The sequence below is a fragment of the Peromyscus eremicus genome, chromosome 3 (assembly GCF_949786415.1).
Source record: "Peromyscus eremicus chromosome 3, PerEre_H2_v1, whole genome shotgun sequence".
NCBI classification, from domain to species: Eukaryota; Metazoa; Chordata; class Mammalia; order Rodentia; family Cricetidae; genus Peromyscus; species Peromyscus eremicus.
In genome coordinates, this window is record NC_081418.1 from 39,869,572 (window position 1) to 39,930,519 (window position 60,948).

Genomic DNA, 60,948 nt, shown 5'->3' on the forward strand with positions numbered 1-60,948 from the left:
TGGAGTAAGGAGAGCTGGCTTCCAAACACAAGGACCTAACAAAAGGTTCTAGATGCATTTGCCCCTGGAATACACTAAGAGCAGAACCTAGAGTGCATCGTCACTGAGAGCAAGGGCAGAACCTGATTGGAGGGTCCAGGATGGGGGCCAGAACAAACTAACGTTCTACCCATTGAGAGACTTCCAGGGGCTTGGCATGAGGATGAGGCAAGGTGGCCAAAAAGAGTGACCCCTGTGTCGTGCCTGCAAAGTGAATGGAAAAGACACAAGAGGATCCAGAAGGTGCTGTTGAATATATTATATTTCTGCCTATGATTTCTTCTATAGTGTATATTTTGTAACCTAAAATCTTTCTGTAGCATGGTAAAGTTGGTAGAGACAAGCTTTCATAGACTGTTGATTGGTTAATGCCTGGGTTGCCACCAGCCATAGTTCTTCAGATAGCTTTCATTCTCCTTTATTTCTCTCCCCAAACTGCTCAATATCAATCTTTTGAATCAATAAAGCCTCTAGCCAGACATGATAGCTCATGTATATAATCTTAGCACTTGGAAAGCTAAGAGGTTGGTTGCAGGAGGGTTGCTGCAAGTTTGAAGTCAGCTTGGGTAACCAAGTGAGGCCTTGCTCTGTAGTAAAAAAAAAAAAAGGGGGGGGGGGGGAGGGCTGGGGATTTAGCTCAGTGGTAGAGCACTTGCCTAGCAAGCGCAAGGCCCTGGGTTGGGTCCTCAGCTCTGGAGGGGGGTTGGGGGTGGGGGGGAGGGAAGCAAGCAAACAATACACAAAAATAAAAAGATATGGGACATCATTGCCTCAAGAAACAGACCAAAAAGAACTGTGTGACTTTTTCACTTTGAAACAAGATTCTGTGACTCCAGCCAAAGGAGATGATGAATAAGGAAAAGGCTTAGAGCAAACGGGTCAGAAGTCACTGGCACCCCAGGCAGGAACTCGGCACTAACTGCAGGAAACTAGAGTCCAGGGAAAACTCTGAAGTGGAGCCAAAATGGGAGGCACACCGCGTAGGTGGCAGCTAAAGTTGAAGAAACTGGACAATTACCTGAGACAGTTGCAGGGTGTAAAGAGAAGGCCAAATACAGGACCTAAATAAGCATCAGGGTTTAGTGCATGTGATGATATTGCACTGGGGGACCCTGGCTGGCCACATGTGAGGAAAAACATGCTGGGCAGATACAGCAGTGGACCGCGGACAGCAGTGCTGCATCCGAGCACACGGAAATGCGTTATTGTAATAAAGAGATGAAGGGAAAGATAGGAGGAAGAAGGAAAGACAGAAAGAAGAGAGGAAGAGAGAGGTGGAGGGTGCACACCTCATGGGTATGGAGAGAAAGAGAGCGGATGAGAGAGAAGAAGGGAGGGTTTTTTTGTTTTTGGTTTTTGTTTTTTTTTTTTTCTTAAATCAGGCTTTAATCAGGACGCAGGGCAGCACCAAGGGGTGGGTTTCCACGGGTGGGTTTCCAAGGGGCAGGTAAGAATATTAACATTCCTGCACTCTGTTTTTTATAAAAAGGTGAGTTACGTATAGCAAGTGGGGGAGCAAGGGGCTGAATTCTTGAAACTGCTTGAAGCTGACAAGGGGTGAAGTGGGGAGGGGGAAGCCAGGAATCATGCATGGTGGGAGATCTCAGGCATCTGTTCCCTGAGGGAGCTGAGAAGGTGGGTTGCAGCAGTAATGTTCCAGGAGCTTGGGGGGGAATGCTACGCCAAATCAGGAGCCCAGAAGCCATGGCATCTGCTGCTTCTCTGGAGGTCAGGCAGGAGGAGTGAGTCTGCAAAATATGCTAAAAAAAAAAAAAAAAAAAAATAGGTGGGGTCAACAATGGGCTCTGGAGGTTGTTAGTTTCCATCAGACCAGATTTCTTGATACAGTGGCAGAACTTTTCCCAGGAACCTGCAGGTATCTGTAAGACAGCTGGAACAGATTTAGCAGAACTTTTCCCAGGAACCAGCAGGTATCTGTAAGACAGCTGGAATGGATTTACATCATAGCAAAAGGTTTAAAAATCTTAATAACCGTTTGTAGCCAATGCTGTATCAGTTTATCAAAACTCTATTTATCAACATTAAAACTTTGAACTTCTGGAGTTATATCTGAAGCCAGTCTATCCTGTACCATGAAGTGTGTGAATGAGGCATACCTGTCTGTAAATTTTTTTTTTACCTGTCTGTAATTTTAACAGGAAACGTATTAAGGAGCTATCAAAGTGCTTGTAATCTTGGGATTGGGGCTGTTAAATTGGTATCCCCTAGTCATCAAACACCGTCATATCTGAGAAGGATAAATTTAAGAAGTGAGACAGCTTTCCTATCTTCATATAAATAAACCAGGATGCGCTGAGAGAATTCAATAGTAAGAAGTTACATTGGAATTTGTTCTGTGAGTTTATCTGATCTGGTAACAAGTAAATTATGTCTATACCCAGTAGTAGCCCTAGGAGAGGGGGACCTGTGAATTTTATATAGAGAACTGAGAAGGCAGCTGAAGCAAAGCCTGGTCGTCAAATGGAGTCAGAGATCCAAGAAGGGTAAATTGTTTCTGAGTGCAGACCGAGCAGCTTTCAAATCTGTTAAAAATGACAGGGACCAGCCCATTCAGTCCATACTCAGGTCTCCATATTGTAGTCACAATAGCATCAATCTTTGACCCATCAGGACCATAAAGTGGAAGTTTTTCCCGTAGAAGAGGGACATTGGGAACACTGATCTTACTTTGTCTAGGTAAAAGCAGTGCAATCAATTCCCCAATGTCCTGCTGCTTGTCCACAGTGTGGACCAGGTCCTGGTTGCAAGTGTAGCAAAATGGGGCATTTTACCCAGAGGCCAGCATTGCCATCGTCTAGATGGAGACATCTTCTTTGGAGACCTTGGGTCACTGTTAGGATCTGGGAGTCTCTGTCAGTTATATTAAGCTTTTTGATTAACATTTTAAATGCCATATTCTTCAGGTCTCTGAGCATTTGAGGACTGCCTGTTTATTAGGTATGAATGGCTGACTATCAGCTAGTATTCCCTAAGTCTCCCATATCTTAGCAGCTTCCATAAGGCTAGGATTTGTTGTCTCCTGAGAAGTTGAAGAAGAGTGATAGAGGAAAGATCCCAAGGCTGAATGAGGGCAGGAGAAAGGGGGCTTGTGAGTCAGGGTGTGGCCCAACTCTGAGAAAAGGAAAAGGACCCTCTCTGTGGACCAGAAACTCCATCCTGAATGATTTATATAGAAATAATTTCTCAAGGTTATATATTACCTCTTCTGTTTTGCATAAAGGAGGTCAAGTGTCTTATTGCAATATCTGGTCCAGTTTCTTGGTACATAATGGGCATTAGGTAGCCATTCAGTTCCCTATGCCAGGGGTTCCACCTTTAACTTGGCCTATAGCCTGTCCTGAGAACAGGGAACATAGGATGACCCATTCTTGTAGCTAGAGTTTTCCTGCCTGGCCCACGGTCAGGGCAAATCTCTCTCACCTGCCAGTCCCACAGCCTCAGACCCGACCAAGTAAACACAGAGACTTATATTGGTTACAAACTGTATGGCCATGGCAGGCTTCTTGCTAACTGTTCTTACAGCTTAAATTAATCCATTTCCATTAATCTATACCTTGCCACATGGCTCGTGGCTTACCAGCATCTTCACATGCTGTTTGTCATCATGGCGGCTGGCAGTGTCTCTCTGACTCAGCCTTCCACTTCCCAGCTTTATTCTCCTCCTTGTCCTGCCTACACTTCCTGCCTAGCCAATGGCCAATCAGTGTTTTATTTATTGACCAATCAGCAACACTTTTGCCATACAGAACATCCCACAGCACATTCTCCTCCATAACTGCTTCAAGCTAAAATGGGGCACAGGTGTTCAGGACCCTGGCTAGTCAAAGTTAAGGAGGAAACCCAGGCAATGGGGTATTTATCAGAAGTATGTGGCCATCTGACCTAGCTGTAGAGATAGGAAATAATTATGTTTTTGGCTGGACTGGTCCACCAAGAGCCTTCAGCAGGTCCGTGTCTTATAGGGTGAAGTCAGTAGCCAATGCCTGGATGTGTCATTCAGCCAGATGGAAGCCCACTGAAACAGATACAGACTAGAGACAAGAGTTAAAATTTCATGAATTTATTGGGAATCTCTTGGCCCATGGTCTTAGTGACTGGGAAAGGGAGAGCAGGAGGGAGAGAAATACCATCCTCAGGAAGAGACATGTGAGGAAAATTCATTTATCTGGAGCTCGTTTGACCTCTGTGAAGTGGATCCAATGATTTCTTTTGATCCTGTGAAGTTTATATGAATTTTATGTAAAAGGTTATAAAACTATGGGAGGCAGAGACAGGCAGATCTCTGTGAGTTCCAGGCCAGCCTGGTCTACAAAGCAAGTTCCAGGAAAGGCGCAAAGCTACACAGAGAAACCCTGTCTCGAAAAACCAAAAAAAAAAAAAAAAAAAAAAAAAAACCAGAAGAAAAGAAAAGAAAACTTTTAGATAAATTAGTACTATCAATCAGTACTGAAATCCAAATCATAGAAAAGCAGATAATAAGTATCTAAGCTCATACCTTTGAGTCCTAGCAAAAATTACAGATTTGGGTTAAAAAGAATGTGTAATTTTTACTTAGAGAGAGTCAGGTACAGATTAGGCAGAGATATCTTTGGCTTGATGAGAAGTTTAATATTTAGAAGACAACCAAGGAAAATTTAAAATCCCGAGCTCGTGACCCAAACTGCATCAGCACTCTATTAATATTAAAATCTGAAATTTTAAAAACTTAATATAATGATACTTCCTGCATGTGGTTCTGCTGATGCCCCGGAGGGGAGCGCATACATCTCTGGGCCCCGCCCACACGAGCAGCTGAGGAGGAACAAATGCCAGGCCATGACTGGACCTCTGCCCCACCCAGATGTTTCAAGTGCCAGGTGCCCCGCACATGCTGAAGCCACTGACAGGAAGTGGCTTTTTTGCTGCCCTTAATAAAGATGGCAGTGAGGTCATGGTCATATGACCTATCTGTTTTGATCTTGTATAAGATGGTACCTCACCACTTGGGGCTGCACACCAAGGTCCGACAGGTGGAACAGGAGGTCCTGTCAGTAGAGTTAAGTGACAGAGAGAAAAGATTTAAGAGATAGAATTACAGACAAGGAGAAGAATTAGAGACAAAGAGAACAAGGTTTGCGTGGCAGGCGATTTTAAAGGGTGTACATGCCACAGAAAGGAACCTGGTGACAGATGATGACGTAATTGCTTAGCAGAGACTGGAGGACCATGGTGGGTGGGTGGGCGATGAGGAGGAAGCTGGGATAGGAGAGGGCAGGCACATTTTCCACAGTGAAGTAAAAAGGTCCAGCAGACTGACCTCAAGCATCCCAGAGGGTCAGCAAGGGCCAACAAACCAAGCAAGACAGCCAATGGACCGTCGTACCAAAGGCTATGGGCCATGGAGTAGAGTGGGCACAGGCTACGCCATCACATAGGGACAAGGGCTGGGGCTATGAGCCCAAAAGACACATGGTTCTGGTACCAGTGAGAGACCATGGTCGAAACGAGAGGAATCCTCACTTGTGGGAACTGACAGAAGGGAAGGGAGGAATCTTACCGATCAGGTAGGGTAAAGTCCCCAGGATGCTCCAGTCGGAAATAATGGAGGGCGATATAGGATCCCAGAGCTTGTCAGACTGCCAACAGGCAGGAGAAAGCAGTGGGGTTGCCTGCTGACGTCATGACACCACTGTTATGATATTGCACTGCGGTACCCTGGCTGGCCAGGGTATCCCATTCGTAAGGGGAAACATGCGGGGCATATGTAGCAGTGGATGGTGGGCAGCAGCACGTCATTCACAACCCAGGCACTGCATCCACACAGAAATGAGTTAATTATAACAGAAAGATGAAGAGAAAGGTAGGGAAAGAGGGAAAGAGAGAAGAAGAAGGGGGATGGAGGGTGCACACCTCGTGGGAATGGAGAGAAAAAGAGCCCAAGAGAGAGAAGAAGGGAGGGGCTTTTCCTTAAATCAGGCTTTTACATCAGGGTGCAGGGCGGCCCCGAGGGGCGGGTTCCCAAGGGGCAGGTCGGAATATTAACAGTGCAGGTAAGAGAAAAGACGTTTATATCATAAATATAAAAGAATATAACTCACACCAAATTCCAGGAGAAGAGAATGATGTTGTTGCATAGGAGGGAAGGCTTAGGAAGAGTTAACAGAGTCCTAGGCCACAGTGATCAAGGCGGCAATGATTTTGAAGGCGCAGGGGAGGGAGGTGGGCTTCCATCTGGAGGTACAGAATGGTAATCTGGAGAAGAAAAAGGAATTAGTAACCCTGGGGAAGTCTTTTAGGAGGGCTCTGCGCTCCTTCAGACACAAGATTTCACAAAGAAATCCCCTGTAGGGGAAGCCCTCACTGTGGGGATAGAAGGTGGCAGTACTTACTTATTGCCTAAATTAATTACTAATTAATTTTTGGCCATGTCAAGACTCACAAATGGAAGCACCACCTTCCGGCCTGGCACACATCTAGGAAATGGGAATCTCGATAACCGCAGGTCCTAGTATGGTCAGTTAGCTTAGTATTTACGGCACACCTTCCTCTTCCAACAGTCTCACCAAATGTATGCATTTTCAAGGGCTGCCATAATAAAGGACTACAGAACGAGCTACTTAAAGCAGCAAAGACTTAGACCTCCATAGTCCTAGAGGCCATAGGTGCAAAATGAAGGAGTAAGTAGAGCCATGCTCCACCTGTAGGTTCCAGAGAGGAATCCTCCGGCCTCCTCCTGGCTCTGATGGCTCCTGCTGTCCCTTGACTTCTAAAGTCTCCTCAAACAAATAAATTGTGCTGTGGGTTACAGGGAGGTGCCTCTCATGTGAGGATAACTCACACGTAAGGGGTGTGAACCCTGCTGGTTCTCTGTATTAGCTTGTTAACCATTTCTAGCTCCATGATACCTAGGGTCAGCCTAAGATAGTAATCTGTTGACTGTCAGAAGGGGAAGGAAGAAAGCCTTGGTATGTGGAGAAGAAAGTAAAGACCTCTAGAGAAAGAACAGCGTGTGTTGGGAGGTGGTCTTGAGTATGTGGAGGGGGTGGTCCTGAGTATGGGGGAGGTAGTTCTTGGCATGTGGGGGTTCCTGAGTATGTGGGGGTTAGTCCTGAGGGGGGGTCCTTCATCATGCTCCATAATAGTCATCAACCTTTTTGCCTCCTTAATTCTCTTAGTATTCTCAGTGACTCTGTTAAGATATGTTTCACATGCAATTCACCCATTTGAAATGTACAGTTTAGTGGGTTTTGAAAGTTGTTCCACAATCATCACCTATGGTGGCTTGAATGAGAATGGCCCCCATAGGCTCATGCGTTTCAATGTTTGGTTCCCAGGTAGTGGGACTGTTTGGGAAGGATTGGGAAATGTGGCCTTGTTGAAAGAGGTGTGTCAGTGAGGGGGCAGCCTTTGAAGTTTCAAGAGCCTAAGCCAAGCCCAGTACCCCTCTCTCTGACTGCTGCCTGTGGCTTAGATGTAAACTCTCAGCTACTTCTCCAGCACCATGCCTGCCTGCCTGCTGCCATACTCCCACCACGATGATCATAGACTAACCCTCTGAAACTGTAAGCAAGAACCCAATTAAAATGCTTTCTTTGAGCTGTCCCTGCCTCTCACCAGCTGCAGCACTCAGAAGCGTGGCCCCCGTACCTCGCCTGGGCAACACAGTAGAGCTGGCCCTGGTGATCTATGTGTGGGTTAGTCGCCCCCACAGGGCATGAGAGCAGAGAACTGGCCCTGCCCCTTGTTGCTTACTGCATAGGGTGAGCTTGCCAGGGTGGTGCTGGAAAGCTCACCCTGGTGTTGAATATGAGGGAGAGCTGGCAGACTGACCAACCCAGCACCCAGAAACCAGGCCCAGAACCAAGGCCATGAGTTGTCCCATCCTAACATCCACCCCATCTAAGATCTGCTGAAGCACAAGAAGGGGCCGGTCCTGCAGATCCAAAACTGTAGGATCTCCATGACACAGAGCAACAGGATATCCAAGAGAAATCCCAGTGAGGGCCTAGTATCAATAGTTCAGCAAAAGCCAGAGGCCTCGAACCGGACCAATGACTCATTGCAATGAACACTTGCAAGTAAAGATGTATGGACTAAAAATAAATAAATAAATGCTTTCTTTTATAAGCAGTTTTGACCATGGTGTCTCCTCATAGCAATAGAACAGTGACTATGACACCATCTAATATCCAGAAGGTCTATACTGCTCTAAAATAAGCCTTGTACCCACCCACAGTCATCCCCCATTGTTTTCTCCTTCCCAGCCCCTAGCAACTACTAATCTATTTCTTTATTTATAGACTTGTCTATTCCAAACATTTCATGTAGGAGGAACCACAAACTGTGTGGCCATTTGTGAGTGGCTTCTTTGACTTCCTACAGTATTTTCAAGGTCTGTCCATGTTGTAGCATATATCAGTACTTCAGGGTTTTTTGTTGTTGTTGTTTTTCCTCTTGTTTTTATTTTATACCTGTGGGTAGTTTGCCCGCATATATGTGTAGGCACTATGTGCATGCAGTATCCACAAAGGACATAAGAGGGCATCAGATCCCCTCAGACTGGAGTTACAGATTACTGTGAGCCACCATATGGGTGCTGGAAAATGAACCTGGGTCCTTCGGGAGAGCAGCCAGTGCACTGGGGTTGTCAGCCTATTTGCTGACATTTGCACAGATTTGTTGGCTCAGAAAAACCCTCAGAAGGTATAGGAGAGTCACCATCCTTCTCACTTGGGAGCAATGAGAATTCCCATTCTTCACCATCAGTCAGAGCTTTATTACAGGGAACTTTTATTTTCTATCAAAGTTTCTTTGGAGTCACCAGGTGTTGCTGCTCTCCTATGAAAAATAATCTTACATTTCTGTAGTTCCCAACACAAGTGCAAGATCTTTTTTTTTATTGTTTTTAACCTAAGTTCTTTCCAGATAGAAAATTTATAAAACACATCCTGTGGCAGTCAGAACTCCAGCTTCCACACTTCATATACACAGATGTCAGTGCCCTAGTTCCCAGAAGGTGTGACTTGGGCAACAAGGTGAGGAAAACTGAACACTGCTCAGCAGCTGACTTTTAAAATAGGGAAAGTTGGGTATGGTGGCTCACATCTGTAGTTCCAGCTACTTGGAAGACTGAGGCAGGAGGATCATCAAGCCTAGGAGTTTGGGGCCAGCCCAGACAACATGGCAAGATCTTGTAAAAAAAAAAAAAATTAACTCGACCAAAAAGGATAAGAAGATTGTCTGGATATCTGGGCATGGCTAATGTAATTAGGATCCTTAAGAGTGAAAAGGAGGCAAGAAGATAGGGGGAAGATTGTGAGGGTGGTTCAGTGAGGTGCTTGCCTTGTGAGCACGCCTAGGAGTGTAAATCTGTTCAAAAGCTAGTGACCTGCAAGGTCACAGGCCCCAAGGAGGGACCTATTACTGTTGTTTTGCTAAAATGACATGATAACGAACTGTCTTCTAGTTACCCTTGTACTCACAGACTAGCCCTGCTCTCAGCCTTGGTAGAGAAGTTTCTTTTTGCAGTGGGCAGGAGTTAATACAGTCTCATAACTGGTTAAAGTGCTGACAGTGAGTGACTGTTGAGTGTCCAGCCCTAACCCAGGCATCTATATCACCCACGTACCCCAACACTCAAGGAACGTCATGGAAGAGACGGGGCAGGAAGAATGTAAGAACTGGAGAATGGGAAGGAGCACTGCAAAATAGTCTTCTGGACATGACATGGTTGTGGTTAGCACGCACCCACAGTAGCTGTGGTTACCTGCATAAAACCTGCACAAGACTGAGCTGCACAGTGGATGGGAGAAGGGTTCATGAGGTCCTGTGCCTCCCTGAGGAGCTACTGGCAACTCATGGTTGCCAGGGGTAGGGAAGTCACCAGTGCTCCAGAGAATACCCTCCTACCCATGCTTATGCAGACAGTCCTAATTAAACTCGGTGGGACATACACACACACTTGTGCATACATACATGCATAAACACACACACACACACACACACACACACACACACACAGAGGAAGGGAACCAAGGGAAGAAGGGTTTCAATGGGAGAAAGAGGGGGAGTGAGACAGGATAATACGGGGTGAGAAGGACTAAAATTCATCACATACATGAAACTGTTGAAGACTTTTTAATTAAGTATAATAAACCAAATTGAAAAAAAATACAACTATACTTTTCAAAAAGAACTCAGAGGTAAAAAGAAAAAGGATAATATAATGAAGGATAAATATACATCATATGCTCAAAATACATCACACTAATGTATGAAACAATAAAATCAATCATCTCAAACTACTTCAGTGCTGTGGACACTCTGGCTTTGTGTCAGCTCTGTGTCTCACGCATGTCACTGTCACAGGAATAGGACAGTGAACAGCGGTGGTATATTCTGCACAAGCAGGAAAAGCTCCACAGCAATGATGCAATTCTGAAAAACAATTTTTTTTTTTTTTAGTTTTTTCAAGACAGGGTTTCTCTATGTAGTCCTGGTTGTCCTGGAACTCACTTTGTAGATCAGGCTGGACTCAAACTCACAGAGATCCGCCTGCCTCTGCCTCCCGAGTGCTGGGATCAAAGGCGTGCACCACCACCACTCAGCCTAAAAAATGTGTTTTATTCCTTTCCTTGTGGTTGCCTTTTTTTTTTTTTTCAAGTTCTTCCTCTGACTGCCAGGACACCTGTGCTTTTTATCTTTCTCTTTAATCAATCTCACTTTGTTTCTGTCACTATTTATTCTGTCTGTCATTGTTCTGAAACACAGGTAAACCTCTTTATCATCAAAAACAAGGTGGGGGGGGGTACTCCTGGTTAAATGAAAGCATCATGACAATAAATACAACATGATCCTAGACATAATTCTGTAGTGGGGGGGGATATACAGAATGTTTCAGCCTAATTAATAAACTGGAATGCAGATGGTAGATTATGGTATTGCACAGATGTTAAATTTACTATACTTGATGACCATAGTATTCTAAAGAAATAGCCTTGCTCTTGTGAAATCTTGATGCTGTCAAGGGTAATGATTGTAATACATATGTGCAACTCTCAATGGTTCAGAAAAGTGTGACTGTACAGAGTACGTGAAAAGACTAAGAAAATAGAAGGAAATTGTTTTAAGATTTGTATTTATTGGGGACTACAGAGATGTCTGGGTGACAAAGAGCTCTAAGTTTGGTTCCCGGGACCCACATCAGCCACCTCTAATGCCAGCTCCACAGCACCTGATGCCCTCTTTTGGTCTGTGCAGGCCACCATACACATGTATAAACACACACACACACACACACACACACACACACACACACACACACAATAAATAAATAAATAAATAAATGTATAGATAGATAATTTTTAAAGATTTATAATTATTATTTTTTTTTTTTTTTGGTTTTTTTCGAGACAGGGTTTCTCTGTGTAGCTTTGCGCTTTTCCTGGATCTCGCTCTGTAGACCAGGCTGGCCTCGAACTCACAGAGATCCACCTGCCTCTGCCTCCCGAGTGCTGGGATTAAAGGCGTGCGCCACCACCGCCCGGCAAGATTTATAATTATTTTAAGTATATGTGTGTGTGTATGTGTGTGTGTGTGTGTGTGTTTTGGGGGTGCAGGTGCCTGTGGAGTCCAGAAGTGAGTGTTAGATCCCCTGAAGTCAGAATTACAGGCAGTTGTGCCCATCCAACATAGGTGCTGGGAACTGAACTCAGGTCCTCTGTAAGAGCACTACATGCTTTTAATGGCTGAGCCATCTCTTCAGTCCCATGGAATAAAATCCTAATAATGGGTGAATTCAGGTAAAGGATATATGAGTGCACTTTTTAACTATTTGGGAATCTTTGTAGTTAGTGTGAAATTACTTTTATATATTTACTTATTTTATGTATATGTTTACGTGTGTATAAGCACATGCATGCCACAGTAGTATGTGTGTAGAAGTCAGGGGATAACTTTGGGGAGTAAGTTCTCTCCTTCTACCCTCATGTGGATTCTAAGGATCAAACTTAGGTCATCAGGCTTGGAGCAAAGGGCCTTTAACTGGCTGAGCCATCTCGGCAGCCCCTAGTGTGAAAATATTTTTTAAGATTTTTCTCTAGTGCTGAAAACTCTGTATGATACCCATCTATAAGTAATGTAAACTACTTAACCTGTAGGACAATACTGGGCCCCAAATCTTTCTCTCTCCTCTTAGCTGCAGAGTTCCACATAATATTTTTAATTCATGTCTACATGTATCGACTCCGGTGTGCTCCCAATTTAGCATTCCCCATCTTGAGGGCATCTTGTCTCCTCTGCTGTAGGCACTGTCCCCTCTTGTTGCTTATGTTGGGTCCCAGAAGTCAAATACCTTTGCTGTGACCTGGGGAACAAGGGAGACACGGCATCTCCTGGTTCCCGTCAGAGCGTTTCTGAGTAAGTCACCCTTAGCTGGCTGAATCAGTAGCACTATCCGGTCTCTCCCCCTTTCCTTCTTGAATCTCTGTAAGAGAGATAGAAGTACTAGTGGAAGAGGAAAGAGGAGACTCTCACATCCATGGAGCCTTATAGCTGCAGCTGTTCCCTCCCCCTGTGCCTAGTCTGCCCTATTAGCCCAAGACCATGGTGCGCCAACCTATCATGTATCTGATGATCCATTCACCCGCCACGCAGCCCCTGCTCATCACCTGCCAAGAGCCTCTACTTGACTTAGTTAAGTCTCATTTGCGATCACGCCAATCCATCCTGTGTGTCTCTTGGTTTCCTCTTCTGATGAGCAAGGAGAAATGTGATTAGACAAGCTCTACCATTCCTTTCAGATCTAACATCCTGCACTTTCTTAAACATGACCATCTTTCACAAAGCTACATGTGTTTATATAGTCCAGGTTTCCAGGTCATGCCTTTTTCCTCTGTAAGATGTGCTTTGCACAACTCTAAGCCGTGTGATGAAAGTTGCTCGTTGCTCATAGCCAGTCTCATCCTAAAGTTTCTGTTCTTCCCTGCCTCCTCACACTCATATGACCCATTGGTCATCTGCCTTTCCGTGTGCATCATTTGGAGCTGGAATGAGCAAGAAGATAGACTGCATAGGCAGTATGACTCATAACAGGGTACAAAATCCACTCTGGTTGGTGACCGGGCTGGTTCCCTCCACCCCTTGGCCAAGTTGGTCACTACAACTGTGAAGATCACAGAGTTATCTCTCTGACTTGCACACATCCAGATATGACCTGAGTCATGAGTGGGATAGGGCTTCTAACATAAGTGATGAATGGGAAGGCAACCATGTATCTCCAAAGGATGGCCCACTAATTACTGAAAACCCTGTTCCCTTCCACACCTGGGGGACTCACTGGCTACCAGCATCCACAAATATTGGCAGGATGGCGGACAGTTCACCAGAATAGCTCACCAAAAGACTGTACCACTCTCTGCTATTACCTATCAGGCATGCATATCTTGGGTTTTATTCGCCCTAGACACTGAGTGCTAGCTTGAAGGATTGAATCATTTCAAAATGCTTTCTCCTTTTCACACACTAAAGCCTAAGTATCAGAGAGAGGACAAAATTCTGCTAAGAACTTTACTATAATCATAAAAGGTCATTTTTTTTTAATTCTTTAAGATCTAAAAGTGGAGGTGCCTTTCCTCCTACTCAGCCTCCAAGTGCAAGGACATCATCATGATGAGAAGCATATTGTTCATCAGAGTAAGACCCGAGGCCCTAAGTTTGGGTTTGCACTTGAACCTTAGCAATTGCCACAGCCTATATACATTCTCCTTTTCTCAGGGGTCTTCCTGCTAAAGAAGGGAAGTCACTGATGGGACCAGGTCTAGGTCCCTAACTCCTCTAACCACTGAAGGAGGCTATTATACCTGAAGTCAGTTCTAGCCACACTCCTCGAGACCAAAGGGAACAAAGCCCATCCACTAATGTGTCTAGGAACGCAGCCCCCAGGGCAGGTGGAGAGCAAGGCCAGGAAAAATGAATCTTTCCCTCTGAAGGCACGAGATCAGTGCTGTGTAGTCTCTTGTACATTCATTCGTTTATTTATCAGACACCATATACTAGGCTAGAAAAATTCTCAGGGCATAAAAAACAAAAACTGGGGTATGAAACGTGATTTTGAGGGATTTGCTGATAGACTCACCAAAGAACCAAGCATCCAGGCATGCATGTGAGGGTTGTCTTAATTAGATTAGGTTCTGGGCATGCCTGTGAGAGACTGTACCGACTAGGTTATTGAGGTAGGAAGAGCCACCCTCAATGTGGGTGATGTTTGAAGAGTGTGTGAAAAGGAGAAAGCTAGCTGAACTCCAGCATCCCTCTTCCCATGCTTCCTGACTGGGGTGCAATGTGACCCATGGCCCTCTCCTGCCTCTGTGACTTCTCTGTCATGATGGACCACAACCTGTAACTATGAGCCAAAAGGAAGTCTTCCTTCCTTAACTTGCTTTTGTCTATATACTTTATCATAGCACCAGAGAAGTAACTAATCCAGGAGCCAAGACAGAAGTCTACTGAAAACAGACAAGAGCCACATGTGGTGGCACATACCTCCAGTCCCAGGACTTGCTATGGGTTTGACGCTAGCCAGGGTATGTAGAAAAACTCTGTCTCAGTAAATAAATAAACATTTTTGGGGAAAAAACATCAGGCTTGGTGGTGCATGCTTATAATCCCATCACTCAGGAGATGGAGGCAAGATCAGGAGTTCAAAGTCATCCTTGGCTACTTAAAAAGTTCTAGACCAGCCTGACTTATCTGAGATGCTGTCTTAGGAAACAAAACCAAGGAGAAAGAAAGAAAGAAAGAAAGAAAGAAAGAAAGAAAGAAAGAAAGAAAGAAAGAAAGAAAGAAAGAAAGAAAGAAAGAAAGAAAGAGAAAGAAACGAAGGAAGGAAGGAAGGAAGGAAGGAAGGAAGGAAGGAAGGAAGGAAGGAAGGAAGGAAGGGAAAAAAAGAAGGAATGGAGGGAGGGAAGGAGGGAAGGAGGAAGGAAGAAGAAAAGAAAGTTCCCTTTGTGTTGAAAGGTCAACATGAACAAAACACTAAGGACTTCGAGAATGAAAGCACTGAGCATCTCTGGGGATCAGAAAAGTCAGTATGTGGGGATCAGCATTTCAGCTGAGTTTTAAAGGATAGGGTCATACTTGGAAGCTTGAAGTGTAGAAAAGGACATCAAAGGAGAGAGTGTATCTAGGATCCTACATTGGAAATTTTTCTAATTAACCTGTAGGTGATCTAGAAACTCAAAATCACCACCAAATTAGTTTGGCCCCAGACTCATCTCACATCCCATCTGGCTGAGGCTCTCTGTGGGAAGACATTCCAGAAAGACACACAGAACATGAGACCAGGATAACCACAAGGACCTGAGATAGCCTATTCTCAGTGCTCATCATTGGGGTCCGACTGCTGTTAAACTAGAGGTAAAACAGGGGGTCCACTCAAACCCCCCAGAACACAGTGACCTTAAACAGCCTCAGTTAATATAAAATGCATCTGCATGAAGAACTCATGTTCCTGTAAAGCAGTGTGTTCAGATTTGTTCTCTTGAATACAAGAAAGATACCTATTGGTCTCTTGGCAGAGGACCACAGGGATGGACAGATCTGCCTTGGATTGGAGCTGGTCTCCTTGCTCAAGTCAAAGGATAAGGTTTTCCTTTATGGGGGTTCCCTTCGGTGTCCCCTATATCAGCCTTCTCACCACCATGATCAAAATATTTGACATAGTTAAGATTTATTTTGGTTCACGGTTTCAAGGGGTTTGGTCCATGGTCACTTGGCCATGTGCACTTGTTCAGAACACCCTGGCAACAAGAGCACATAGCAGAGCACAGCTGTTCACAGGAAGCAGAGAAAAGAGACTACAGAGGGGCCAGGGAAAGACAGAACCCCCAAGGATATGCCCGTAACCTACTTCCTAAAAATAGGAGCCATCTCCTAACTGTTACCACCTCCTTACGTCATATTAGGACTCCCCCACCAGATGAGTCTATTCAGTAAGCCCATGCCTCTGTGACCCAACTGTCTCTAGAAACACCATTGCAGACATGCCCTGTCATGTGCCTTATGAATCTCCTAAACATCACGGCACTGTCTGTCAGCTGTCCAATATTTAAATTACCCAAGAGATAGGGGTTCCCCAGAAAAACAGAATGACACTACTCACGTTCACGTTTGAATCTATGTCATAATTTACTTTTTTTTCCTACTTCTGTGTCATAAAAGACGCAAAGGTAATTTATTTGGGAATGAATAATTACATTCTTCACACAGATAGCCAGGGAGTCCTATGGCATGGGGGCCTCTGGCACATTGAAAGTGGGTGGGATGCAACACACATATGGCTAATGTGTTGCAGAAACACAAGGGGACCTGCTGTTCAGAAGTGGGGTTTCACATCCTTGAGGTGATTTTGAGTGCTCTTCATGACTTAGATCACAGGTCAACCTCCAGATGGAGTTTACATGGGGTCACTTTGTCAGCTCAAAACTGAAGATGAAATCACTTCAGACATTCTGTGTGTGTGTGTGTGTGTGTGTGTGTGTGTGTGCGTGCACGCGCGCCCTCATGGGTGTGTGTATGTGCACATGTGTTCATGTTTAGGTTGGCCTGAATTGAATGCCCAAGACGGATGCTCTGACCTCTCACTTACTGTGTAGTATGGATCAGACTGCCCCACTGTTCTTGGCTTCATTTTCCACCTATCTAGTAGATAGCTCTTGGCCATTAGAAAGGGTGGTGTCAGCATTCATAAGAAATTACAAGCAGAAGGCTGTGTGTCTATTTGTTTGTAGAGAAAGAAATGTAGCATATAGACCAAACTACATAGTTATGTGGCCCAGTCTGGCCCTGAACTCAATTTTCCAGTGTTGAGATTACAGAGGTGTGTAATCTCCTTTGGGCATAATCTGAGGCTGGATTCCAAGATTAGACTTCTTTCCCTGCTTTGTTTATCTTCCTGGCCTTTAAGTATAGAATGTAGCAAGTAGGGGTGTGTGTGGGTGTGTGTGTGTGTAACTACATTATCCCTTTTATTTCAGTCTTGGTACAGGTAGATTTCCACTCAGAATTCTTTTTTCTTCGTTATATTAAAGGTCTGGTGCCCTGTTCTCTTACCTTTTTCATTGTTGAGAAGTCAGCTGTCATTCAAACGTAAGTCCACCAGAGAGACTGGCCCCTCTCGATGGCCATTTCCTCTACCTTCTGCACAAGTCACATCTTTTATCCTTGGTGCTCTGAAATCTATGTCATAATTTTCAAAGTGATCCCACATAAAACTCAACTCTAAATAGATCAAAGACCTTAACATGAATGAAACCAGATATCCCAAAACTGTTAGTGGAAAAAGTAGGGAGTGTGCTTCAACTAAGAGACAGACACAGGTAAAGACTTTGTGAATAGGGTCTGGGAGCAGAAGAGCAAGATCAACAGCCAACAAATGGGATCTCATGGAACTAAAAACCTCTGTACAGCAAGGAAGCTGTCAATCAGGCCCATAGGATGGGAGAAAATCTTTATCAACTCCACCCCTGACAGAGGTTTAGTGTCTACAATATACAAGGAACTCAAAAAAAAAAAAAAAAAATGAACAAGAAAACAGAAGAGCCTAATGTTTAAAGTGGGCTATAAAGAAGGAATAGAAATGCTCAGTAAACACTTTTTAAAAATTGTTCAACATTGAGCTGGGCATGGTGGCATATGCTTTTCATTTCAGCACTGAGGAGGTAGAGACAGGAGGATCTCTGTGATTTCAAGGACAGCGTGGACTACATAATGAGTTCCAGGACAGCCAAGGCTACATAGAGAGATCCTGTCTTTAAAAAAAATAAATCATTCAGCATCCTTAGTCACCAGGGCTCAGGGAACAAGGCTCAGGAGAGGGCAGGAACAATTGAAGAGCTGCAAGACAGGGAGACTTAAGTCTGTGAAACGCCACCTTCTAGGCACAGCACAGCTACTACAATCATGAACTCCTAGTGGTTAGTTACTGGCGCCAGGCTTGCACAAGACCGGCCCTGCTGACAGTTAGCCATAGGTGAGGGAGGTAAGGACACTACTTACTGCTGAGCTATGACAGACTCCAGGAGGCATGGAATCGTTGTTTTCTGATATAAGCATATCCAGTTCCACCTACAGCTGGGCCCAGGAGATCTAGTGGAGTTTCAAACCCAGGTTCACACCGATGGCCCTGGTTAAACTCAGTGGGTCACAAAACAAAACCAAGTCATGAATGCAGGTAAAAGATATTCATGGAAGAGGGACTGGTGGCGGGGCGTGGAGGGGGGGTGCACAGAGAGAGCTAGGGGGGCATGACCAGAATGAATCATATACATGTGAATCTGCCAAAGAACAAAATTAATTTTTAAAAAATGGAGAAAGGGAGAAGGAATGGAGTCCAGACCTTAGTCTTAAAAGCCAGCACCAGGACTATCACTGTGAAACCCAGCACTGGGCGAAGCCCCACAAGCCCAGGTTAAAGCCTGTGAACTGAACTGAGCAGCCAGCACGGCCTTAGCCCGGCAACCACTGCTCCTTCATCCTCTCCAAGCTGTGATGCAGGAAGCAGCGGGCAGAGCAAGACAGCATCCGCTTAGAGCAGGTGCGAAAGCTAGCACAGGGCTGTTGTCCTGAAGCTTAACCAGGCCTGCCAGAGTTCGATCCAGAACCCGATGAAAACGGAAAGACACACACGCACACGCACACGCACACGCGCACACACACACACACACACACACACACACACACGCACACAAGATCCAGAACCCGATTAAAACAGAAAGCCACACACACACACACACACACACACACACACACACAAGATCCAGAACCCGAATAAAACGGAAAGACACACACACACACACACACACACACACACACACTAAGATCCAGAACCTGATTAAAAGGGAAAGTCACACATACACACACGCACGCACACACACTAAGATCCAGAACCGGATTAAAACCGGAAAGCCACACACACACACACACACACACACACACACACACACACACACTAAGATCCAGAACCCAATTAAAAAACGGAAAGACACACACACACACACACACACACACACACACACACACACTAAGATCCAGAACCTGATTAAAACGGAAAGTCACACACACACACAAAGATCCAGAACCTGATTAAAATGGAAAGTCACATACACACACACACACACACACACACACACACACACACGTGCACCAGTGCTCACAGATGAGCCAATAGACCAATGCTGGCATGGAAAGATGGATTCATTTCAACCTACATCATTGCTAGCTGTGGAGTGGGCCTGAAGAACCCCTTCAGAGTGTATAGGTCCCTGGAACTGAGAGGCTATGATACAATCCAGTTTACCGCCAGTCTTGGTGGCCAAGGGGTTATCACTATCATCCAGCCCCAAACCTGGGGGAATAAAAGCTGTTCTAAGCCCAGTGTTCACAGATTAAACCCCTCCAAACCTGTCCTAGGACCTGGCAAGGATGGGACTCACAGGACAGACTCCTGTTTGTGCCTACATAATCACAAGATGTGGTATAGGCTCTGATATACAGGGTTTCTCTGTGTAACAGTCCTGGCTGTCCTGGAACTAACTCTGTAGACCAGGCTGGCCTTGAACTCACAGAGATCTGCCTGCTTCTGCCTCCCAAATGCTGAGATTAAAGGTGTGCACTACCACTTGGTGCTAAAAACCTGTAAAATAAAAAACACAAACAAAAACAAAGAAAGACTCTTAACTTAAAACCTGAAATGGGCCAGGCGGTGGTGGCACTCACCTTTAATCCCAGCACTTGGGAGGCAGAGGCGGGCGGATCTCTGTGAGTTCGAGGCCAGCCTGGTCTCCAAAGCAAGTTCCAGGACCCTGTCTTGGGGGAAAAAAAAAAAAACCCCACCTGAAATGCTTTAAGGCAAACAGGGAAAGTACTTCGGGATATAGTTATTGACAAGATCTTTTTAACTAGAACCCCAACAGCACAGGAAAGAACCATAAGAATTGGCAAATGAGAGTACAAATTAAAATGCTTCTGAACAGCAAAAGAAACTATCAACAGAGTGAAAAGACAGCCTACAGAAAGGGAGAAAATCTTTGCCAGCTACACTTAAGACAAGATATGTAGAATATTATGCATCAAGAACTTGCTGAGGATTCCAGTGGAAGAGGGAGGGGTGAGGGAGGAGGACTTGCAGCTGTGGCAAAAATGAGTAACTTTCATTATATAAATGTGTGAAGTGGACAAACGAAAAAATTTTAAGCACAGCAAATACTAGTTCTGGAAAAGCAACTGTAGCTATGGGTCTTTCTATCATTTCCAGAAGCACCTAGAAATAACAGCAATCACAGGATATCCTACATTTAGAGGGAGCAAGGTAAAGAAATGAAGGAAGTCTATTATTAAAGAAATGAAGGAAGTCGTGATATCCTGAGATAACTTTGCAGGGAATCATGAATCCTGATTTAAGCATTCAGAGAAGGGAAGCTTCTTTAAGCATAAAGAAGCATTCTTAAACAGATTACTTCTAGAGTATGAAGCAGTAATTATGGAAGCATCAAGCCCACACACTAAACCCATTAGAAAACTTTTTCCATTGCAGCTGCGCGCATGCGCGCGCACACACACACACACACACACACACACACACACATACAACCCCAAGCTAAGAAATTTGTTATATGTGAGGCAGTTAAAACCCTGAGGTATTCCTCCCTGGAGTCAAGCTCGTGGACTGACATAATGAAATACGGATTTGAGCTCAGAGATCAGTATAAGGAACTATGTATATAGCTTTTTCATTCACCATTTACATTCACACTCTACTTGTGTCCAGATGTAGAGACATCACCATTAAGGAAACACAGCTCAAGTCATTCAGGTTTAATGACCATTGGTATTACCATAAAGATAAGACTTCTGTTCCATTCAAGTCTGCTCACATAGATAATCGGGTTACCTCCACCCATCCAAAACATTGTTAACCAAAGCCAACCAAACCTTCACAAAACAGATCTCAGTAATAAAAATAGCAAAAAGATATATATTAATGGTCAAACATTGGTCTTTCAGGTCCAAAGGTCTTCATAACCACGAAGGGCAGACTAAGCAGAGAAAAGAATTGGGCAACTGATACTGCTTTTTGACCCAAGTTTTCTGAGAGCTATCTTTCCTTAAAAGAATGGAATTAACCTTTGCCAAGACCCACAGGGCAGAAAGTATGTCAGCTGAACTTGGCTTTTCCTGTGAGGGTCATAACGGTCTTTTGGAATCTGCAGCAGATTACCTTCTCTTTCCTGTCCCGGCAAAAGCAAGCACAGCTGGGAACAAATCGTGGCAGGAATTCCTTGTACCCAAGGGGGCCGCTGGCTTACTGTCTGAACACCCTGAAAGAAGCTAGGGTCTCATTTCTTAATACAAGTTCAATGTTGATGGAAAGACAGTAAAGTCATTCACTTAGACTCTTGGGCTGACCTTAGGCAGATGGCTTAAGCAAGAGATGTTATTTTAATCCTGTCCTGGCCCAAATCAGATCACTTGGGAAATCTCTAAGCTCACATCAGTGCTCAGGACCCTCTCTAGGATGGTCACCAGTGGTGGGCTGGTTCCTGGAACCAGGGTTCCAAGTTCAGGGATGAACTCACTATTCCACAGCCCTTTGGACAAACGGTTACTATTTCTAATTTACTGGTCTCTTTCTAGCTTGATTTTATGTCCCCAGAAAAATTAGGACAAAAGTGGGCCCGACTCTGACTGACAAGGAATACACACACAGTTGTTGTGTATGTTCCAAAGTCAGCTGAACTCCTCTGGGAGTCACATTTACTCCTAGCTCGGAGCTAGGAGCATAACAAAGCATCTTATTTCTAAAGATTCTCACCGCTTCCCTAACTTGCACCTCTTAGCCGCAGCCTCTCTCCCTAACCTACTCCACACACACACACACCACCAGAAGACGCTGTCTCAACACTTGCAGTGTCCCTAGAGCCCAAGGATAATGTTGCATTAATGGCACTTGGCAGAAAATCCCACCCTAGTTTGAACTGCTCTGAGTTCAACACAGTGAAGAAATACATGAGAATTCGAGAGAAGAGGCAGCAGAAATCCGAGCCTGCCCTTCCCACATAAGAGGCACAGAGACTTCAGGAGTTGGGAGAAGGTATCATCTCTTGCCAGAAGGCCACCAGCTCCCACCACTCGGGAGCCGCTTTATCTCCTGTTTCTCCTCGGGACTGAAGTGTAAGATCGTGAGGATGGCGGTGAGCGTCTGCTGGCGGCCCAGGCTGTCTGGCAAGGTGAGGAAGCGGTAGATGATGTTCTTGAGATACTCCAGGTTGGCTCCTTCCCTGCTCTGGTCCCTCATGTTCTTCTCGATGTGGCTCTGCAGGGCTCCGACCTCCTCTCGGTGCCGCTCCTCCTCTTCCAGCAGCCGCTCCCGCAGCTGGTGGGTCTCCACCTCCAGCCTGTGCTTCTGCTTCCTCAGGGATGTGATCTCCACCTCCTTTCGGGCCAACTGCTCAGCATAAAGGAAGAAAGTGGGCTCACTGGCCGCAGCGAGCTGCAGGGCTTGGGTCAGGCTTTCCGAGGACGCTGTGTCGGCCGCGTCCCCAAGACCTCCACCACCCACACCACCCACACCACCCACTCCACCCACAGGGCTTCTGCGTCCCGGCAACCCAGAGGACAAGGCCACAGAGCGCAGTTGCTCCAGCTCCAAGTCCTTCTCAGCCAGCACAGCCAGGGCCCGGTCCCGCTGCTTATGCAGCTCCTCCTCCAGTTTGAGTGTGCGGTCCCTGAAGTCCAGCTGGCTGTGTTCCAGCTCCTGCCGGTGGAGCTGCTGCAGCCGGGCCAGCTCCTGCTTCCAGTGCTCGGCCTCCTGCTGGTGCTGGCTTTCAAGCTCCTCACAGGACAGCCGCAGGGAGATATACTTCTCCTTCAGCTCAGCGAGCTGCTCCTGCGCTGCCTCCAGCTCCTTCGCCAGGTTCCCATCTTTGGTGCTCTTGCTCTTAAGCACGACCTGGGCTCTCATCTTGTAACGCTCAAACTCCTCCTTCAGCTGCCTCAGCTCCTGTTGGTAGTAGAGCGCAGTAGCCTTTTCCCCGTCAGCAGCCTCAGAGCTGGGCACTATCTCAGGGTCACAGAGCTTCTCCACATCCAGGGTCACCTGGCTTTTCCTAGCTGCGACCTGCAGGAGTCTCTTGAGCTTCTCCATCTTATCCTTCAAGACATTGACATCCAGATTGGATTCATCCCCGTGGCTGTCGAGCAAGGGCCGGCTAGAGGCGGCAAGGGCCAGTGTTTTGTTCTCCAGGTCCAGCTGCACAATCCGCTCCTTCAGCTTCTGGATGGCCAGCTGGTCTTTCTGTTTGGCTTTCTCGTAGGTGCCCAGCAGTTCAGACACCTCAGCGATTTGATGTTCCAGGGCTGCTACCCTTTGCTCTTCGACCTGGGACTGCTGGCGAAGCTGGTCCTCCGCAAGGGCTGTCTGCAAAGCAAAGGACAGGTGACAGTGCATCCAGGGAAGTCACAAAACCCTAGGGTCACCAGGGTGTGGAGGCGCAAGGCAGAGGAGTGAAGGGTCACGGATGAGGGTGGCCTGGAACCACAGGGAACTGGGATTGTCTCTTGTTGTTGTTTCCTTTTTTTTCCCCCGAGACAGGGTTTCTCTGTGTAACCGCTCTGGCTGTCCTGGAACTCTCTTTGTAGCCAAGGCTGGCCTCAAACTCACAGAGATCCGCCTGCCTCTGCCTCCCGAGTGCTGGGATTAAAGGTGTGTGCCACCAATGCCAGGCTGGGAACTGGGGATTTTTAACTGAAGTTCCTTTGTATATGTGCTACTTCTATGATAGTTTTCCATTTTTTCATTGAGCTTGAATACAAAGTACGTTCCTGCTAAAGGTGTACTTCCCAAGTTATTTAAAGAAGTTATGTAACATTCTTTCCCTTTCCCAACATTCCTGGAAATTCAAAACCAAGTTGGATTCCTCTCTACATTGGGGAAAAAAAAAAAAAAAAAAACCACTATGAAACAGTCATTTTCTAAAACTGCAAACCTTGGCCAAAGACATACACAAGACATTTTTTTTTTTCTGGGAAAATCCCCTTTGCTTCCTTCAGTCCTTCTACCTATAAGCACACACTTTTCAAGATACACATCTTTTCACTACATGGCTGTCCCAATATTGTCTCAAACAGCACAACTGGTAAGGCGCCAGCATCCAGAGGCCTAGATAAGGCTATCTGGCTTAGACCCAGAAATACTCAGAAACTCCTCTTCCTGTTGTGAGGACACTACACGAAACAAGATTTCCTAGGGCTCACAGGTGGAATTTTTCAGTTGGCATCAAACATCAGAGTGCATGATGGGAATGTGGAACCAGATTGCAAACCCAGAACTCGAGAGGCTAAAAAGCACCAGGCAATCCTTGACAAGAGCAACACGCTATCTTAGGTGGGAAGAAGGGTGCCTTTAATGCCAGCACTTGGCAGGGAAAAGCAGGCAGTTCTCTGTGAGTTCAAGGCCAGACTGGATTACACGGTGAGACCCTGCCTTATGAAACATACACACACAGAGACAGAGACAGAGACAGAGGCAGAGACAGAGACAGAGAGACAGAGAGAGATCTATTCTAATGGACAAAAGAAAAAGAATAAAATCCTAATATTTCCTAGGTAAGTTAAAACGATTGCTTGAAGGATACGAGAATAATTACCTTCCTCATTTCTTGCTGCAACTGAGCCTGGAAATGGCTTTTAAGACGGGCCGCCTCTTGCTGAAGCTCTTGCAGCCGGGGGTCTGGTCGGTTCTTCTCATCTCGAATGGCTTGCAGCTCACCTTTCAGTTCCTCTACCTCACGGGTCAGCTGCTTGGTCTGCAGTTCAAACCCTTCTCTCTGATCAGCTGCATACGCCCGCCCGGCCAGGGCTTCCCTGGTCTCTTCTAACCGAAGTTCCAGGTCCTGGCGCTGAGTCCGTTCCTCCTGCAACAGCTTCTGTAGTTCACGCAGCATCATGGCATGGTCGCTCTGCTCCTGGGCACGATCATGCTGCTGTGTGATCAGCCGGGCTTTGGTTTCTGCTATCTGCTCCTGCAACCCCTTCAGTTCTCCCTCCAGACGGTCCCTCTCTTCGTCTGCCTTTTTATTGGCATCCTCTAAGTCCTGTTTCATCTTCTTCTTGTCCGCCAGGTAAGATGCCTCCATGCGGGACTTTTCCTGGGTGACTGTGGCCAAGGAGCTGGTCAAAGTAGCCAACTGAGTCTTCAGCTGATGTAGTCTTTTGTCCATCTCACTACCTGCAGACGGCCCATCCCCACTGCTACTACTAACGCCACTCTCTGACCCACTGGCCTCTTCGGCCTTTGCAGGGAGTGGTCCACGGGCCATTCTGTCATCTTCGACCCCGAACTCACCCTTGATACTCGTGAGACTGGCTGTAGTATCCAAGCTAGTGGCCGTTCCGGTGCTATCCTCACTGTGAGTGGAGCACCGATCATCCACAGAGTCAGGAAACGTGAGGCCTGGAGGCTGCGCACCTGCAAGGCCTACATCCGCCTCGTGGGATACCGACAGTACCTTGATGCTGGCCTCCAGGGCCTCTTTCTCCTTCAGCAGACTTTTGTAGGCGCGGACCACATCCTTGAGCCTTGCCTGGTACTGGAGAAGCTGCTTTTTCTGTGTCTCTATGGTCTCCAGCAGGTCTTTTTTGCTTGGGCCGCCCCCGAAATTCATCCCAAACTTCTCCATGGGGGTTCTGGAGTGGGTTGCTCCACGTCAGCGTTCTGGCAGCCCTGGACAGAGCAGCAATAACATCTAGAAGTGAAGCGGAGAGGACCGTCTGGCCGCAGGGCGCACCCCCAGCTGTCCGGGCGGGTTGAGGGGCCGCGGTGGCCAAGCAAAAGCGTTGCAGAGCCTGGCGGAAGGTGGAAGCCGGTTCCAACCTGGGGGCGGGGCAACGCTGGCCCCGCAGAAGCGCTCAGCCACGGCTCTCCAATACCGGCCCAGGGGCCGCTCCGCCCCAGCCGCTCCGCTGGCCACCGCAACCCAGGCCCGCCCACCTCGGCCCAGGATCGGCCCAGGGTTCACACTAAGCTCGGGTCCATCACGATTTCCTAACAACCCTGGCCGCCGACACAGCAGCGCTTCCGGGTCCACTGGAAGTGACGGCGGCCAAACGCCACAGACCCCGCCTCCAGTGTGCGCGAGGTGGGCGGGGCTTCCGCCGCCAGGGAGTGGGGACGGCCTGGAGAGGGAGTACCCCGCCGGGAGAGTTGGGAAAAGCAAAGTCCAGAACACCTGAGCGGTGGTTGGGAGAAGATGCCTGACTTGGCCCTCAAACTACCACCAGCGAGCGACAGGGGGCGACGTCGCACTGCGTTTGCCCCCAAATCCCCGGTTGAAAGAAGCATACAACTATTTGGGGCAAGGTGCAACATGTCCCTAAAAAGCTACAGGGCTCATACTAGGAAAACTAGGCCAGCACCTAGCGAACATAAACCATAATGGTTCCCTTCCTTAGTTCTGCTTTTAGAGGGGCACGACATAAGGTCCCTCTTTAATAACAGCATATGCTAGGGGTCTCACAAGAGTTTTTGCTTTTCAGTCTTTGCAAAATTCTGTTCAGAGGATATCATTAGCACCAATTTACAGTTGTGGGAACATACAGTACAGAAGGGTAACTTGTCCAGTGTCACTCAGTTACTAAGTTTAGGAATACTATCTCAGTCCACTTCTCAACATATTAAGTGCTATGCCAGATGGCACCCCTAAAGAAACATGGCCTTGCCCCCAAGAAACCTGTAACAGCAAGGAACCAGACGCGCAAACAAGTAGATCCTTTCCTCACACTAGCATGTATGGGTGTAGTCGAATGGTATAAAAGAGATGGAGCCCCTGTCTAAAGGAAGAGCAGAGACTCTTAGGGAAAGCATTTTGGGGTTTGAAGAATGAGTAAAGACTGCCAAGTAAATTCCGATGTGGGAAACTAGTATCAAGGAAAGTGGAAAAGTTTGCAAGGACCAAGAATCATTCCTAAGCAGTAGCCTAGGGCGTGGGAGAGGAGCGGATACTGATGAGGCTGGAACAAAGGGCAGGACCCCACTTAAAGGCATTTAGATTTCATCCTGGGTGACAAGACACTAAACGATTTCAATTGCAAGAGGACTCCATCGAGACTCTCGTGGGGCCTGTAAGACGGCTCAGCAGTAAAGGTACCTTCCACCAAGCCCAATGACCTGACCTGAGTTCTATCAGGAGAACCCACATGTCGAAGGAGAGAACATATTCCCACAGGTTGTCCTCTGACTTCTACACACCCCCACGCACAAACTCGAAATACCAGTGGGGAGGGCCTAAAAAACAAAAAAAGGCGCCCGTGACATTGTGAAGGTACCAAGGGGGCAGGAAGCCTGTGAGGAGTCTCATAAAAAGAGAGATAATAGTGAAATAGGGATGAAGAAAGTATTTCTGTTTTAAGAATCTACTCGGGAGGCCAAGGCAGCTGCATCTCTGTGAGTTCGAGATTAGGCTGGTCTACATAGCAAGTTCCAGGCCACCCAAGGCTACATAGACGTAGTGGGCATCTCAAAACAAAAGAGAAGATGCTACTCTGAGAACCTTTTCAACGTATTTTTCGTCCCTGCCAGAGCCTTCTTAGGAATGGAAGTCTATGACTGAAGAATAAAGCAAAAATCCTGCAGTCTTCGAAGACCCAGAACAATTCCCTTCCCAATCTCTGAGGCCCGGGCAAGGCTGCCAGGCCTCGCTAGACTTCAGTTCTTCCGCAAACGCGCCAGGGGGCGGGGCCGAGGCGGGCCCGGAGGGGCGGGGCCACGTGACGTCGGGCGGGCCCGGACGCGCGGAGGCGGAGGCGGCGGCGGCGGCGGCGGCGCCTCCTCCTTCTGCTGTTGCGCCCCATCCCCCCGCGGCCGGCCGGCTCCAGCCCTCACCCCGCGTCCCTGCCCGCACCCCCGCCCCGGGCCCCACCATGGGCCTCACGGTGTCCGCGCTCTTTTCGCGGATCTTCGGGAAGAAGCAGATGCGGATCCTCATGGGTGAGGCAGATCGAGCGCGCGGCCCGGATGGGGCGCCGGCCCCGCCGCAGCCCTCCCGCCCCCGCGTCCCTCCAGCCCCGCTCACCTGGTACCCTGACCCCGAGACACCCCTCCACCAAAGCCTCTGGGGTTGCGCTCCTGTGCAGGCCAGGATCTGCGGCGTCGGCCCCGGGCCTGAAACCCGGAGCTGGGGCCTGGGTGGGGTGACGCTTCCTCCGCCCCAGCCTGGCTGCTAAAGAAGGGAGGATTCCGCCCTTGGAAACGACTTTTCAAAGGAACGCGGCCTTCCTCCTGGGCCCCTCACCTCCCAAGCCCCTCTCGCCCCTCGGCCACTTGAGGGGCAGGAGTTGGCACTCGCCACCCAGACTGTCCTCAAGGCCCGGAAGGTGGAGAACAGCTCGCACCTGGAGGCTCTCCCGCTCTCCGCCCCCATCACCATCAGCTGGCCAGTCCTCTCCCTTTCCCTGGTCTCTAGGGGGCTCCCTCGCTCCCGTCTCCATTCTGTGCCCCTCTCCGTTGCAGTTGGCTTGGATGCTGCTGGCAAGACTACCATCCTGTACAAACTGAAGTTGGGGGAGATTGTCACCACCATCCCCACCATAGGTGAGTCCAGGACCGAGGCAAGGGTTTGCGAGAATGTCGCGTCGGGCCATCTCCGGGTCTGCTCGCAGTTCTGCTGAGGCCCTTATCTGTTCCTGACCCTGACACCAGATACAGCTACTTGAGAAGTGGGTCACGGTATCTCTATGTGCCTGCTGGTGCCTGAGGCGTGGACCATAAGCCTAGCGTATCTGTTGACCTCCGGTCCTTCTGGATTCTATTCCCTTTGGCCTTGGTCATTGCCCTCTGGGTTTGTGTGCCTGTAGAGATCTGCATGGGTTTTTTGTTTTGTTTTGGTTTGGTTTTGTGCTATTTTTCAAGACAGGGTCTCTCTGTGTGGCTTTGGCTGTCCTGGATCTCACTCTGTAGACCAGGCTGGCCTCCAACTCACCTAGATCCTTCAGCCTCTGCCTCTTGAGTGCTGGGATTAAAGTCGTTCGCCACCACAGCCCGGCTGATCCGAGTGGTTTTAGTGAGTTCCTTAAGGGACTTTTTTTTTTTTTCTCTCTCTCTCTCTCCTTAAAAAAAAAAATCTGCAGGCTTCAATGTGGAAACAGTGGAATATAAGAACATCTGTTTCACAGTCTGGGATGTCGGAGGCCAGGACAAAATTCGGCCTCTGTGGCGGCACTATTTCCAGAACACTCAGGTGGAGTGGAGATGGAGGGTGGAGGGCAGCCCCTGGGAGAGGGTTCCAAGGACCAGGACTGAACTGCTGGCTGAGCCCTGGGCCCTCACCGCGCTCCCCTTTGCTTAGCTAGGTTTTACTCCTTAAGAACTCACCCTCATCTTATTCCAGGAAGCAGGGTTCTAGGACCACGCTGTCTCATGTAGCTCTCAAACAGAACATCTTTTACCTTGCTTCCTCTATCTTTGTGGTGGTCCCTGAAGACCCTCAATAGAAAGCTACTAGATGAGAAAGATTGGTACAAGTGAATTAGAGAGTAGGCCAGGCTAGGGCTGGCCATAGGTGGGAGTGAGCCCTCCTGCTTCCCTTCTTCCTGCCCAGGGCCTCATCTTTGTGGTAGACAGTAATGACCGAGAGCGGGTCCAGGAGTCTGCTGATGAACTCCAGAAGATGGTGAGTATCCGGATCTGGGAACTGGGCCCTTGGCTTGGGGACAGCGTTCTCTGGGGTGGTATGGAAGTCCAGTACTCTGGGCAGGGAATGTGAGGTTTTCTTTGTGGTCCTGGGTAAATTGCATCTCACCCAGTTTGAACAGGTCTTTTTCATTTAAATACTTTTCTAAGTCTAAGGAGTTGGGGAGGGGTTACGTATGGTAAAGAGAAACAGCCTCTCACATTTCTTGGTGTTTTGGGGGTTTTTTTGTTTGTTTTTTGGGGTTTTTTTTGGAATTTTTGTCATTTTCACTTAGAGCCAAGTTCTTAAATTAGAAGGCTTTCTGGAGGTAAATTTTAGGGGTTTGCTTATAACTGTCTTGTGTTCAGCAATGAAGTGCACAGTACACCGTTGTTCCTACCAAGAACCTGGCAGGTAGAAAAGGGAACTCCCCTGCAATGTAGTCAGCAGGGAGCCTAGGACTCCTTGGAACCGTGGGTCCCGTCCCGTCTCCCACCCTCTCAGCTGCAGGAGGATGAGCTCCGGGATGCTGTGCTGCTAGTGTTTGCCAACAAGCAGGACATGCCCAACGCCATGCCTGTGAGCGAGCTGACAGACAAGCTGGGGCTTCAGCACTTGCGTAGCCGCACGGTAAGGGTCTTGTCCCCTTTGCGCTGGGTCCAGCCTTTCCTCGGGAGCCCAGGCTGGACCGAGGTGTAAAGGTACCCCCTTTGCTTCCCCGGTGCTGATTTATTGTTTCTTCCTTCCTACAGTGGTACGTCCAGGCTACCTGTGCCACCCAAGGCACAGGCCTGTACGACGGGCTGGACTGGCTGTCCCACGAGCTGTCAAAGCGTTAGCCAGCCAGGGGCAGGCCCCTGCTGCCCGGAAGCTCCCGCGTGCATCCCGGGGTGACCAGACTCCCGGACTCCTCAGGCAGTGCCCTTCTTTCCCACTCTTCCTCCCCACAGACAGGCCTCTGCTCCTGCTCCTGCCTGCATGTTCTCTCTTGTCGTTGGAGCCCAGAGCCTTGCTCTCCGGGCGCAGAGGGCTCTGCTCTCCTGCCTGCTGGGACCTGTGGAAGGGCTTCCTGGCCAGGGCCCCCTCTTCCGGGGGAGGAGCAGGGATCTGGATTGGATTTCATTTTGGTTTTTTTTGGGTTTTTTTCTGTTTTGGGTGTACCCTTGGGGCCAGGTTTGGGGGGAGGAAACTGAGGGCTCCGGGTGGTGCTATGCCGTGGAACTGGATGTTGAGTAATAAATTTGCTGTGGTTTGTACCCGGCGTTGTCTGTAGCCTGGAAGTTGGGAAGCTGAGTTCCTCTGGGTACAAAAAGACGATGTGGGAGAGGCTCAAAGCCGCTGAAGTTGTGAGGTCAACACACATAAGCCCTTTTCTTCCTCAGCTTCTCCCTGTAGTGTTTTCAGGGGAGGAAGTGCATTTCTTCCTCAGTTCTGAGGAATGTTGTTTAAGGGGGTGAATCCACCTTTCTCATTCCACAAATCACAGAGTCTGCTTCCTATCTCTTATCTAGCTACTTAGCCGTTCTTCATGGTAGCTTTGTACACAGGGGAGAAATGGACATTAAAAAGATAGGTCCCAAGACACTCTTAAGAAAAATGATCGATCTGGTCCGAAGCCTTCCCCAACAACATGCGTGTTTAAAATTACCCGGAGGATTCCACACTGGGCAGCATCTATGGCCTTATTTGACAGAACACGGGTGGTGCCTTTGCTGGGAACCACTGGGAAGACCCCATCTATGCAGAATCAAGAAGGACATGTAAAAGACCAGGGCTCTGGGCTATTCCACAAGCAAGACTGCCTGTTTCCCTGTGGATCCCAACAAAGTTTAAACAAGACCTGTGGCCCCGCCATTTCTTTTCATAATTTCAGTTTGTCTAGGTTCTAGGCTAAGCTTTTCCTCCCTGAGCTTTGCAGGAAGTGATCCAGCAGAGCCTTTGGGGGTTAGGGGTGTGGCTGGTATCCTTTCCGGCAGATCTGGCTTTCTGCCCAGCCAGTTCACCTGTAACACAGCTGAGGTTGCTGAAGCCCAGTGCTGAAATTCCCTGCACCTAGGCCGTGCTTTGTGAGCCTTTAAAGTCAGAAGAGCAATTTCATCCTCAGTGGTTATGTGTCCATTTCCCTCACCTTCGCTGCAAAGTAATTTCCAAAACAGCTTGACCTTGTCTTCCCAAGATCCCTAAAGACGAATAGATTTAAAAAAAAAAAAGAAAGAAAAAAAAAAAGAAAAAGAAAAAGGAAAGGAAGGAAGGAAGGAAGGAAACTTGAGCCAGAGAGCCAAGCAGAACCCCCTTGTTAAGGAAACAGGTTGATTCCTAGCTTGTTAATAAGAAAGGGAGGGATGGGCCCAAAGCCACAGTTTGCAGTACTGATTCCCAGCTTAATCCTACCTCATTGCTTGGAGTCCAGAGCTCTGGACCCACTTCCTTTGGCCCATGGATTGATGCTACCAGGCCAGTGCCCTTTCCCCACTGTGGTGGGATAAGAGGCAACCTTTACAGTCATAATGCTCCCGGGTCACAGAGGTGCTGGGCCTTAGGCCAGACCTCTGCCTGGGAAGTTTCCTCTGGGAACGGCTTCTGGTGGGTACTACGGGCCTTATTCCGGGCCATATGGCCTGTAGGACTTCACCACTGGGGGGAAGGCTGGGCCGGACAGAGTCATCACCTGTGGCACTGGCCCCATGGCTGAGGTGGAGTGGATACACAGACATCCAAAGACCGAGGACCTAAGGGTTGGGCTCATCAGCTGGGCAGGAACCTACCTCACCTTTGAAGCATTTAAAAGTACAGTCACAGCTACTGCAAAGAGTTTGTGCAGGAGACAGGTAACAAGGCGAACCTGGACTAGAACCAGTTTTCTGAGTGGCGTGTGTGTGTGTGTGTGTGTGTGTGTGTGTGTGTGTGTTGCATTCCCATCCTCATCACTGGCATAGTCTCTGCTGTTGTGCTGGCCTGGCTGCTTGCCTTCAAAGTTCCCCACACTCCATCCTAGCAGTGTGGTAGTGTCACAAAGCGGACAGGTGGGGAGTCCAGACTGGAAGGCAGGACCAGGCGTCCAAAAGAAGCTGGGCCGTAGTACAAGACCCATGTTTCTGATCTGGAGAAAGTAATGAACTGTTTTAAAGTGCTTGCTGACTTGGTCTCTGTTTTAGAGAGAAAACAGCAGCAAAGTCTTCTCCTTTACAACCAAATTCATCACAGTGGAACTGACAATTGTATCTCAACATCTATACCTACAGTCGGGATGCTCTCTTGCACTTCCCCTTTGGAGAAGTGGACCCTGCAGGGAGAGGTACCAGGTACTGTGCTATCCAGGGTGTGCAGAAAGAGTGAAAGAAATAGAACAAAGCGAAGCTTGTTTTCTTTTAGGTTTTGAAGGATGGGAGCAAGGGAAAGAGGAAGGTTTTGCTTCTCTGAGGTGGGAATCTAGGGTTTCTCATGGGTCCTGTGTGTGTGTATATATACATAAACATATCCATGAGGTCAGAGGACAACTTTCCAGAATCCATTCTCTCCTTCCACCTTGAGGTTATCTCTTGTTTTTGCCTGCACTGTGTGCTCTAGGTTATGTGGCCCATGAGCTTCCAGAAGATTCTCCTGTCTTTATCTCCCATCTTGCCATAGGAGTGCTAGGATTACAGACAATTGCCACTGTCTAGCTTTTTTTAAAAAAATTATTACATTTTCTTTATTCGTGTGTGTGTGTGTGTGTGTGTGTGTGTGTGTGTGTGTGTGTGTGTGTTCATGCACATAGCTATACCATGGCACACATGCAGAGGTCAGAGGACAACTTGCAGGGGTCAGTTCTCTCCTTCCACCAAGTGGGACCCAGGGATCAAACTCAGGCCATCAGGCTTGGCAACGAGCCCCTTTACCCACTGAACCAGCTCACCTGATTGCATCTAGCTTTTTAAATGTGGGTCCTGGAGACAGACCTCAGGCTGTCGGTTTTTGAGGCAAGTGCTTTTACACTGAGCCATCTCTCTGGCCCCCCACTGGATCTTAAGAAGTCCTGTAACCCTAGAGGTAGACAGCCCATAAGACCTTTTTGTTGTTGTTGTATTTTGTTTGTTTTGAGACAGGCTCCCGCTATGTATCCCTGGCTGATGTAGAACTGGCTATGCAGACCAGGCTGGCCTTGAACTCACCAAGCTCTGCCTGCCTCTACCTCCTGAGTGCTGGAATTAAAGGCATGCACCACTACCACCCCCAGCCTAGAAATCTTTTCAATTATGTTAACTGAGCAAGTAGAAATGTTCATAGCAAAGAGAAGCCAAGGCAGGTATGGAAGGCAGGGTAACTAGTCTTGTTGGAGGTGCTGATGGTGCCAAGGTTCTTGGTTTTCAGTTGTTGACTCGGTAGCACTCACTTCCCCTCCTCCCAACACCTCCAGACCTGGGAGCTCCTGGTGAGCAATGAACATGATGCGCAGGCCGTGGTTCGACTGAAGAACTTGCAGGGCCTCTACCTGCTGTGTGAAGCCGATGGTACTGTGTGCTATGGCAGGCCAAGGACCAGCCACCATGGGTGCTTCCTGCTCCGTTTCCACCGAAATGGCAAATGGACCCTCCAGTGCATTATCTCTGGTCGCTATCTGGAGTCCGATGGTGAGGATGTATTCTGCAACTCCAGGGTTCTCTCAGCTTACCATATGTGGACCCCTAGACCGGCCCTGCATATCCATGTGATCCTCTACAGCCCCACCTACCGCAGCTATGCCCGAGCAGACCACTCTGTGGGCCGAATCTGGGTAGACGCAGCAGTCCCCTGCCTAGAGGAATGTGGTTTCCTGTTGCATTTCCAAGATGGATGCTACCACCTGGAGACTTCTACACACCATTTCTTGTCTCATGTAGACCGGCTGGTCCCTCAACGCTCATCACAAACGGCTTTTTACATGCAAGTGCGGCCCAGAGGGCTTGTGGCACTGTGTGATGGAGAAGGAGGCACGCTGTATCCACAGGGCACACATCTACTCCTGGGCCTGGGCTCCAATCCTACGAGGGGGGAGGAGTGGTTCATCCTACAACATTTCCCAACCTGGGTCAGCCTGAGGTCAAGGACGCGGAGGTTCATCTCAGTCATGTATGGCAAGTACTGGGTCCAAAACCACCATCCCTGTGGGGCGGAGTCGGGGTGAGGGGTTGTGGAGGGGAGGCTAGGTACTAAAACGGAGAAACTGTTCAGGATGTGTTCTAGTTTTCTTCCTGTTTCTGTGATTAAAAGATACCGTGCTCAAAAGCAACTTGGGGAGGAAAAGGTTTTTGTTTTGTTTAACTTCCACCCGACAGGGCAGAATCCCGGAGAAACAGCGCTTCCTAGCTTGCTTTTTTTTTCTTCTGGAGCTGAGGACCGAACCCAGGGCCTTGCACTTGCAAGCGCTCTACCACTGAGCTAAATCCCCAACCCCCCCCCCCCCCAGCTTGCTTTCATGCCTGGCCCAGTTTGCTTTCTTATACCACCCAGGACTATTTATTTGCCCAGGGTTGGTAATGCCCACGGAGGGCTGGGCCCTGGGCCCTTCCACATCAATTATCAATCAAGAAAACGCTCCCAACAGACTTGTCTACAGGACAACCTGATGGAGGCAACCCTTCAATTAAGATTCCCCATTTCCAGATGACTCCAGCTTGTGTCAAGTCAACAAAATACTAGCTAGCACAGGACAAGCAAGACATTTGGAACCTAGTCATAAGAAAGATCCTGGGCCCCCAAGGAGACTTCTCAAGAGGCAGATAAAGATATGGCTTTAAGGAAAAGTTGCCTGGACTTCTCTGGATTAGTATGAGCTAGCGTAAGGTTGAGGAAGAAAAATACAGGGAACCCCATAACAAGCATGGAGAAGGGGCTGGGACTGAGCTAAAAAGCTGCTTCTGTGCACTTCCTCTCTAGATGCTGAGGTGTGTGCTGCCTCTGAGCGCTTGACCCCAATGTCCTTGTTCCAGTATGAATGTGACAATGAGAGTCTTACCTTACAACTTCGTTCAGCCAATGGCTACTACCTAGCCCAGGTGAGACTTTGGTTTTCAATGCAAGAAACTGTAAACACTGAGCTCTCCCTGTCTAGACATACTTTCTCCTTCCCCAGTGTGTATGGCCAGATAAGATTAGGTGAGCTGTAGAGGCCCTACCCAACAAACATTCATTTTCCTCCACTGGGCCCTCTTTCCTTCAAGAAAAAAATTACTATGGCATAATTTAAACAAATGTAAATGATATGATATATATGTAGTATATATTGTGTGTAAATATATGAATGATGCTGTATGAATAAACTGTCCTACTTTAAGTGTAAAATTCAACGTGCTTCAACAAATGTATATAACCATGCAACCATACCACAGGCATACCACAAGTTAGAGAATAGTTCGGCCACCATCGAATTCCTGACTCCTCTTCATGGTCCATTTTCCTCCATCCTTGATCTTCTCATACCACTGGTCTTTGCTTGTTCTGCCATTATATATCGGATGTGCCTGCTCTAGAATTTCATCTAAATGAACTCTTATGGTATATATGCTATACTTCTTTTGAAGAGCAGAATTTTACTAAGCTCCACCCATGTTGTTGCATGTATCAGTAGTTCCTCAACTGTGCAGTCTCTCATACTGTTCACAAGCATAAACATGATTTGTCTGTCCATTTGGTTGTTGTTAAATACTTGGTCTATTATGAATAAAATTGCCATGAACATTTGTGTAAGAAGTTTTTTGTAGACTTTTAATTTCGTATATCTTAGGTAAACACCTAGGAATGGAATTTCTGGGTCATATGGTAGATCTGTGTTAACCGCCTCAAGAAAGTGTTCAGCAGTTTTCAGCAGGGTGTGACGCTGCATGCCTGTAATCCCAGCACTTGGGGAGGCATAAGCAAGTAGATCAGGACAGGTAGATCAAAAGTTCAAATCCAGCCTTGGTTATATATTGTTTAAGGCCAAGCTAAACTACATAAAGAAAAGTAAGGACAGAAAATATCAGTTTTCCAAAGTGACTATACCTTTTATGTTTTTCCAGCAGGGTGGGTGGGTGGGTTCTAATGGTTGCCTGACCTTACCAGCCAGCCAGCACCTATATTGCCTATCTTTTTCATTGTAGCTACACTAGGGACTGTGTAACATCTTACTATGTTTCAGTTTGTGTTTATAGCATTTGTAAGTGGTTATCTAAGTATCTCTTCACATGTCTGTTTGCTAATTATATATCTTCTGTGCTAAGTGTCTTCAAATTTTTGCCCATTTGTGACTGGGCCTATAGTCTTGTACCTGAATTGTATAAGATCTTCATATGCTCTAAATTCAAGTCCTTTGCCAAAGCTATGTGCTGTACATGCTTTCTCCAACCTATGCCTGGCCTTTTCATTTTCTCTTTTATTTATTTATTTATTTTTGGTTTTTTGAGACATGGCCTCACTGTGTAGCCCTGGCTGTTCTAGAACTCACTATGCAGACCAGCCTGGCCTCAAACTCACAAAGATTCTCTTGCCTCTGCTGGGATTAAAGGGATGTGCCACCATACTCAGATGCCTTTGCATTTTTAAATAACATTTTTGAGAAGCATTTTTTTGTTTATAAATTCCAATTTGCCAAATATTTAGATGTTTAATCCTTTTCCATCCCAATAAATCACTGTTCAACCCCCAAGATGCAAAGTGTTTTTCTCATGTCCTCTGGATGGTTTATAATATAATTTTCACTTTAAACACTTAAAAAATTATTTTGGTGTCAGGGTTGAAGTTTGTTTCTCCTATTATGATATCCTGGCCCCATCGTTTTACACTTTTCACTGGGTTACACAGAAGACAGATGGAGGTGGGAGAGCTGAGGTCACAAAATTATTTTTGTGGAGATTTTTTTTTTTATTTTTGCTTTACAAAGAGATTTTTGAGGAGCTGGAGAGATGGCTCAGTGGTTAAGAGCACTGAGCTCTTAACTGCTCTTCCAGAGGACCTGGGTTCAGTTCCCAGCACCTACCTGGTGGCTCACAACCATCTGTAATTCCAGTTCCGGGGGATCTGACGCCATCTCTGGGCTCCGTGGGCACTAGGCAGGTGGTACATAGACATACAAGTAAAACATTCATCCAAATAAATAAATCTTAAAAAAGTATTTTTTTTAAAAAAGCGATTTTTGAAAGCATAAGGCATAGTCTAGACAATTACAGAGGCTGGGGAAGGGGAGGGTATGGGAATGGGGCCCGGTACTAAAACTGATGGGGAAAAGTCTGAGGTTGTTAACCTTACTCCTGGTTCCTGGTCCCCACATTTTCTCCAGAGGCGCCACAAGTCCATCATAGCTGATGGGCACCCCCTGGAGTCTGACACCTTCTTCCGCGTGCACTGGAATTGTGGCAAAATCATGTTGCAGTCCTCCAATGGGCGTTTCCTGAGCATCATTTCCAATGGCCTGCTGATGGCAAATGCCACCATCCCAGGTGAGCCGAGTCTCCTCCCAGGCTAGCCCAAGCCCGGGATGCTGTGAGAGGAAGCTTTCACATAGATTGTTGCATATGTACGGGGAGAGAAAGAGGATGAACATGGAGATCAGAAGACCTCAGGAGTCAGCTCTCTCTGTTTCCCCCTCTCATTGTGGGTCCCAGGGATGGAACTCGGTTTGTTAGGCTTCTGCGGCAAGCCCTTTCTTGAGTCATTTTTTTTTAAAGGTTTTGGAAGCAATGAGTTGACATCAGGTTTGAGTGTGTGTTATCTGTTCAGTTGCTGGAACAGACCCTCTTTGAGCTTCGGTTTTAAAGTTTGTGACAGACTTCTGTTGCTTCACAGGATTGCAGTGGGATTAAACAGATTAACACATCCCAAAGAAAGAATATTTAGATTTCTTGTGCTCTGTGCTCTGCTGAGTGCTCTGGCAAACATTTCACAAGCACCTAGTGTAAGACCTGGCACACAGCATGTGCTCAGTAAAGGTTAAAAGACAGACAGCATTCTGGGGCCAGAGTGATTAGCAGCTGGGTGAGCAAAATGCTTGCTATACCAGTGTGAAGACCTGAGTTGTGATCCCCAGCACCCACATGAAAAGCTGGGTGTGGTGTGGGTACCTATCACCTCGGCGCTGGAGAGGAGGGGACAGAGACTAAAGAATTGTTGAGGCTTGCTGCTGCCAACCTTTATGAAAAATGCTGAGTTATAGGTTCAGTCAGAAGCCCTAACTCAAGGGGAGGTAGGGAGGGATGGAGTGGAACACCTGACCCTCCTCTGGCCTCCGTGCACACACACACACACACACACACACCCCACAAACAAGCGTGTGGAAAAATACTGACATCATCCTTGGACACCCTTAGTGCTCCTTTCTTCCCTCTGGGAAAACACTTGAGAGAGCCAGCCTATCCAGATAACACCTTCCTGCTTCTTTCAGGTCCAAATGAGGAACTGGGGATTCGATTTGCCAATCGCCCCTTTCTCATCTTAAGAGGTCGATATGGGTATGTGGGCTCCTGCTCAGACCATGACCTGATGCAGTGCAATAGAGACCAACCTGACTGCATTCACCTACTGCCCTGCCGCCAGGGCATCTATCACTTTCAAGGTGAGTGATTCCTTCTCCCACCCGGAGACCCGTATCCAGCTCAGCCTTAGCCCCTGGCTGTACTTAGGGATCTGCCACTCCAGACACTGCTCCTCATAAAAACAGGGTTTCTGGCCGGGCGGTGGTGGTGCACGCCTTTAATCCCAGTACTCGGGAGGCAGAGGCAGGCGGATCTCTGTGAGTTCGAGGCCAGTGTGAGTTCCAGGAAAGGCGCAAAGCTACACAGAGAAACCCTGTCTCGAAAAACAAAAAACAAAAAAAAAACAGGGTTTCAGTTTGTTTCCATACTTCAAGGTTCCAGGGTGGGTTAGCAGAATAGGAATTGGTGAGGTTCCCAGTGGTTCTGCTGCATTTCTCTAGAAGGATCTACCATTGCAGGCAGGATATGATCCCCTGGGAGATGGAGAGGATAGCAGACTTCAGGGAACTCCCCTTGGAGGTTTCATGCTTAGAAAACTGCTTTCCAAATGGCCGACCAACCCTAGCTCTTCCCTCCCCAGCACAGGGTGGATCCTTCTGGTCAATAACATCTTTTGGCACCTTCCGCCCTTGGGGAAAATTCGCCCTCAACTTCTGTATAGAACTTCAGGGGAGCAACTTGCTCACGGTGCTGGCGCCCAATGGCTTCTACATCCGAGCCGACCGAAGTGGAACACTCTTGGCAGACAGCGGAGACATTACCAAAGAATGTATCTGGGAATTTTAGGTAAGGGAGAGTGGTGTCAGTCAGGGAAGCGGGAGACGAGGCACAAGAGGAGAATGGAGGTGGGTGGGGAGGTTGTGGTGCAAAGACCAAAATGCAGTAATGGGCTCGCTTCTGTCCAGGAGCTGACCAACTCCAGGCATTTATTCCAAACCTGCACCGTTCCTTGCACGCTTCTAAACCTGGTCTTGCTAGGGAGGGAAGAAAAGCATCACGCATCGTGTCTGGGCTTCTTACTGTTATGCCGCACTGACTTGTGGGTCTTCAAGCAGGCCTGGGTGCCCTGTCTCCTTTAAGATGCAGAATTTTACCCCATTTTGGGGGGGAAAAAACGGGTGACTTTGAGAATGTATGTAGACAGGGAGGGGCACTTACGTCCTTACCCCTTGGTTTATCTCCAGCCCCGATGCTTCCTGAAATGCCAGCCTCCTTTCTCTCCAAATTGACTTGATTTCAACCTCCCAGTCCCTCTAAATCAGCATGACTGATTCCTGTCCATAGTCCTCCCCTTCTTCTTTTTTTTTTTTTTTTTTTTTTTTTTTTTTTTTTTTTTTTTTTTAAAGATTTATTTATTTATTATGTATACAGTGTTCTGTCTGCACATATCCCTGCAGGCCAGAAGAGGGCACCAGATCTCATTACAGATGGTTGTGAGCCACCATATGGTTGCTGGGAATTGAACTCAGGACCTCTGGAAGAACAGTCAGTGCTCTCAACCGCTTAGCCATCTCTCCAGCCCAGTCCTCCCCTTCTAAGGCAACTTTCTTCTGCCATATCGTCCCTCCCAGCCTGATCCTACTGTCCTTCCAGACGGTCAGAGTCAAAGCCTCGGTACTGCCTCTCTGAACCCCCTTCTGGCCGCCTGTCTCAAACAGTGCACATTCTTGGGTGCTTCCCCGCCCCCGAAGTCCCTTGAGCACACTCTCTTACGATTACCACCACCAGTCTAGATACTGCTGTCATCGCTCCTCAGGAACAGTCCCTGTCCCCAAATTCAATCTCCTCCAGTCTCTTCTGCACTCAAAGGTTTTTGGTTTATTTTGGTTTTGGTTTTGGTTTGTTTTGGCTTTTTTTGTTGGTTTTTTTTTTTCGGGACAGGGTTTCTCTGTGTGTATGTAGCTCTAGCTGTCCTGGAACTCACTGTAGCCCAGGCTGGCCTCGAACTCACAGAGCTCCTCCTGCCTCTGCCTGCCAAGTGCTGGGATTAAAGGCGTGAGCCACCACTACCTGGCCTGCACATCAAGTTTATTTTAACAGGCTACCTCCATTTCACAATTCTGTTCAGAACTTCAGGAGACTTGTTGTTCTTCAGTCCACCCTTTCACAGGCCCCATTTTCCTGCCTTGGAAAGTCAAATGAACTTTACAGAAAGTATTTCCCGTTTGCTGTGTTCCTGCTATTATTGTTGTCATGTAGCCCAGGCTGGCCCTTGACTTACTCTGTAGTCAGGGATGGCTTTGAATTCAGGATCCTCCTGCTTCAACCTACCGAGTGCTGATTACAGGCAAGCTCTACCATGGCTGGTTTTCCGTGATGTCTGAGATGGAACCCACGGCTTCATGAATGCTAGGCAAGAATTCTTCTAGCTAGAACTGTGACCTTGGAGAAATTGCTTTCATATTTCAAGACCTCTGTTTCCTTGTATGTAAAGTGGAAGTAATCTACACCATAGGAATTATCAAGGCTAAAAACCAATCAGAAACTAACTATATAGACCCTCAGTATATTTCAGTTTTCTGCATATTCTCTACACAGCCACCTTACTGTGCACAAACTGAGAAAAAATAAAATGAAATCTCATTAGGCTTCAACTCTTTTGTATCTGTTTCATGAAGAGTTTGGTTTGACATAAATCTCTCAGGCTCTTCCCAAGCCCCATATTCTAATAGACAATGTGCTGTAGTGCATAAGAGCTCAGTCTCTAGACTCAAAGCCTGTCCCTTGAAGGTGAAGCAAGAATAAGGTTTTGACCTTGGAGGGCATTGTAAGCATTACATAAATAGTAAATGCCCTGTGAGAGCTGGCATCTACTACATTCTTATTCTATCTGAAGTCAGTAATTCAGGTCAACTTCTTAGTAAACAGGGGCTTGTGCTTAACATGCTGGGAGGCCCTGGGTTCAGTGCCAGCATTAAACAAGACAAGACAAATACACAAAAAGACAAGTTCTTAATATATGCTTTCCCGTTAACTACACAGCCTTTCTCTGAACTCTGATGGGGGTTTTATTTTTCCTATAAATGAACCTCACACTTATTTAATGTTTCTCCTCATCCAGAAAGGGATAGATCACTTTATCCCCTCTCCTCTCACAGAATTGCTGAAGGTCCATTTCCTCTTCCTTTTCCAGGTCAATGGGATGCCGCCTGCCAAACTCTAAATCTTCCAGGCCTCCAGGAACAGAACAGGAGACCCAGAGTCAAGATCCAAGAGAAGAATATGTGTTGTACAATTTTTCCTACCGAGTTTAGCGAAACACCTGTTTCAAGAGACAATACATCACAACAGGCCACCCCCAGATCCGTATGTGTGTCTGACTCAGGCACATAATGTGTGTCTGATTTGGGAGACATGGGATCTGGAATATCCCATTTTCTCTCATTGTAGAAAGTGCATGTACATATGAATGACATGATAATGGAAGGGGGACGATGAGGAATAAGGAGAGACCTAAATGGAGGGGGGAAAGGAACAAGGGAGGGTAAATGACAGGAAAGAATGACAGATGTTGCAGGTTTTCTCTCATATGTGGAATTTGGGTTTAAATATACACACCAGCCGGGCAGTGGTGGCACATGATTTTAATCCCAGCACTTGGGAGGCAGAGGCAGGTGATCTCTGTGAGTTTGAGGCCAGCCTGGTCTACAAAGTGAGTTCCAGGACAGCTAGGACTTTTACACAGAGAAACCCTGTCTCAAAACATACATATGTACATAAATAAATAAATAAATAAATAAATAAATAAATAAATAAATAAATATACATACACATACAGATGCATATATATGTCTATATTTGGAAACAGAAGGAGAAGGAACCATTGAAAAAGTGGAGAGATATGAGGAGGGGAGTGCAAGTGAAGGGGAGCAGGATAAATGTGTGTGTGTGTGTGTGTGTGTGTGTGTGTGTGTGTGTGTGTGTATAACTGTCAAAATAAAACACATTATTTAGCTGGACATGGTGATGTATACCTGTAGTCCAGTACTCAGGAGGCTAATAAAGTTCCAGGCCAATTTAGGCTACACAGTGGGAACCTGTAAAAACCATACGCACATCCACACACACTACAACACAAGCCACACAAGCATTATTTTGAATACTAGCTAAAAGTAAGAATAAAAAAGAAGGCCAGAAAAATGTCTTCTCATGATGCTGTAAGTTCTACCCAAGAGGAAGGAGCCTGATGGTTACCACACGCTCCCCATCCCCCAGCCCAAATTAATAAACTTTTCCCAGTGGCCCCCCTGAAAAACCAGCCTTGCCTTGAAAGGTTCCAAATGCAGATGTGACTTGTAAATGTCTTTTAGACTCTTCTCTGAGGAAGATGATTTCTCCTGCTCTCAGCATTCCTCAGTTGCCTGAAGTTCTTTGTCTAGAGTTGAGGCCCCAACGATTTCCCCTTCCTTGTTAGCATGTTTGTTGGTTATCCAATACCAAGTGGTCAGACACAAAATCATATAAATACAAGTAACACTATATGGGCTGAGTGGGATGTATGTATGTATGTACATATGGATGGATGGATGGATGGATGGATGGATGGATGGATGGATGGGATGGATGGATGTGTGTATGTAACAACAATTAAAAAGAGGCCATCATACCTGGAAATCATGTACAAAAAACCTAGCTAACCACCCTGGGCTATTGAAATTATAGATCTTGGAGGAGAACCTATAACCATTACTTTACTAAATCAGCATAATCCCTAACTACATTCTAAATATTCTTATGACCAAAAATAGTTATAACTCTCACTCCTAAGACTCAAGGATCATTAGGAGGAAGAAAGAGTCTAAGAGCCAGAGGAATGTGGAGTTGGCTGTGAGACTGTTAGAAATGTCAGAAGCTTTACTCATGAAGTCTCTTACCAACATGGCTGTCTAAACATGACCTGAAAAAGGATGACGCCAATGGATATGCTAACATGAATGGGAAAATCTCAGGAAGCCTCAACTGTAGGCAAAAAACTACAGGTAACTAAGGGCTGCTGAGAGCTGCAGAAATAGTCTTCTCTAGGGAAGAGCACACTAACTGGTTATCTAATACCAAATGATCTTCTATGAAAATATGTACATGAAAGTAACATTTTACAGACTCGGAGTAGGTTATATTTATGTATCTAGGAATACACACACACAAAACAAAATAATAATAAAAAAAAACCCAGCAATTAAAGATTAAAGAGGCCAGAAATTTGAAGAGCAAAGGAGGAGGTACTTGGGAGAGTTTAGAGATAGAAAGAGAAAGGGAAATGATGTAATTATATTAATTTCAAAAAATTATTTAAAATAAAAAATGTTGTACCCATTCTTGTGTTTACATAAAAGGTGCTATGAATTTGAGAGGGGACACATGGGAGAGGTTGGAGGGAGGAGAGTGTAGCTCGGCCCCCTTCAGTCCAGACCAGTCTCTCTCACCCGCTGTACCGAGGCCACTTGGTCCCAAGTAAACACAGAGGCTTGTATTGTTTACAAACCGTGTGGCCTATGGCAGGCTTCTTGCCAGCTATCTCTTAAAGCCTAACTCAATCCATAACTACTAATCTATGTATCACCACGTGTTCCGTGTCTTTACCTATGTCCCATTACATGTTGCTCCTTGGGCGGCTGGCTCACATCTCTCTAGATTCTGCCTTCCTTTTTCCTGTCTCTCCTTGGATTTCCCTCCTGCCTCTAAGCTGCTTTGCCATAGGCCAAAGCAGCTTATTTATTAACCAATGGGAACAACGTATGTTCACAGTGTACAGAAAGACATCCCCCAGCACTTCCCCTTTTCTATCTAATCAAAAAGTTTTAGCTTTAATATAGTAAAATTATATGTCATAGAACAGTTATCAAGCAAGAATTATAGTTATAATATCCAGTCTATTTGTATTTGGCAAAATTAAAGAAAATATTTTATCTATCCTGTATTTGTGAGTCTAAAGTTTCATATCTAATTTATTTTTATCATAACCAAGGAAAATTCTAACTATCTAGTCTTCAACTCCATCAAAGACCCCAGAAGGATATAATATTACCTAAGTAAACAGGAAGTGCATTGTAAGTAACTTCCAAAAATCTAGAATGACAGAGACAGCCAAACTTCCTCTGCAATGTTGAGGCATCCATCTTCAACTTATAGGCCTAGAGTTTCTCAGTTGTTTCTCCCTGTGTCCTACAGAATGTCTGGCAATCTCCTCTGCAAATCAGGAACCTGAAGGACCATCTCTCCTTGTTTTGGCAGAATTCAGTGCTCACCTTCCTATGGGTCCTGCATGTTCAGTTTTTAGAACATACTGTCAAGCAGTCCAGGCAAAAGCAGTTTCTTGCCAAAATGGCTAGCTTTTGCCATAAAGAAAGCAATCTTATGGGGTTTCTTCAATGCCCATCATCTTCTCTGAAGCAGATTGGTACTGCCAGGAGCAGACATGTCTCAATGTCCAGAAAAGTCTAAGTTCTTAAAACATATTCTGCCATATTCTGTATGTCTTTGAAGTGTTTGAAGATTACCTACCTAATTGAAATGTATCTATGTATACCTAGAAAACTTAACTAACATGACTATAAGTGTGATTATCATAGATGACTAATTATTAATCTGTATTTCTTAATTATACATTACAATTTTAAATGAGCTGCACAAACATAATACCTTAAATAAGAGTAGAAATATATATACAGTATAACAAAATTAACTTTAAATTTGTATCAATAAACTAAAATCCATAGCAAATGTAAAACATTTTAAACAAGCTGTTGCTCTTTAAAAGTAGATTCAATAATCTACCCTTTTATTCTATCATATCTATAATATCCCATTTTCTTCTTTAGAAAGAGATTGCATTTATAATCAACCCCCTTTAAATAAAAATAAACATTTATAAACAATATTTTGGGAATTTGGGCATAGCTTCTCATACTACTTCCTGCTGGTTGGGGGTGCTGGTAATTTTATGGGGAGCCTGAGAAAATTAAGAATTATAGTTAAATTTTGGCTGTCATAGTTTGTGAGGCTATATCGACCTTTCAGGTCAATATGGTCAATATGATCAAACCATATTAGCATGGAAGCAATCCATAGGTTCTCATCTTCTGTGGAAACACAAGCAGAACCTCTATTCCAAAGCAATGTATCCTCATATACAAATTTTGAAGTCAAGATACCTTTAAAATATATATACTGGTTTAACTTAGCAGCCTTTACAATCAAGTGTCTTTCTGCAGTTAAAAATCCCAAAGACAATATAATCCAGACTCTCTGTGTGATTTTCATCTTTATGTGGCTTATTTTTATACTACTTTTTACTGTCTCTTTAAAGACTTTATTTTTTAAATTATGTATTTCTTTATGTAACTATCCTCCTTTTCCTCTCTCTTCCAAGCCTATGTACATTTTAATACATAATATAAACAATTTAGAGACTTATTCCATCTGAATCTGTCTTTGTGTACCTATAATCCTTTTCTGATCAGTGTTTTAAACTGCAGCATGGCTAGGACTGAAGTGGTGGCTTTGGCTGCTGACTCTGCCCACTTCAGCTTCCCAATATGGTGGAGGTACCCAGAAGAGTCATGCTTACCCTGCCAACTCTGGAGTCCATGCTGCCACCAGGTGGCATGCAGCTGGCCCATAAACTTTTTTTTTTTTTTTTGATCTGTACTAGCAAAAGCTAAATCCACCTCTGTGTACCATGGCAGGAATCTACCATACTGTAGCTCAAGCCCACATGCTGCAGCTTGTCTGAGACACAACTAAGAACCTGTTTTTAAGCTCCATTTTAGAATCTTTTTCTAAAGCTTTCTCAGGTTCTGGGTGGAAATTCTTGCCCCACATTGGGTGCCAAATGTAGTCAGAAGTTTTCTCCAGTCCTGCCTGGTCCCACAGTCCTGCAGCCACTTATAAAATAATCACTCAGAGGTTTAATATTATTTACAAACTGTATGGTCTATGGCAGGTCTTTTGCTAGCTAGCTCTTATATCTTAAATTAACCCATTTCTATTAATCTATGTTTTGCCTCATGTTCTGTGGCTTACCAGTCTGCTAGCATGTTGGTTCTTGGGTGAAAGACTGGTGTCTCTCCAGCCTCCACTTTTCTCTTTCCTGTCTGTCTCCTTTTCTGCGTGCCTCTAAGCTGCCTTGCCATAGGCCAAAGCTCTCTCTTGGCTGAGGATTTCCCAGCGGTAAGAACATGACTGGCTTCTTTCTGCTTCTCTGATCTCTCAGTTTTCACCCCAATATCTGGCTCCAGGTTTTTTATTAATAAGACTGTTTAGCAATTCGTCTTACAAGAAAGGGTAGAAATAATGTAGTCATATTACAATTTCAAAAAAAAAAGAATATTATAAAAAGTACCTTTAGGTTTAGAACAAGAACAAAAGAGTGTCCACCTTATGAACATGGGTACTGGTGTTAACATCTCTGTCCATACAGCCCTCCCTTTCACCTCCCTGGCTGTTCACCAAGCCTCCTTGAACTATCATTAGCTTTGATGCAGTGAAGGAAGGAGCAGAGTAATTCCCTCACCACTTCTCACCTCTACAGGGAGCTGGAGTACTTAGTCTAAGGGCCCATAACTCATTGCAGCAGAGGTCAGCCTCTAACTCAAATGTGACTGATGTCTACTGTTCTTCCATTAAAGCAGGACTTCCAGATGTATGCCTGTCTTGCACTGTCTTCATTACTTTGTCTAACATTTTATTTTATTTTTTTTTTTAAGATTTATTTACTTATTATGTATACAGCATGTATGACTGCAGTCCAGAAGAGGGCACCAGATCTCATTACAGATGGTTGTGAGCCACCATGTGGTTGCTGGGAATTGAACTCAGGACCTCTGGAAGAGCAGTCAGTGCTCTTAACCTCTGAGCCATCTCTCCAGCCCCATTGTCTAACATTTTAATTCACATAGATTTTTTTTTTTTTAATTTTCCAGAGCTGAGGATCAAACCCAGGGCCTTGTGCTTGCTAGGCAAGCGCTCTACCACTGAGCTAAATCCCCAACCCCTCACATAGATTCTTAAACACATTCGTTTAAAAAGGAATATTTTTATCACTATCATAAAGTAAAACCCAAATCACTTGCCGTAAATACAAAGTGACTACAAAAATAAGCACAATGAAAAAACAAAACAATGCTGTGGAATCCTAGTTAAGATTTCCCCTCCCAGACCAAGCTGAGCGCTAGTCTTTCCTTTTGTTAAGGTTAGCAACTGTTTAAAGAGGCAATGAATGGACCCACGTGGTACTTTCTCCTGATACAATCAGGATTGAAAGTGTTTAAAAAGCTATTATTTAGCATAGCAAGCTGCCTCCTAAAACCAGCATCCACGTCCCCAACTTTGGGCAAATTGCCCCACATGACAATAAATGCTTACTCTTAAAGTCCTCTGATGAGAAAAGCTAAAATAAAAACATGAACGATCCTCAATTTGGAGAGAGGAAATGGCCTTAGGTTTCGGTATTTCTTCTCAAGATTCCTGAAAGAATTAATTTTTTTTTAATTCAATGTTAAATAGAAAGTGCTAGAGAGTAGGAGGCCACTTTTCCAAGATGGCATTAAACACTGACACCAGGAAGAGAGTGGACCTGCAGCCCCAGCAACGTGAAAGGATGAAGCAGGAGAATTACTTGAGCTCAAGAGTTGGAGGCTGTCCTGGGCATTGAGACTCTGCTGCAAAACAGGGCTTATCTAAAGAGATAAGACACCTTGCAGGTCATTTAATACAAAAGCTTCCTCAGCATTCTGTAGACACATACACACACACACAAAACTGAGCGAATGCGTGTGCATGGGTGTACACAGTCATGTGCAGACATGAGCATGCACACAATCTGATGTCCAGTCCCCACAAGTGACCCTTCATCCTTTGCTCATTCGTGGGCCTCAGCTGAAATAAGACAGCTCCCACGGTCGCTGACGTCAGGCTTGTCACTGAAGCGAGTGGCTGTTCTCCAACTGGGCCGCGCATTGTCTTCTCATAGCCTTGCCTGCTTTCCTGGGCCGCCCTATCAAGCAGATCTCCATCTCAAAAGCGGAGGAGTCAGGGGAGGGGCAGGCTGTGTCGCATTAGTCATCAAATGGCATCCAGGGCTGTTGGTGGAAATGCGCCATAATCTGTTCTGACCCACATGTGGTATTGGAAACGTGGCTGGTTCAGTGGTGGCTAACTGTTCATTTTAACGTGAATTACATATAAATAGATGTGTGGTTGCTCACTAGTTCCTGAACCGCCAGCTTTGGAGGATTTGCTAATAAGACTAGTTGAAAGACAAGCTCTAAATTAGTGCCTACTCCAGGGGGGACAAGCATGCTCCCACCCTGACCCCTGTCGCCACCACGTTACCCACCCTCTGCCTCTCAGAAGAGGAAGGATTTGTTGGGAATTTGCAGCATATACCTATAATTCTAGTACTTGGAAGGTTGAAGCAAGCAGGAGGATCATGAATTCAAAGCCAGGCTGGAATTACAAGGGAAGAGAGAGAGGGGGAGAAAGGAAAAAGAGAAAAAATTTAGAAACACAAGCCAATCTTCCTTTCCCAACATCCCCATACTCAACTTCTTTTCTCTAGCTTCTTCCCTCTTCCCACATCCCAAGACTTCCTAGGAGAAGCCTGCAGCTTTTTTTGCAGACAGACTTGAGAAGATCTGGGACTCGTGTGCCCCTGGAGCTTGTATAAACATGAGAGCAGAATCTCAAAATGTCATTTCCATTCTGCTGCTCCATCAAAAATACACACACAATTAGGAAATTGATGTTTACTTGTTTAGACCAAAGAGCTATGGTAAATTGTCTTGGCAGGTGTGGTGACACACACCTTTAATCCCAGTAGTTGGGAGGCAGAGGCAGGCAGATCTCTATGAGTTTGAGGCTAGCCTGGTCTACATAGTGAGTTCCAGATTGCTAGAACTACACAGTGAGACCCTGAATCAAACAAACAAACAAACAAAAACAAATAAATAAGAGAACGATAGTAAATTTTCTTAAGTGTGGCTATTATGGTTAGTTATGTAAGTAACATCTCATTTACATGTTTTCTTCAAACCTGCACTGAGGACTTAAGAGTGAAATGCTATGATATAATATGTGTGCATGTATAACCCCAATGTCTAAATAGATCAATAGGTACATATATATATCTACATACATGGGATTGATAGACTCATTGCTATATAGATAAATATAACTCAATGCAATGTATGTATATATAAATTAGGAGATAGATGATAGGTGATAGACAGACAGACAGACAGACAGACAGACAGATAGATAGATAGAGGCACATTGGTGTTTGTGAAAAAAGAATAATAGCAAGAACTATTGCTAACTTTAAAAAAGTTTTATTACTGCCAAATGGAGGTCTCTTATAGCCAGTGTGAGTAATAGGTTGATGCTGGTTCTCCTGGCCCTCCAATCAGATGATACACAGGAGGGCTGGTGAGGCAGGGCCAGGCAAATTCCATACATGAAGAAGAAGCCACAGGAAGGAGGGTGTGGCAGTCTGTGTGGGGGAAATAATAGTGTTAGATCCTACCTGTCTCTGGGTCTCTTGCCTTAGCCCGAGTCTTGCAACAATGGAGCACCAGACAGGTCAGGGCTGAAGTGTCACCAAGACTAGTGACAGGGCCAGTGGTAGGAAGAGCAAAGGTGGCGATGGGGTAACACCATGCAAGACTCTGTGGAGCTTGGGCTTTTCCCCCACATTAATGTACTCACTATGGGTGTGTATGTGTGCATTCAAATGCATGCCTGTATGTGTACAAGCAGGGGAACTTGGGCTTTCGGCATACACACATTCATTTATCTACCATTTATGTGTTCAAATGCCGCATGTACACAGCATGTGCAAAGCACACATGTGGAGGCCAGAGGACACTTATGGGAGTCGATTATCTCCTACCATGTGAGTTTCTGGGATCAGACTCCAGTCATCAGACTCAGTAGCAAGTGTTTTTACTTGCTGAGCTATCTCACTGGCACCCGAGTTGGGCTTCTCAGTCCTACAAGCCTCTCACAGTCACTGAAGAGGAGGGCTGAGATATACTTACCTAAGGGTATAGATATTCAAATCTCAATACCACTTCCTTTGCCTTCTGTAGGTGTCAGAGCTACTATGGACTCCCCAGCTTTAAGAGCCACACAAGGAATGAAGGAAGCTGTTTTGAGAGATTCCTTTGGTATCCTCAACTGGAGAACCACACCCTCCCCCAGAAAAGGTGAAGAATACCCACAACACTCCTCCCCACACCCTCCAGGATCTGCACTGGACTCTGGGCACACATGCCCTGTTCTCAATTCTTACCCCAGCAGGACTGGAGACAGGCTTGGGATGGGGTGTCGCTGGCACGCCTGTCTGGTGCCGTTCCCCAGCACAACTGACAGAAGGAAGGACTCAATGGTTCCAGCACAGGCAGGGTTGCTGAGGGCACACTGCCAGAGGACTGCTAGAGAAAGCAAAGTTGAAGGTCTTCTCAACTGCTAGTGAGTCTTCCTACTCAGAAAGCCTGGGGACCAAGACTAAATGACCCTCAAGACACCTGCACCCCCCCAGGCTGTGTCCTACACTCCAGAGGATGCCATTCATGTGGGAGACCAGGGGATAGCACTGTGTAGAAATCCACTGTGAAAGCCTTGGCTACCCATGGATTTTACCCATGCCTTCACCAGAAATAGGAAAGGCCGTGAGATCTTCAGTCTTCCCAGTTCATAAACACCCCTCTCCTCTCAAGTACCTGAGCAGAGGTGATCACTGGGGGAACTCTTGGTACCATCAGATCCTGAGAAGCACCTACAAGATGAGGGTGGATCCACTCAGAGGGAGAAATAGGCATGGGGACCTGGGGTGTGGTAAAAGACAAAGGTTCCAGGAAAGGTAGCATCTTCTTACAGAGTTTGGAAGAGACAGATGTCACAAACTAGGCTGTCTTCTTCCCAAAACAGGCCTTAGGAAACTAGAAATAATAAAGTTCAAAGGATGATTCTTAAGAATCATCCTTAAGAACAGGGTCTATGTATGCCCAGGATCTAGTACAGAGCCAGGCACATAAGGGTTACTAGGTAAATGTGGGATGGATACATGGATGGATGGATGGATGGATGGATGGATGGATGGATGGATGGATGGATGGATGGATGGGTGGGTGGATGGATGGATGGATGGATGGATGGATGGATGGATGGGTGGGTGGATGGATGGATGGATGGATGGGTGGGTGGGTGGATGGGTGGGTGGGTGGGTGGATGGATGGATGGATGGGTAGATGGGTGGATGGGTGGATGGATGGGTGGGTGGATGGATGGATGGATGGATGGATAGATGGATGGGTGGGTGGATGGATGCATGGGTAGATGGATGAGTGGATGGATGGATGGATGGATGGATGGATGGATGGATGGATGGATGGGTGGATGGATGGGTGGGTGGATGGATGGATGGGTGGGTGGGTGGTTGGGTGGGTGGATGGATGGGTGGGTGGGTGGATGGATGGGTGGGTGGGTGGGTGGGTGGATATGCACAGAAATCACCTGGCAGCTGTGTTTCCCACTTCAGCTTCTCTTGCCTGCGCCATTTGGCTCTTCTGTTGGAAAACCAGACCTGAGAGAGAGCAGGGACAGTATCACTGGCAGTGTTTTCAGCCACCTGGTACCAGCTGCTCTCACCATGTGTCCCAGGCTTGGACTCAGAAAGTAGAGCCTTCCTCCACCCTGACACCCTCTCTCCCTGCTCTGGCCTTTGCTCTCTGTCTCCTTCCTTACTTGAAGGCTTGAGTGGGGGAAAGAGGAGGGCAGTCAACAGAAAAGCAGGGACAATTTCATCTCTCTCTTTTTTTAAACAAGTTTTTTCTTTTCATCCTCTTGCTGTCATCTCTACCTTAGCAGACCCAAAGCCCTGGCCAGTACATCCTTCTCCTTTACGGTTTCCTCACACTGTGTTACAGAGCTCACTCACCCTCACTGTGTCCTCAGGCAGAGAGGTGGCAGCAGCCAGCTTCCCACGGGCCACTGAATCCGGATACTGCCCACGCTGGAACTCTGTAGAGACAGAGGTTCCCACAGCAAGGGTAAGGGAGCGAGCAAGGCATGGTCTTTTGTCAATCCCCACTCCCCACCTCTTAAAACCCTAAACAACCCTCCTTCCCACGGTCAAGTCACCCACAACCTGGACCCTTCAGCATTTGCCCACAAGTCTCAAGGCTGTAGCCCTGTTGCCATACCAAGGACCTTCTGCTCCACTCTCTACCCCAGCCCAGCACCTTTCTCCAGGGCCTCAGCTTGGCCTGGGGAGAAGATAGTCCGATTCCTGTGGCTGATCCCTGGATGGGGACCTCGGGGAGCCTCACAGCTACTGTGGGGACCAGGAAGAGCTGGAGCCAAAACAGCTGCAAAGGAGGACGATGTCTTGTGGCATTTGTGATGTTGACTTTTCTGTTACATGGGGGTCTCTCACTAGACAACAGCACAGGCATAGAGGCAGAGCGTGGCTAGAGGAGAACACAGCTCCTTGGCAGTGGCTATACAATGTGCTCAGTATCTTGGTGCTACTTAGGGAAAACAGTTGTTCCATTCTTGATTGACCCCCTAGAATATGGACGACGTTCTAAGACGCTAAACAGGAAGCAGAGGAAGGGTGTGAAAGGCCCAGTCTAGCCTTGCCCTTAGCAGTTGGTGTCAATCCAGGAGTTAAGGGATTTAGGTTCTTTTCCAAGACATGCCAACAACTGGCTGATGCCCGAGCAAGTAACTTCATTTTCCTGAACTTCCATATTCTACCAGGAGAGAATAAAGCCATCTTCTAGTCCCTCTTTAAGGGAGTGTTGGGAGGGTGATTGAAAAAAGAGTGAGAATTCCTCAGGATGGGCAGAAGGAAGAGCTATAAAATGCTAAGTATTTGGCTCTGGTTATCTCCGCTGGCAACTCTAATACCCACCTGGTAGTCTGAGTTGTGTCCAGTGCAACTTCTGGTCTTCCTGTAGTGCCCGAAGGACTCGGTTGATAGAGGACACCTGCGGGTAATTGGGTTCACATTGGGAAAATGGTGTGTATACCCAGGATTGCATCCTGAAGATTCTTTGCCCTCTACTCACCATTCCGAAGGCTAGCTTCCCCTTTCTCTCCCCATACTTCCTCCTCAGTTCCCTGACCATCACCACTTTTCAGAAGAGAAATTTATGAGATACCAAAATTGTCAAGAAAAAGGGATCTTCTCCCCAGTCTACTGGCAAGCCCCAGAGTAGGGAGAGGGCACTTACACTGGGAGCCTTGTCCTGGGTGCAAAGCCCTTCAGCACAAAGCTGGTGTTGGATCTCCCAGGCAAAGAGCGCTGGACACTCGTCCTTGAGCTGAGCGATTCGAGCTACCACAGCTGGTGTGGCCAGACGTGGCTTGCTTCCCCCAATACCTTTGGGTTCCAAGACACCCGTGCGGTAGTAACGTCCTAGGATCTTGCTCACGCAGCCATTAGATACCTGAGTCAGGTGAGAAGCAAAAACTGGACACAGAAAACATGATAGGTAGAAGGAAGCTGAACATTCCTGGGACAGAAGGAAGCTACAAGGCAAAGCTACATGGCTTACTGAACCAAGCCATGGAGTTGAGAGGCTAAGCTTGTCTTTGAGCACCTAAAACTCCCCTTCCCAACCTCCAAGAGGGTCTTCTAGGAGGAGATCCTTGGGGTTCAGCTCCAAACTGCTGCCTTAAGAGAGATCCTTGGTGCCTGGATTTTTGTCTCCACCGGATAAAGGGTTTAGCATTACCTTAAGGCTCCGTGAGATGTCACAGGGTCGCATCCCACTCATTGCTAGCTGCACAATCTGCTGCCGAGTGTCCAGAGGAAGAGGCCGGCCATTCACAAAGAGTCCCCCCAGCTGATTCACACTGCTGATTCCTGAGTATTAGAGATAAGCTTCAGCACACTGCATTCATCCTGGTCCTCACCCACCCTTGCAGAAGGTCATGGGTTTTCCATCCTGGTCTGCTACCATATAATATGTCTTTCTCTGAGACTGTGCCCACATTTCCCCAGGGTCCTCAAAACAAGCCACTTTCTTTAGGAGCTGGTTATGTCCTAATCCAAAGGAAGCAGAGTTAAGCAGGGAGGGAGCAACTGGAGAAAACTATGCCCAGAGCATTGGCTAAGGACAAATGAAATTGTGTTGTTGGGAGTCAAGATCTGGGGGCAGTACTGTATCTCTGAACCCTTCTATATTCTTCCAACTTCTCCCAGACCTCTCACCGTCCTGCTGCATGCTTCACACTGGTCCTCCTCACAGAAAGACAGGAAGCCAACGGGCAGGCTGAAAGGGGGAGCTTCTAGAAGTTTCCCTCCTGATCTGGTTCTGCAACAATATTGGGTTATTTAAGTGTGGTCTCTTGAAATGGTCAAGGGATGGAATGTTTGTGACAGGGTCAGCAGGCTGGCTAACACTAAAATATTAAAATTGTTAGGTTCTTATGTGATGAACATCACAGGGTCAGCTGAGGGCTGGATCTTTCCTAGTAAGGAGGCTGGGGGTGAGTAGGACCAACTTCCCACGTATCTATTAAAGAGGTGTTGGGAGGTGGAAGGGACCGTTCTTCTCATTACTTGGCCTTTCTCTCCCCGAAGTGGACAACTTGACATCTGACCAGTCATAAGCCTTCTCAGTGCCTGGTTGACACACTTGAGCCAAAGACTCTGGTTCTCAAGTTCAGGTTTCAGTTCTCAAAACTACCATCAAAGGCTTCCTTCAAAGCACTTAAAGAAAGCCTTACCCTAGTTGTTTTTGTTTCTTTGTTTTGTTTTTGTTTTTTGTTGTTTGTTGGTTTTTTTTTTATCTCCTCCAGGAAGCTCTAGGGGTAAATTTGGGGCTCAGCTCTACCCTCAGACTGGGATCTGGTCCCACACACAGGAGAGAGATCCATAAAGCCTGAGGTGATGGCTTCTACTAGAAGACACACCTCAGAGCAGCTTCTGAAATTGCTGGAGCTGTTGAGTTTTCTGAAGAAGTCTAGCTACCACAGTGAAGCTTCATGTTCAATGCCGCCTTCCAGACATTGTATATATTACTAACATTTCCTGACAGCATTTGGAATGGAAGGAGTGCTGTCTGCTTATTGGGAGCAGAAGCCATCTTGAGCACAAGAGAGTCTGCGCAGCAACAGCCAGTCATGACTTTTCTGCTTTCAACAGCAACTAGAAGGAGTTGAAGCTGTCTCCTTTCGTGCCTGAAGTCTTGGCGGAGCCATAGGTAACTCCAGGGAACAGCTTATCCATGGAACTTTCCTGAAATAACCATGCTGCCTTGGCTCAGTTAAACAGCAATTTCTTAGCAAATAGGGGTATTAGGCATGAGCACATTGCTGTTTGTTTGGGATGAAGTGGGGGGAAAAAAGAGGGACAGAGGCTAGAAAGTCAGCCACACCTGAGTCTTTGATGGATTCTTTCCTTTTAAATGGAGATCACAATGCAATAGGAAGAGGAAATCAGCAGGAAGGAAACACCAACGAACCCAGAGCGCATTGGCTTCGGTAATTAAGGTGGCTTTTATTTCTTTATGCTTAGGCATCGGGAGAAATACCCCTTCAGTCTCTCAGCATTCCAGAAACTCAGTAAGAAAGTCAAATTCTCCCCCCAAAGAAAACAGAGGCACAGACTAAGATTAACATAAATCAAGACCCCCTCAGAGAATAAAACTCAAGATTCAGAAACCAGCTCCTGAGCAGAAGTGAAAAATTCTGGCTCCAAAGCATGGAATTCTCTCTCTCTGTCCCCACCCCTGCTTCATACTTGGGCAACTGCCATTTAAGAAATGGGGAGGGACGGTTGAGCTGGGGATGCAGAGGGCAGGGGATGAGGGCTTAGACTATCAGCTAAACCAGGGTCAAAGTTACTGTGGAACACAGGTTCAATATTCTCATCTAAAAGACCTCCAAACCAAAATGAATCACACCCTAACTCACAAAAGGAGACCCTATTTCCAACAGCCTCCCACACATTCCCAATATTTGTGGTAACTTGTCAGAAAAAAACACCTTATATTCGTTAGAGGAGAAAGCAGGTTAAGGAGTTGAAGGGGCAGGAAGGTGAGTAACTGTAAAGACAGGAGGGAGAAAGTTGAGTTTGGCCACACAAAGGGATGGAGACAGTATGGGAGACAGAGCAGACAATGAGCATGCTGGTGAGCTAGCTACCTGGGTGGAGGAGAGGAGGTGGGAGCTCCAGTGAGAGGGGTCTCAGGCTCCTGTGCAGGCTCCAGGGGTTGGTGGTGGTCTGCTCTGATGACAGCCTCCACTCTGCTCTGCTTCAGTCCAGCCAGGGGGTCCAGAGCTACGCAGAGCCTGTACTCAGGAACAGAGGGCAGCCTTCTGGGAGTAGCCAGTGATGTCACAGGCCATGAGCAGAGGAGGAGGAGGGAAGTGTGTATGGGGCTGGCTGACACTGGCCCTGAGGCAGGGCAACCCAGAACCAGTGACCCACTGTGTCCCTCTGTGGGGCTTCAGAGTCCACCTTGTGTCCACTTACCCTGGAGGAAATAGACAGCCATTCTCAGACTGGTTCTCTCAACACAGAGTGTACCCAAGCACGGGCTAGTATTCCTGAAAAGAATGGGGAACACGGAAGAATGGGGAACAAGGAACTTCAGACTATGTTCCCAAAGTTTCACATGCATAGAAATACAAAAGAACATTCCAGAAGTACCTATATAGGTTCCCAGCCATAATGCATATGTCAGAGCTTTTGAGTCAACCCCAAGGTCATATGTGTATTATTATAAAAGATAAATGGCATATAGCCTGGTCGAGTACAGACCAAGGTGAGTGGATGGAGAAGAGTGTGTCGCATATGTCAGTTCTCTCCAGGGAGGATTCTCACCGACTCTCCAGATGTTCCTTGACTGAAATGACACAAAGGATGAGTCCTTGCCTGGAAGGGCCATCAAGGACTTGAGAACACTGGCAGTGCTAGGGATGGTGGGTGTCTGAGGATGATTAGAAATGCATGTGGTGTTTCTAAGGACACACACACACACACACACACACACACACATACACACACACACACACACACACACACACACACATTATTCTTCCCTCTTTTATCTCTGGATGTTTTCAGACTCCATTTTACTTGGGATTAGGTACTTTTAGATTAAATAAAAAGAAAAAAAGATACTGCTGTTCCCACAAAAGACACCATAGATTGTCTGGGCCATTGCTGGGGTGAGGAAACCAGAGGGTGGGTAGGTTGTTCCTTGGGGGTGGGTTGCCGGAAGTGAACATTCTTGAGTGCTTGGGAGTCTTGCAGCTGTTGCAGTTGTGGGCAGATCCTCCTAAGAGTGTGGAGGAGCACATGTGGAAAGCCATTTGGGTCCACTTTATAGCTCAGATTCTGTAACTCAGTCCCCAAAGTGATGTTCAAATAAGCAGCCCCAATTTATTAAGGCATTAAGACTAGACCTAGGCGTCATAGGAAAGAATAGCAGATCTCACTGATAAATGCTTTGGGTTTGGTAGTGTTTCAGAAGTGGGTATCATACGCGAACCTGGAGCTTGGAGTTGCAAACTCTTGTCTTCCAAGGCCAAATGTATCACAGAAATGGGTCCTCAGTCTTACCCTGACACATACTCCACTCCTCTTCCAGTCTGCTCCAGCATCTTCAGGCTGGGTTGGAGCGCTGGAGCAGAGGGAAGACAGCAAGAGATGGTTTCAGCACCACGGGCAGGACAGCACATGCCCCAGGGCAAGGCGAGCCCTTCCACCAGGGGCGGCTGGGGGCTGCTGGTCACTCTACTTAGCGATGCCCGGTGAAAGAAGGTCCCCAAGAAGGCACAGGGCAGCCCTGCTCTCGGTCCCCCTCTCCTGCGGTATTCCTTTCTCTGGATCTGCCCTTGCGTCTTGGAGCTCAAGGCTCATGTCCTGACTGGCTTTTCTATAGACAGCTGCATGAGGGTGGAGGTAGGGGTGTCAGGGGGGAGAAAGAACAAGCCCTGGCAGATGGTGGTGGCAGAGATTTCCCCCATAAACTACCCTCTCGCTCAGTCTTTACAACAGGCTCTCGGGTCTGAACAAACAGAAGCTTTCGACCCAGAGGTGATAGGGAGAGGAAAATAAGGGGAAAGGGCCCTGGCGGGGGGCCTAGCAAGCCCAAAGGCTCAGTCACTCAGCCCTCTGCCTAACGCGCCAGACTGTTTGAGGAGCAAATATCTGCCCTCACTGTCTGACTCTCTCAGCTGCCCCCACCGTGTTTGGGGCTAATTGTCCCTCATTAGCTGAGCCCAGCCCCCAGGCTGCTGCCAGCCCCCGCCATCTGCTCACAATTATACATTAACTCAGAGGTCTTGTCACAAGCCAGCCAGGCTGTGCGCCCCTCTCCTGGGTCAGCCAAGGCCATTCCAGCTCCTTCCTCACCTGGATGTAGAGAGCCTGGACCGTCGGCTCCTGCCTTTGGGGAGCTCCTGGTCTAGGGACCTGTGACTGTGGTAAACGTTCTATTCTTAGTAGAGATGGCTGGAGTTCCTCCCTGCTTTCCTCGCGAGGCTAAAAGGCGAGCTAACCCGTGCGTAAAGCTGGAGAGGACAGGGCGCGGCTGGCGCACAGGCCCGCTGACTTTGTCTGGCACCTCCCCGGGAGCTCTTGGCACCTGTCGGAGGCGGTGATGCCAGTTCTAGGCTGTTTCACCCCTCTCTCTGGTGCCTTTGTGTAGGCTGTGGGGTCCTGGTCCTCATCTTCCCCCTCTAAAGACAGCCTCATCGCCTGCCAGCCCTCAGCTTTCCAGAGCGCACGCGCCACCTATCCAAAATCATTCTCCTGCAGCCGGCACCTCCCACTTTCAAGTTCAAGCGGTTCCTCTGTTGCAAAAATATGGGAGTTCTTCGAATTCCCTGGATATTCCCGAGCGCAGAAGTCACGCTAAAGTTGCATTCTCCACCCCACAAGGTTTCATACAGTCATTCTACTCCCCCAGACCTGATTTTCCTCCAGTGTCAGACTCTTGTCTGCCTGCAACCCCCTTTGCTCTTCAGCTCAAATTCTACAAGGCCCAGGTCCTTCCTCTGCTCCCCGCAGAAAGACAGAGAAAGGCGCACTTTCCATCCCGCTTTGGAGTAGGAGCGCAGGAAAAATCCTTTTCTCTGCTCTTTTGCACAACAAGCCCCTTATCTCTGAGCTCAAGCCTGACCCAAGTTTGTTACAAAACTAGGGTAGGTCAGCTGTAAGTCTATACTTCCCTAAGACAGACTCCCAACAGACTCGGGAAGTTCAGAGAGAATAGAGCTACTGGAGACAAGACAAGGAAGCCCACTGGGTGTGAATGGATAGATTTGGAGTTATCCCGCCAAACACTGTGCCTGCAATCACAGTGAGACTGAACCTAGGGTGACATTGTTCCAGCCACCAGCCCTGCAAACTGGAGTTCCCTGGGAATTGCTAAGGCTACCCTCACCTGGCTCTGCCTTACTTCGCCTGGCACTGAGTCCCTACAACCACAAACAGCCAGTTATCTGTTTTACTAAACAGTGTGTCTGACAGAGAAGTGCTGAAGACAGTGCAGAGAACTGGCATATACTCCATCCAGTTTCCCACACCAGCATTTTACAGTAACACAGTACACGCATTGTAATTAATAGACAATATTGATGTTGTCGCTTGCTAAGTCCGCACTCAATTCTGATCTCCCCACTTCTTCGCTGATGTCCCCATCTCAGTCCCAGGATCCCTTCCAGGAGACCACTGGACATTTGTCATCATGTCCCCTTCAGTT

The 60,948-nt window shown here is 46.8% G+C and overlaps 4 protein-coding genes across 7 annotated transcripts; 2 read left to right on the top strand and 2 right to left on the bottom strand.

The window, feature by feature from the left end:
* Positions 1-22,176: 22,176 nt before the first annotated feature.
* Positions 22,177-32,224, bottom strand: Gcc1 (GRIP and coiled-coil domain containing 1). Of its 2 annotated transcripts, XM_059257451.1 has the most exons (3): positions 32,151-32,224; positions 24,741-25,838; positions 22,177-23,512 (listed from the first exon to the last, which is right to left on the bottom strand). In XM_059257451.1, exons 2-3 carry the CDS (start codon positions 25,770-25,772, stop codon positions 22,190-22,192), a joined length of 2,355 nt encoding a protein of 784 aa, XP_059113434.1. In that variant the 5' UTR covers positions 25,773-25,838; positions 32,151-32,224; the 3' UTR covers positions 22,177-22,189. The 2 variants fall into 2 exon arrangements, with proteins under 2 accessions (XP_059113434.1, XP_059113433.1); XM_059257450.1 differs by lacking the exon at positions 32,151-32,224 and having other exon boundaries at positions 24,741-26,233.
* Arf5 (ADP ribosylation factor 5) lies at positions 27,910-31,015 on the top strand. Its single transcript, XM_059257455.1, has 6 exons — positions 27,910-28,078; positions 28,601-28,681; positions 29,218-29,327; positions 29,688-29,759; positions 30,264-30,389; positions 30,512-31,015. Exons 1-6 carry the CDS (start codon positions 28,012-28,014, stop codon positions 30,596-30,598), a joined length of 543 nt encoding a protein of 180 aa, XP_059113438.1. The 5' UTR covers positions 27,910-28,011; the 3' UTR covers positions 30,599-31,015.
* Positions 32,225-32,290: 66 nt separating the features above from the next.
* Fscn3 (fascin actin-bundling protein 3) lies at positions 32,291-51,938 on the top strand. 3 transcript variants are annotated; one of them, XM_059257454.1, is made up of 9 exons: positions 32,291-32,587; positions 34,156-34,369; positions 34,619-34,852; positions 35,655-35,773; positions 38,032-38,191; positions 39,133-39,303; positions 39,809-40,009; positions 42,357-42,529; positions 51,310-51,938. In XM_059257454.1, exons 1-9 carry the CDS (start codon positions 32,444-32,446, stop codon positions 51,340-51,342), a joined length of 1,449 nt encoding a protein of 482 aa, XP_059113437.1. In that variant the 5' UTR covers positions 32,291-32,443; the 3' UTR covers positions 51,343-51,938. The 3 variants fall into 3 exon arrangements, with proteins under 3 accessions (XP_059113437.1, XP_059113435.1, XP_059113436.1); XM_059257452.1 differs by having other exon boundaries at positions 32,292-32,587; positions 34,156-34,852; XM_059257453.1 differs by lacking the exon at positions 51,310-51,938 and having other exon boundaries at positions 32,296-32,587; positions 34,156-34,852; positions 39,804-40,009; positions 42,357-42,526.
* Positions 51,939-53,132: 1,194 nt separating this feature from the next.
* Positions 53,133-55,455, bottom strand: Pax4 (paired box 4). The gene is made up of 5 exons (XM_059257456.1): positions 55,443-55,455; positions 54,964-55,094; positions 54,460-54,675; positions 54,138-54,213; positions 53,133-53,242 (listed from the first exon to the last, which is right to left on the bottom strand). Exons 1-5 carry the CDS (start codon positions 55,453-55,455, stop codon positions 53,133-53,135), a joined length of 546 nt encoding a protein of 181 aa, XP_059113439.1.
* Between the last annotated feature and the right edge of the window lie 5,493 nt (positions 55,456-60,948).

Excerpts from the sequence above, each read along its gene's own strand:
- Gcc1 (XM_059257451.1), bottom strand. The coding sequence starts at position 25,772 with ATGGAGAAGTTTGGGATGAATTTCGGGGGCGGCCCAAGCAAAAAAGAC. Across the intron at positions 23,513-24,740 it reads TGCAGCAAGAAATGAGGAAG|ACAGCCCTTGCGGAGGACCA; the intron begins GTAATTATTCTC and ends TTTGCTTTGCAG.
- Arf5 (XM_059257455.1), top strand. The coding sequence starts at position 28,012 with ATGGGCCTCACGGTGTCCGCGCTCTTTTCGCGGATCTTCGGGAAGAAG. Across the intron at positions 29,328-29,687 it reads ACTATTTCCAGAACACTCAG|GGCCTCATCTTTGTGGTAGA; the intron begins GTGGAGTGGAGA and ends CTTCCTGCCCAG. Across the intron at positions 29,760-30,263 it reads CTGATGAACTCCAGAAGATG|CTGCAGGAGGATGAGCTCCG; the intron begins GTGAGTATCCGG and ends CCACCCTCTCAG.
- Fscn3 (XM_059257452.1), top strand. The coding sequence starts at position 32,444 with ATGGCTGAGGTGGAGTGGATACACAGACATCCAAAGACCGAGGACCTA. Across the intron at positions 38,192-39,132 it reads GGCAAATGCCACCATCCCAG|GTCCAAATGAGGAACTGGGG; the intron begins GTGAGCCGAGTC and ends TGCTTCTTTCAG. Across the intron at positions 40,010-42,356 it reads AATGTATCTGGGAATTTTAG|GTCAATGGGATGCCGCCTGC; the intron begins GTAAGGGAGAGT and ends TTCCTTTTCCAG.
- Pax4 (XM_059257456.1), bottom strand. Across the intron at positions 54,214-54,459 it reads CCCAGGACAAGGCTCCCAGT|GTGTCCTCTATCAACCGAGT; the intron begins GTAAGTGCCCTC and ends AATTACCCGCAG. Across the intron at positions 53,243-54,137 it reads GACACAACTCAGACTACCAG|AGTTCCAGCGTGGGCAGTAT; the intron begins GTGGGTATTAGA and ends CTGTCTCTACAG.